Source organism: Phragmites australis, chromosome 17, assembly GCF_958298935.1.
Source record: "Phragmites australis chromosome 17, lpPhrAust1.1, whole genome shotgun sequence".
Lineage (NCBI taxonomy): Eukaryota > Viridiplantae > Streptophyta > Magnoliopsida > Poales > Poaceae > Phragmites > Phragmites australis.
Genome location: NC_084937.1, coordinates 18,559,598 through 18,631,413, shown reverse-complemented (window position 1 = coordinate 18,631,413; position 71,816 = coordinate 18,559,598). Strand labels below are relative to the sequence as shown.

Below are 71,816 nucleotides of genomic sequence, written 5' to 3'. Positions count from 1 at the left end.
GAATCTTTTATCTGATAAAAAATCATGATGACACTGGGAAACACACGCGCAAGATAGTGCAATGCGTCGAATTCCTCGGGGTTGCTACTTTAATCGCTCCCATATGCGTCGGGCATTAAATGTGACGTGACGACGAAGCAGGAAATCGTGGCCTTGAGTCGTGCCACGACGTCAGTTGAAGGGTCTTTTTGAGAGCCATCGCCCCTTATAAAGCGGGACGGAGAGCTCTCACAGCATTCACCCCTTCCATCATCGTTCTCTCTCATCATTCTCTTGCGCACCTCTTGCTCCCATTTGCCTCAAAAATCCTAAAACCCTCCATCTGCCACTTCTCCAGTGCCATGGGTCGAAAGAAGATAGAGAAGGTAGAGAGCTCCACCACTGGTGTGGGGGCGAACACGGCGGAGAGTGCGATCCCGGCTTGGCCAAAATCTGAGATTTCAGAGGAGGCTTTGGTCAAGGCGGAGCACGACAAGGTAATCCTCTCTCGAGCTTTGATTGCTTGCGTACCGGCGGCGGGTCAAACAATCCCTAGTATAGACACCTCTTGGACGGTCGTCTTCGCCGATTTCTTCCGCTTCCCCCTTCTAGCTTTCTCCTCGAGGTGCTCGCTTTCTATGGCCTTGAATTCATCCACTTCAACCCAAACTCCATTGTGATGCTTAGCGTCTTCGCATATTTGTGCGAGGCCTTCCTAGGAATGCACCCGCTTCTCGACTTCTTCAGGTACTTCTACCTCCTGAAGGGGTTCCATGGCAAGGTCGTCGGTGGCGCATGATTTTGTCTCCAGGTGGGGAAGTCGGTTGAGTACATCAACTTCGCCGCTAAGAGTTCCTGGTCAGGGTGGCACAAGAAGTGGTTCTACTGCCAGCCTGGCCCTCCCGGACTCTCTTATCAGGGCCTTGTGCTATAATCGAGGTCTTCATGGACGGAGGAGCCGATGGAGACCGCTACTCATTGGATCCTCATTAACGAGATCTGGTATCTGAAGGAGCCAGGGCTAATGCCATACGATGTCGCTAGAGACTTCATCAAGCACCGCCTAAGCTCCCTGAAGTCAAGGATCTTTGGCGATTGGCAATTTTCGACTGAGATGGCCCTGGGTTGAGAAGGTGATAAAGGTACTTGCCGATCCCAAGTAGTTGCTAAGGAGACTATAGCTTGTTTCTTATGAGTCGTGTGTTGTCTTTTACAGTGCTCCCATTGAAGGTGGTGGACCATAAGACCAGTCATCTGTTTGACGTAGCCCCTATCGTAGAAATGGAGATCGACATCCAAGAAAGGATCTTGTCAGTAGGTTTAACGAGCCTTCTCGGTTTTTCATTTCATTTTCTTTCCAAGTAATTGTAGATCATGGTGGCCACGGTTGTGAATTGTGAAGCTCCTCGGACTCGGATAGCCCAACCTGAAAGCTGAGAACGCAGGCATTCGAGACAAGGACCCGGATGAGGTTGAGATCATGGGGACCAGATGCCCGAGCGGGACCGAGGGTGGCACAATGTGGCCGGCGACGACCTCCTTCATCAGCAATGCCCAAGGTGTGGATGACCTTTTGGAGGACAATGTTTCGCCGATTAGGGACAACACGCTAACATGGCCTCTGGTGTTCGACTCCTCGGCCCCAGCCTCTCCTACAGCCCCCGAGATCCCGACCCTGAGAATGATGCTCGCGAATCCACCATTTCTAGCAACCGAGGACCCAATCCCGATTGCCTCCTCCACGGATCCAACCCCAACTACAGCACTCAGAGTGTAACATCCTGAGTTTAACATGTTAATTAATTGCAAATTTCGCTCCAAATTAAAACTTTTTGTGATTGATTAGGCTAACTAAAATCAAGAAGGTATGTATATGAATGTATATATACCAGTATGTATATATTCATATATTAAATGTATTAAGTTGACCAGGTATTCCAAAATGCTCTAAAATTGTTTCCAAAATAAACCCTGTATTAAATTGGTTCATGTAAATTGGTTTATGGTTTTTATGGTTCTTTGTGTGGAGAATTGAAATTGAATGTCTCTCAATTTCAAATCTATTCGTAGATTCTATTCAGCTCAATTCCAAATTTGAATTCAAATATTTTGATTCAAATCATCTTCAAGATCTCAAGATCCAAATCCAAATCACAATTCAAATGACCCCAATTAAATTTATGTCAAGACCAAATTCAAAAACTCTCTTTTGAATTTATTCCAAAACCCTACCTCTTTTTCCTTTTCCTTTTCCCTTTTCCTTTTCAACCATTTTTCCCCGGGTTCAATCTCCCCCTCCCTTCTCTCTTTCTCAGAACAGTCGGCCTGACCTTCCTCCCTCTTTTTTCTCCCTCGCGCGGCACAGCCAGCCCGACTCTTTTTCCCCTTTCCTTCCTCCGCGCTCGGCCCACTCACGCGCGCTGCCGACCCAGCCTCACCACGCGCCGTCCGACCTCTGTCTCCCTCTCCTCTACCTCACTACCACGACGTGTCATCCACCATTTTCCCCTCCGGGAAAATATCCCCGCGCATCCTCTGCTCCCTCGCTCTCCCTCGTCTCTCTCTGCCCATGCCCGCACGCCCATGACATGTGACTTTCGCGCCCCGCCCGCGCGTGGATGGCGTAGGGTGGCCACGCCGCCGAAAATGCGGTGTGCGCTGCCCTGCCACCTCACCGCTGCGCTGCACGTCGACGTCCTCCTGATGTCACGCGCGCACCACCTCTCTGTGCGCCTCCCTCCCCTCTATAAATAGCACCGCTCTGGCCCCTCTCCTTTCCCCTTTTCCCATTTCACCGCTACCGCCACCATTGCGCGCTACCGTAGCTCGCCGTCATCGATCAACCGTCCACGTGCTGCCCAGGAGCTCAAGGTGGAAGCAGCCGTCCGTGTGCCACCGTCCATTCGCCATAAGCCCAACGGGAGGCCGTCCGAGCTAAAGCCGAGCCATCCGCTGCTTCGACACCTTTGTTCTTCCGTCCCATTCTTGCCGTCTCCAAGCACGGTGAGCTTCCCCAAATCCCTTAGCGCCCCTCCTAGATAGGAGTCGTTGACCCCGTGCTCTCTCTTGGCCAGTTGCTGCATGCCACCGTGTGTTTGTCTTCCACCGCCATTCTTTTGCTCATCGTCGGCGTGCTGGTGCTCCGTGTGTGTGGCCGGCCATCGTGCCGTGATACCTAGGGGCCTCAGGCCCCTTTTATTTGCAGGTTGGCACCTCCCAGTGTACGGGAGGTGCTGCCCAATTTTTCCCATGTCGCTGTCCCCTCTCCGGCCTCCGTTTGGTATCGCTCCCGCCGTCGACCGCTGACGTTGAGCCCTCCACCAAGTCCGCTGTGTTGTGTAGATCCCCGACGTGGAATTCCCGTCACGAAACCCTGGCCAGAACGCATCACCAGCGAGCCTACCGATGACCCCCTCCCCCCACTGCAATCCCTCACCGCCGCTGTTCTCTCCCCCTTCTCCACCGCACGCTGCTCGGCCTGGCCTCCATGCCTGGCTTAGGCCCAGTAGCGATCGGCCTGCTAGGCTGGCCCAGCCACCCACAGGCCACGCCTCCATGGGCGGCCCAACTCCCGTAGCCCTCTAAGTCGCTTGGCCCAAACACGAGCGGGCCAGTACTGTGCGGCCCAATACTGTGCAGCCCAAGACCAGCACGGCCCATCCAGGCCCAGACCCGACCCATCCAAGCCCACTTCAGCCAACTAGTACTGTTCATGTGGGTCCAGGTTAATGTTCAGTGGGCCCCACCTTTAAATAGTGCAATTTCATAATTTCCCGATTTAATTTAGATTAAAACTTCCGGGAGTCATAACTTCTCCGTTCTGGCTTTGATTTCGGCGATTTTTTCACCAAAAATTATCTAAATTCAATATCTACCTATCAATCATAATGTGATATACATTAGGGCTCATTTGGTTTTCTATTTGATGTTATTTGATTCTTCTCTAGTATAGCCCGTTAATGATTGTAGTCACAATTGCAGAACCGACAGAATTCTATGAGTGATGTGCGGGAAGCATCAGGGGCGAGGAAGATCCTGATTTCAACCAAAAATTCATGAAAAACTCCGGAGAAAGCAAGTCCTATCTCCTCGATCATATTGAACCTATGTTTTCAACTAATCTACATGATCAACTAAAACTGGACTTATATCGTATGTGCTATGTACTGTACTTTTACAAACTGCTTGTAGTAGTTAATCCTATAAAACACTTCCATGCCATAAATGTTATCACCCAAAATATATATCACCCTAGGATTACTTGTTGTTATCTATATTAATGATAGACGACGTCTTGATATCTAGCATGCTTAGGATGAATATGTCTCATCGGAGACGTCTCTTTTAAAACACCTCTCTTCGGATATAAGATTTACTGTTATTAATGATAACTCATATACTATAGATCCTTGATGGTTATGAATTCCGTGATGGTTGTGAAATCCTTGATGCCATGTGGGATATTGTGGGAGATGTGTAAAAATGGGTGAAAACTGCTTTGGTAGGGGCAAGTAGAGTAGTACTCAGGACGAGGATGCTCTTTGGGGCTTGAGTTACCTTTGTGGTATTTATTGCTGGAAGATACATGTCTTGGTCGTTTAAGGACCAAATCATTTTGCAGCCATGTCTTAGCAACCCCCGTGCAACCGTGCGTCCTAAATGGGCAGGACTTGACTTTCCTTCACTGGACTGAGTTGAGCATCATACTAGGAGACTGAGAGCAGCGAGCAATCAAGTGGTCATCTGTCCCTCTGTTTGGAGGTTTCTAGTACCGGCCTAGGCTTAAAAAGGGGACTGGCCTTCAGTACATAGACTTTAGTGCTTGGGGGTAAATTTCATAGAAAAGCCTGGCAGGAAAGGTGATTTGAGTGTCTCAGTATGATTCGCTTTTCCGCTTGCAACGGTTGGAGGCTAAGCATATCACATGGGTAAAGCTGTACAACCTCTGCAGAGTGTAAAATTATTCGAATAGCTGTGTCCACGGTTGTGGATATGAGAAGGCAGAACCTTTTTTATTAGACTCCGGGTGCGTGTGTTTTGATGAATGAGTGTGTGGACTAGATGTCCGTGTGATGAGGGTCCTAGCTCAATCCACCAGAAGCTATGTGGTACTAGAGGTATACCAGATGTGATGATAGGGACTGCGGAGTGAGGCGTAGCCCCTTCCAGGACCGAAAATCCACCATATATAGCTTGTTATCTGGTTTCGCACTATTAAACTGTTTTAAAGTCAATCATAAATGATGCAATTGGATACCTGCATAAACTACTTTACGCATAAAACTAAATCGTAAAGCCTTATTCTTGAATTACCCCTTTATGCATCTATCAAACACCTTGAAGTAGTATAGGGCTTGTTGAGTACCTTCCGTACTTACTCTTGTTGTCATTCAAATAAGGAAGCTGATGCCGACTTCGCTAGAGGTGAAGGCGGGGATGAATAGTAGTCTTAGAAGTCACGTTCGCACCCTAAGTTGCTTGTGGCTTGGGCTTTTGCTTTCTGCTATGTTTTGTTGGCCTCTCGGTCAGGTTTGTAATATACAGTATGGGTTGTAACCTTTTGTACTCTGAACCATAATACTTATGTATGAAGTTTGACTGTGATACTACAACTATTATACTATGCATATTAGCTACTTGATCCAAGGACTGATATAGGAGCCACAGGAGATCCCGGGATAGGGGTCTTACACAGAGCACTTGTTGTGACTCCGGTAAGTTCGAGTGTCTAGCCGAAGCCTTTGTTACTGCAGGGATTGACTTCGAGTGCGTCTAGGTACCGGCGCAAGATCGCAGCAAGACAATCACCGACGAGGGTACATCGAGCTGGGCGCTCATACCCTTACCAGCGGCAAGGGCAGGAGATGACCCTGAGAAGTAGGCCAAGCGGCCAGCCTCCATCCTAGCCTCAGTCGAACCTCCCTGGGCCAAGAAGCGGCTCATGTAAGTGTTGTCACTATGGATGTCTTTCCCGCTCTCGTGGAAGCACAAGTTTCAGGTTCTTCTTTTGCAAGATGCTTGGAGCATTGCCGCCGATCCCCAAGCCACAACCTCTCCGGATATCAGATGTCGCTTCCTCCGACAGGGGTGGAAATGAGTCCAACGAGTCCCGCATCGATTACTGACAAATAGTACATGACGGACGTGGTGCCAGAGGTTGTGGTATAGGAGGTCGTTGCGCTAGGAGTCGTAGCTCCCCCGGTACCCATGGAAAGGTTGTTCAGGTTGCCTCTGGGCATGGCTTTGAGAGGAATCATCGAGGGTATGGTTGATCGTGACCCGGACTTGGCCTTCACCTCCTTCTTTGCGGTAAGCATTTCCCTACAAGATAGCCATTTTAGTTGATGAAATTACAGGTACTAACTTGAGGTTGCACAATTGTTTGCGTTGCGGTTGAGCAAGCTCCGTGGCGAGACCAACAAGGATACCCCTCGAGCAGCCGAACTTGAGAAGGAGGATGTCGAGGTGTGCCACCAGCTTTCCCAGAAGGTCACCGAGAAGGAGAAGATGCTGGCAGAGCTAGAGGGCCGGATGAAAGACAAGGTTCCAACAACCCATATATGCCACCTCTTCACCTTGTCGTTTTAAACGTGATGTTCTGCAGAATTCTCTGACACCCACGATGTCATGGCCTCGGAGGAGGCCTGTATGTTAGTTGCCTGGTAACAGCTGGCCGTCACCCTTGATAACTTCCAGGAGACACTTACTGGAGTTAGGATCTAAGTGGAGACAGCAGGCGATGGCGATACCGCTGGACTGGTCACCCGGGCGACTAAGCTTGCCGAGGCATACGGGGGACTCAGAGGCAAGGTGGCCGAGCACATCTCGAGCCACGCCCGATGAGACGCAGAGGAAACGGTTGCCCAAGTGTTGGCCATACTGAAGGCCCACTATCAAAACATCAACACCGATGTTCTCCAGGAGGCCTTCCTAGGGGGGACGGATAAGGAGTCGGCGCAGAAGGTGGAGGAGATGCATGGGACGACCAAAGCTTTTGTGGATGCGATGGACTTTGGGCTTCGGTCCTCGCCATAGAACTTCTCATCCTGTAATCTGTAATAAAGAACTTGGTAACTTGTTAGACTTTAGGAGTTTTTTTCTTGAACACATTTTGCATTCGATGAAGGTAACCGACACCGGAAGCGCTCGACAACATATTGCGATACCGTTACTTGCTTCTTCCTTCAATTATTTCAGTATGCATTAATCGCTTGTTGGGGCGCTTATTATGGTCAGCTTAGGTCGGCTTGAGTGGGAGGTGTCATAGCGCCGGGCACTCGTGGAACGCGATAAGGAACCTTTTCGCAACCCGATGTTGCAACGTGACGGTCCCTCCCTTCTCATTGAAGTTGGCTTTCAGAACGTATGCAATATGCCATTTTTGATTTCCGGTACTAAGTACTTATTAAGCCCTGACTGTCTACCCGAGAAGATTTTTCGGGTAGGCAATCTAAATGAAAAGTGTAATAAAGTGAAGAGAGTTCATATTACCCTTTGGTCATAGAAAAAGCCTTTAGCCACCCCATCTGTGTGCGTAGGTTGAGGTTCCCGAGAGACAACTTATCTCGTTGTTAGGCATCATAATGCACCAAAAGACAAGTAAGGAAGAAAAGGATTTCAAGCAACTTTGTAGGCAATATGATCTTTATTATTACGATGATATCCTTAGTACTTACACTTGGGAGTTACAGAGCTAATTGATGACCCTCGAGCTATTTTAGACCTAATATCTTAAATCTAGATGACACAGACAAAAGTAAGCCGATAAGCAGTGACCCTATTACTTCGGGGGTAGTATAGGTGCTGTTACATGGGTTCCGAACTGGTCATGGAACTAAGCCCTCGATTTTTTGGGTTTACATTTCAAGGTGCGATGGTCGCGATCACGACTGAGACTTCTCATTTACCTTGATACTTAAGCTGGTGGGTTCCTTGTTGGATTGGTGCTGAGACTCCATGTCAATACTCTGCTTGTCGCAACAGAAACCTGCCTTAGGGCAACCCCAGACTGTAATAACTCCCTCAGGTCCTGTGATCTTCATGCACTGATAGGCATAGTGCGCGGCAGCTATGAACTTGGCCAGAGGTTGTCGCCCCAAGATGGCGTTGTACGTCGTCTTGAAGTCGACTACATCAAACATATTTTTTCTATCCTGAAGTTGTCATGCTTTTCGAAGGTGACGGGGAGCGATATCTAGCCAATGGGAGTGGCTGAGGATCCGGGTACTATGTCGAGGAAGGCTTGCATAACCAGCTTGATAGCAGATCAGGATATCTGCATCGCTTTGAGCACGCAAATGAAGAGGATGTTGAGGGAACTTCCTTTGTCGATGAGCACTCAAGTGACCTTGCAGTTGTTGATTGTAGGCTCGATCACTATCAGGAATCGATCGGGCCGTACAAAGTTTTCAAGGCAATCATCCTGGGCAAAGGAGATCTCGATATTCTACCACTTGGTGGCTTGGTGACCCTTGGGGATGGCAGCCAAGACTTCTCGGGTCATCGTATTATATTGCCGCTTGGAATCGTAGGACGAGGAACCACCAAACATGTGGTTGATGGTCCTCTCGTCTGGCTGAAAAGACATCGGGTCTGAGTCATCCTCGCTGCTACTGGAGCTGGAGTCCCTGCTTTGGGTCCCGACCTAGGTCTTCTTTCCTTTGGTCTCTTTCTCAATCTCTGCTTTGACCATTTTCTTCTAGAGGCAACATTCGTGGAGCCTATCGTTGTCGGTCTGGTGGAGATTGCACTAGGGTTTGCCGTCTCGTTCACCGGTTCCTAATGTGAAGCTCCTGCTTCGGGATGAACCGGAACGCTTGTCAGGATAGATGTCGGGTAGATCTGCAAAAACCTCGTTAGCCTTAGTTTTCTTTCCCTTACTTGCCTTGAAGTTCTTCTTGTGCTTGCTCTTGGCCACCTCGTTGTCGAGCCTGAGTTGGGGCGTTTGATGCCTGGAGCCTTCTCCTTGATGAATAGGAGTGCCTCTTTGGCTTTTGCCACCATGTCGACAATCCTCATGAGCTCTTTGGCCATCTCGGGCTCCTTCCTGGCGACATCTTCCACACATCGTCAGCTCCTAACCTCTTGAATCAATGCTGGGATGACATCGTAGTGGCTGATCTTGGGGATGGTATTCCGAGTATTACTGAAGCGGTGCATGAACTCACACAAGGTTTCTTTTTGCGTCTGCTCTCAACGGCAAATATCATTTTTCATACCAAAACATACATATGTACCCTAGAAGTTAGCTCAGAACACATCACAGAGCTGCTCTCACGAGTAGATTATCCCCTGCGTTAAGTTAGTCAACCATGTTCTGGCTACACCTTCAAGGGCTATGGGGAGGTAATTTGCCATTACCTTCTCATCCCCACCAGCCGCTTGGATTGTTATAGTGTAGATTTGGAGGAACTCAACATGATTCGTGCTCCGGTTGTACTTCTCGATTGTCCCAGTGCAGAACCTTATCAGCCAATTGACATTCCGTAGTTCTGGAGAGAAGACCTGGCACTTGTTGATGGCGCCTTGCTTGGTCCGAGTGGCCCTGAGAGTCCTACCCACAGGGGTCGGACATCGGCCCCGACTATAGTGGTGCTGGGACATATCTCGATTAGACCGCCGGGGTGGAATTGATGCTTCCTTGGGGGTCTTCGACCGTCTACACCGGTTGATGACGTCGCGTAGATCATTGATTGGATGATCTTTGACCAACGAGGTCCTTCGGCGATTATGCGCTCAGTTATCTTCTCGAGTCGTCTTGTTCCGAGGATTACATCTCTCCAAATCTGATCCATGAGAGAGGGCGATGTGAGACATCCCCAAATTAGAGCTATTCCCAGTGATGTCTAGATGGGAGTTCTCAGTCAGAACGAGTGCCTCCTTTGTCAAGCCAGTCATTGAGTTCATCCAGCCTTTGCTGGCGGGGGTTAAAAGATCTGTAGTCGAGGGGCGTATGAGAGCCTCTTGTAGAAGGAGGTGCCTCTGAGCCGTTGCAGATTTCTACCTTCGAGGCCCTTGCTGATGGTTGGGAGATGTTGGATCCCCTGCTCCATTAGGGTTTTGGTTCTTGGGAGGGGGGGGGGTGTGACCAACAGCAACTGATTGTCACTTAGAACCAAGGCAGGAGGGATCTACGTGTTTGTAGGATCGTCATCATGATTGGCTGGACCACCACCTTTGTCTCCAATGGTGAATACTTCTCGGGGGTAATCTCCGCTAGAGAAGGAGTTCATATCCATCATGGATTTGTCATCGGATTGCTCCGGGTAGGTATCTCGACAGTCCATGTTGTCGGAAGCTGCGAGGAAGGATCCTGACTTATGGTGATTATCGCTTTTGTGGTTGCCTTGGCAGCCAAGCGGTTCGAACTTGATGTCGTAGTCTTTGGCGCACTGATCCATGAAGCTACTTACCTCATCGTCGGAATCATCAACAAATATCTCCTCGTTGTGATCCACCCGATCAATCACCGGCTCATCGGTTGGAGGGGTAAAGTCATTGTAGAACCTCTTGTTCAAGAAGCCAGTCCTTGTTGCAGGCTTGGGCGAAGTCGACAGCATGTCTTGTGTAGATGTTTCAACATCTAATGTCATGATCCCCATGGCTGGCGCTTGTTGTCGACGATTGGTGAACCGCTAATCTTACGAATTTATAGAAGAAGTAGGGGATGCTTCGAGTAGATGAATCATAAAATACACATTAGCCTCCCTTGGGCTAATAACCATGCATCCTGTCTGTCTTGTATTGATCTCTGAAACTATTACAAGGGGGTGCTTGGCTAGCCTAGATGGATCCAAATCTAGTTGAGGGGCTCCTTGCCTGTAGTCGAGGTGAGATGCTAATACAGATCTAAAGCTGGCAAATGTTTCAGTGACTTGCAAAATATTAATGAACTTGTTTTGCTCATGTGGACTTGTTCGGCTTCTTCTTCCGCAGGGTTTCATGGTTCGTATATATAGGGGGCCGTCGTACGGCCTCTGGAGACCTTCCTTCCTTGTTTTCGAGATAAACTTCTCTGTTTACGAGATATCCTGGGTACCTGCGAGTAGTTTAATTTTCATACATCCAAGGATTCCCTTCCCTGAGATAAAGATACGCCTTGAAAATAATGGAAAATCATAGGGTGTCTGGATATGGCAGTTCTATAGTACTTATCGTTAGGGGTATTTATAGTCATACCTCAACCACCCCAATTATCATTATATTACTACCCATGTTCTTAGAATATTTCAAGGGTATACAGCCAATATACTAATACATCATTACATCAAATAGGACATGCCACGTGTCTACTACCGCATGCAACGGACAACTCTTTGGGCCAATGGCGAACCACCTTCAGGCCTCGCTTCGGCTGATGTTTAATCACCTTCGGGTTCTCCTTCGGGTCCTTTACTTCAACATGGTTGGCCTTTTGCTCTGTCCTTCGATCGTGGCTTTCGAAGGGTGCTTTTGGCCTTTGGGCTTTCGTCCTCCGCATAGTATCTCTTTGGGACCCTTTGGAGCCTTCAGCGTGCCCTCCAAGATCTCTGACTTCGGTACTTGGCGTTGGCCTTCCCCTTCGATCCCATCCCTGCAAGAACTTCCAGAGCCAATTCTTTATTATGTTAGCATAATTCATCCTCAAGGCTAGCCGAAGCGAAGGGGTGTGGGGAGTTGGAGAACCAGCGTGGTACCATTCCCCCAATAATGCTCATATTTCATATTATGTATAATTTCATTGAACTTGTCGTATGAGGCGTGTAACTTGTGAGCTATATTTTAGTGTTTTTGTTCAGAATTATTGATTCCTTGTCAATATCGACATATTATCGGTCTGTTAATACCATTTTCGATTTTATGATACAATCGATATCATATTCATTTTCGGTAGTATCGCTTCTGATTCCATTTTCAAGAAAAAAATATATAGAAATGGAAACGGTTTTAACGTTTTCCCATCATTTTCGAACTGTTTTGATGCTCCTGGGAACCAGCATGCCGTCACTTTACAGTAGTTGTTCCAGCTACTACGAAAGCTGCAGCCACTGTTTCGACAAGCCAAGCCATTGCACATTTGTAGACTTGCTCGTAGACTAGTACGTGTAATCATTTGCTACTGTGTCTGCTGCACGTACCTACGACTAACAGTTCATATTTTTCAGACCAAAGAATGGGCCTGAAGTGTGTTCAGTAAAAACTCTCGGTTCAGTTAAGCTCAATGAGATTAGTAGAACGACTATTGTTTTAGGGGCAATTGTGTTTTTATCTTTATTTTAGAGTGTAATTGTAATTTTACCTTTAATTTTTAGACTTTGTGAATTTGCTCCTCTTTGAGAGTTTGTTTCTAGTTTCAACCCTGCTAGAGGCAATCCGATTAAAAGAATTAAAAAAAAGAAGAAAATCGTTGAAAAATGGCTAAATGACTGCAGTGCCCTCCCTCGCTCCCTTCTCCCTCTCTCACTCGTCCCTCTCCCATGGTAGTCGGGCGAGCTCGGCGCTCGGGCGGGCGGCGCAGCGCGCGGGCGGGCGATGGGCAAGCGGCGATCGGGCGGGCGACGGGCGGCGCGGCGCGTGGGCGGGCGAGCTCGGCCTGGCCTGGGCGGCGCGGCGGACGGGCGGGCGAGCTCGGCTTGGCCTGGGTAGTGCGGGCGTGAGTAGGCCGGCAATGGACGAGCAGGGAGGGGCGGAGGCACATCTAAGGTGAGAAGGGCGGCGCGGCCTGGGGCCGTCATCGCGCACTCCTCCATCCTCACGGCGTTTCTCCGGCAGGCCACCCTGGCGCGCATTCCTCTCCCTGAAGTCCATGGTCGCCGGCACAGACGGCGTCTCCCCCAACGCCCACGTGCTCTTCGCCGCTGCCAAGGCCTCCGCCGTGCTCCACGACCGCTGCGCAGGCACCTGCATCCATGGGAGCGTCGTCGTCCGCGGGTATGGCGACGACGGCGTTGTGCTGAGCGCGCTCGTAGACATGTACGGCCACGCGGCTGCACCCGGTGACGCGCGGAAGGCGTTCGAAGAACTGCGTGCCCCGGACGGGATGAGAGGCTGTAGAGAGGTTGTTGTCGAATCTTCACTCGTGGACCTGTACGCGAGCTATCGATTTGTTCAATGAGATGATCAGGGAAAGGGTCAGGCCAGACTACATCAGTTTCATTGATGTTCTTTTTGCGTGTAGTCATACTGGGATGGTTGAACAAGGAAGGAACTACTTCAACTCGATGAGCGAGGAGTATGGCATTACCCCTGGTTGAACACTGCAATTGCCCTATGTTTATGAACTGGCCATTGCAAATTGACACCAGCTGGCATCTTGTAATATTCATGTCATCGATTGATAGAAATCATGATCAGTCAAAATTCGGTCAGATTTAAAATATATGCAAATTTGATCACATTTCGGTGTCAAAATTCTTTCGAAATCTGTCAAAATGCTTATGTTAAAACATGGACAAAATCACATAGTACTAAGAAAAGTATGGGCAATGGTGCAAGGGCATATATGTCATTTTACACCTGGGACAAGTGCAAGTTCCAATTTGAAAAGACAGGAACAAAATCGCAAAGTTGAAAAAAAAAGAATAAAATCACAATTGCACTTCAAAACAGAGGAAGCGATGCAATTGCCCCCATTCTTTTAAGACTAAAGAATGACCTGTCATTTACGCTACAAAGGAATCGATTTGCCCACTTTGAAATTATCCCTTCTTTTTTATATAAAAAAACAAAACCACTTTAACTATCTCATGAACTCTTATTTTTCAGAAAACTACCCTCAGGAGCATAAGCAAGCACGATGGATAAACGTACATATGAGAACGTTCGGTGAAGCTTACAACAAAGACCAAAGAAAAAAAAACTGAAAATAAGTAGAAAGTGATAAGGGACTCGGGCCTTGTGAGTCTCGATTTTTATAAGGCGTGCCGGCCCAACTTAGAATCAGGTCATCCTGGAGCCGCCAAGTACAAAGAGGAAATATTTCTACAGTAGTAACTTAGTTATGTTTGATTCGAGCAGCACCAAAATTCTTTTGATGTCGTGCTTGTGACTCGGTTACTGAATAAATTTATGAATCACTGCTTTCTTCTGAATACATGTGTGGAGATAGAGAAGTGATCGAATGTAGAATTGTAGACCATAGAAAATATAATACCCAGGTTTTAGCTATCTCTTAGCGTTGAACAGGATGTTCAAGCGGTGCTGTGAGCATATTGGATATGTCGTGACGCTAGTAATAGCCTATATCTATCTATATATGGCTAGTTTCACGCTAAACGATAATCGTGAGCTCGTCGCAGGTCTTAGATTGCAACCTTAACTTATCTTACCCTTGTCTCGTGCTCATCACATACTCACGGCTATTGTAAAATACATCAATACAAGGAGAAGGGATATTCTTTTGGGAATGTCTGCTTATGCGTAGAGAGTATTTTACTGTAATAGGCTAAGCATGACAAACCTTAAAACCCATTTATTTTCCTAAATCCCTTATGCACGGTTAATTGTGACTATTAATTATCTCACAAATATTATGCATGGTATCACTACGTGAAAAATAGACAAACGAGATACGAAATTAATGATGGGTCGTAATATGATCCATCACTTATGATAATAGTGATGGGTCGTAGTTGTAACCCGTTACTTATTACCAGTCATATGTGACAAATCAAGTTATGATCTATCATTTATTACCAGTCATAAGTGACGAGTCATCCTTGGCTAGTCATAAGTGACGAGTTATCCTTAACCAGTTATAAGTGAAGGGTTAAGTTATGACTCGTTATTAATAACAAACTCATCAGTGACGGGTCAGTGTAGAGAGTCATCAGTGACGTGGTAAGTTGTGACCATCACTAATGACTAGTTTGATGAAACAAAGCAGTTAGAGGAATTTTAATTAATCAATCATTAGATGTATTAGTCAACCAGTTTCCTATCACAACTTAATTTTTTTCTTATATAGTAAATATGTACATAGCATGATGTTATATTTTTTTTCTCTTATTTTTTCTCACCTCAGTAACACTAGAATATGAAACATTGTATATTTTTGCTCAAGTTTGATATAAGAGGCGGCGATTATGGACACAAACGCTCATTCTAAAAGTGTTGAGAACTCAATCTTCGAGGCTATTTTTTAGCCTCGTAAAATTCACCAGACCTGAAGTAGGGGAGAAACAGATATAACTTTTACTTTTTCGGTAGATGTCTATAGAGTTAAAAAATATCAAAATCGGAGTTCGTATGCAAAAGTTATGCCTATTTTACCAAAAATCACTCCGAGTCACCTATCAAATTACAATTCAACAAAAATGTTATCATAAGTGACAGGTCATAACCGTGACTCATCACTTATGACCTTTGGCAAAAAATGTTAAAAGGATAAACATCCATCTTCCTTCAGAATGCACGCGATGGTGTGGTGGTAAGGGGCAACACACATGAGCAGAGGTCACGAGTTCGATTCCTATAGAATGTAGAGTTTAAAAATAGTGTGAAAAATAGCATGTGATACATGACGAGTGGTGATGACCCCTGCGTCGGGGTATATAATTTATTTTTTTTTACTTTTTTTGTGTCCGAAAAATATGAAAAGCTTTTATTAGTAATAAGTGACGGGTAACAGTTATGACATGTGACCCGTCACTTATGACTAATCATCAGTGACGCGTTCGGGGTGATAGGTGCGTGATCTATCACTTATGATATTTTCTCATGTAGTGCATTTTAGAAAAATATTTCAAAAATTCCATATAATAGATCCTTGACTTTTCCAAGCCATGAAACTTTGCATAAAGGCTCCTCAAGTTCCACAAAATAGCAAACCGTCCAAGAGAAGGGTCAAAATGAAATTATGCCACATTTCCAATACAAAGAAAATTCAACCATATTTCCACCATCATAAATAGCATCCAAATTCCACCAAATTGCAAGAATGCCATATAGTTTAAATGACCAAAATACCCTCAATTGCCACCCAATCGATTAGGTGTCAATACACCAAATCATCAATTGTCACCTAAATCGATAGCAATTGAACCTATGGGTTTGGATACCTACGGGTTCTACATCTGACAGGTTTCAGTTCAGATTTTATTTGCTGCCCACGAGTTTGTCAGGTCAAGTACCCAAGATGGATCGGGTCGGACTTGGATTTTTAGTTTCACCTTCGGGTGCCCACAAGTCACCGAAATCCATTCTCACGCATAGGCCTAACCCATTCCAGCACACAAAGGCCCAACCCATTCTCACACCACCAGCCCACCACCCACCCAGCAGTAGGAAACCTAAACCTAATTGGCTAACTCCACGCGTGACGCACCTCGCCGTCCGTAGATCCGGCTCCTCCGGCCTCGCCGACCGTGGCTCCGAACTGCACGCCCTCTCCCTCCGGCCTCTAGCCTCGTCCATGCCTCCACCCGCCCCCTCCGGCCTCCTTGTCCGCGCTACCCCTTCCGGCCTTGCCGTCCGCGCCACCTCCTATGGCATCCGGCAGTCCAGCCTCCCTGACTCCCCGTCTGTGCCTCCCCCTCATCCTCCGGTAGTCTAGCCGCCCCCTCCTCTCGCACTCCATCTTCTAGTATTCTTCCTCCTCCGGCTCCGGTCCTCCCTGTTAAGCACTCTCTTCCTCAAGAGTACAACCCTGAAACCTTGTGGTTTATGGGGGCTGCAAGTAGTGAAGCAGTGACAACTTTTGCTTGTGCAGTCTTGACTCTTGAGTTGAGTATCGACTGTAAAGGGTGGCTGGTGATAGATGGCCTAGATTAGGTGCTTGTGCAGCTAACAATTGCATTTGTGGATCTCGATAGTTGGCCTAGATTAGGTAGACATGGATGCAAGCGCAGTAGAATGTTGTTTGCTAACCTGGATTTCAGTTTGATAGTACCTATGTTTGCTTTGACTGTGTTCAAAGTGGAGTAATTTTGTGCATCTTGATTTGCTTTGATCGCGCTTAATCTGGAATGAACTGATTTAGAATTCTTCTATGCAAATTATTGACCATTTGTGTAGAATTTTTCCTAAGTCTGTTACTCTGTTGAGACTTCTGACCATATTCATTAGTCTGTTAGAATGCTACAGCCTACATCTGAAAAAACCCAACAGGCACCTGAGTGTGGGTTCGAGTGCCAATTTTCGTCTGTTTGACATTTCAGGTTTGGGTCAGACTGAGCCTGGCGGGTTTCGGGTCAAACATGGTTTTGTTCCACTTGGACATGATCCAACCCATTGCCATCCCTACTTATGCACCATGACACCTAGCTTGCTTAGGTGTCACATTGCTTAGAGATGTGAAGCCATGCAAAAATAGGAAATACATATTCATACAATAGGAAAACATAAGCATTTCCATCTATAAATAGGAGATGATAGCCACCGGCAAGGGTAATGCCATTAGGCAAGACTTAAGCCGAGGTGAGCTTTTTTTCTTCTTTCATTCTTCTTCATTGCTCAAGTTAATGGCTAACCCTAAGGTAGCGCCATGAAGGAGAGCAAGTTGGGGGAGTTTGAAGGAGTCATCAGAAGCATCAAATATCATCATCTAGCATCATCACCATAAGAACAAGGTGTGTTCTAGATCATAGTAGGTGTTCTTTACATAAGAGAGTGAATGAACAAGCAACTAGCATGAGCAGGTTTTAACCATAGATCAAGACGGTGCTGCTTGTTCATACTAGCATGGATAGGAGTTGGATGATCCAGAGGAAAGCAAGCTTATCTCAGCTCATCTCACACTAAAAGCAAATAAAATCGGAGAGCATCATCATATAGCAAGAAAGGGTCACATCATAAGGACAACAACTAGATGCATGTCAGTTTTAACAAGTGTATAGCATCTAGATATGTTTCTGCTCAGATTTTACTCAAGATCATCACAGTAAAGCATATATAGGCATCAAACTTGCTCTCAGCTAGGTTGTTCATCTAGTTAAATATGTACCAGCTAGATCCTTGCATTGTCATAGCATTTTAGAGCATCATCTATCCTAATAAAGTATCACAAAACACAAACTAGCATCACAGAGCATCATCTATGTAGCTAGCATACATTTCATAGCATTTCAGTGCTAAAATGAGGGCAACATCATGGGATAACACAGCTTAGAGCCCAACAAGAGAGAGCAGAACATGGCACAAACCGAGGTAGCCAAGCTCCATGGTCGACAGTGGCTATAGTGACAGTGTGTGACCCTATTGCTATATCACGTATGTACTGTTTATCAGCGTATGTAACCTTCGTACCAGGTTATATAATAATTTTGCTTCACAACTATTATTGTTCAAAAAATTAGATTTTGTATCATCCCAACATTACTTCACTACAAAAATTACTCACACAATTTTACATCAACTAAATAAAGAAATATCGACAAAATTACATCGAATCAAAATTAAGGAAAAAATGAACCACTCTTTGGTGTCGTTTGGATAATTATTTGCATAACAAACATTTTTTTGCCAAACCATGTATAAAAAAATTTAAACTAATTTTCATATTTTTGGTACTAAGAAAAAAATCACAAAATACATATTTTCGCCTCACCAATCAGCAAAAAATTAAATTTTTCTGTTTTTGTGCAAAAATATTTTCGCACAACCAATCTGTGAAAAATTCTGTTTTGCATATTGGAACTACGAAAACTTTATTTTTGCACTTTCAAAAATAAAAATATTTTATATATTTCAATAAACGAAAAATCTAGTTTTCGCTTATTGGAAGTGCGAAAACAAGATTTTGCACAACGAATGTGCAACAGTGTGTTATTTTTGTATTTTTTTGAATTTGTGCAATATTTTTGCCGTATAAAAAGGTAATATTAAAAAAATCTGAAAATTATGGGTGTTCGTGTTATTGTGTTAGGACTTAGGAACATGATCTGCACCTGGTTAATGATTATGAACTTTATTTTCTGTTAGGACGTAAACCTAGGAAAATCATGAAAACAATTTCCTGTAGTACATATTCGGAGCAAAACTGTTTCTCTGAAAGCTGAAACTGCAATAGGTGCCTATGCTACGGTACAAATGCTGTGTTTAATGAAGGTATTTTCAAACTATAAAAAACACTTTTATTGATTTTTTTACCCTTGTTATCTGATTTAGACACAACCTAACTATAAATAGACTAAGAGGTCAAGGTCAATGATGCTGGATTTTTCTTTCCCTGGCACGTGCGCAAACTGTGGGTTTTATTTATTCTGAACTACGCGTGTCCTATGGCAAATCAAGTCATCAACCACCCTAATCCAGGAAAGGCAAACAAATCATGGGTTTAGACTCCAAAGTTGACTGGTCCGCAGTGCCTTGCTATAAGGTTCGTTGTTAATTGCTTGGTTGAGAAACATTAAGCAACAGCAGAGCAAGCAAAAGCTACAACACCAAATGTCCTCCATGGCTGCACCTGCATTCTTTTGCCTCTCATTCATCCTAACCATCATCACCACCACCACCATTAAAGCCTATGCACAGAGACAATCCAACAGTGGGTGCATCGAAGCCGAGAGGGCTGCGCTGCTCTCCTTCAAAGCAGGCGTCACAAGCGACCCAGTGAACCGCCTTGGCTCGTGGAAAGGCCAAGACTGCTGCCAATGGAACGGAGTTCAGTGCAGCAACATCACGGGCCATGTCGTCAAGCTCGATCTCAACAACACCATCTTCTTAGATGGGTTTTCTGTTTGGTGCTTTCCTGGTGAAGATCCAAAGGGATTGCATGGGAAGATAAGTTCTTCTTTCATCGCTTTACAGCACTTGAAGCATCTAGATCTCAGTGGAAACTATCTTGGGGGAGTAGGTGTGCCGATACCAAGATTCATGGGCGCACTCAAGAGTTTGACGCGTCTCAACCTCGCTTGCATGAATTTCGATGGTAGAGTGCCTCCTCAACTTGGTAACCTCTCTCAAATAACATATCTTAACCTTGATACATCCATTTTCTACAACAATGTTATGCATTCTGATGATATATCATGGTTATCACATCTCGGATCGCTAAGAAATCTCGACATGAGTGGAGTGAACCTCAGTACTATCAGTGATTGGGTTCGGGTGGTGACCCTTCTTCCTTCTCTGAAGGTCCTTAGCCTCAGTGAATGTGGGCTTAGTTTACCACTTGAGCCTGTAGTTCATTCAAACCTAAGTTCAATTGAAACACTTGATCTATCGTTCAATAGAGTTGACACACTGAATCCAGCCTATTGGTTTTGGGATGTTCACACAATGAAGGAACTCCAAATTACAGAGAATCAAATTACTGGCCCATTTCCGGTTGCAATTGGGAACATGACCTCTCTTGAGGTGCTTTCTCTAGGAGGCAATTACCTCTCAGATGTAAAATCTGAACCATTGAAAAGCTTATGCAACCTGCATTTTCTAGAGTTATCATCAAATCATATCAACCAGGATATGTCAGAATTCATGGGCGGATTACCTCCGTGCACAAAGAGCAAATTGCGATTTTTAGATCTGTCTGCTACCAACCTCACTGGCCGGATTCCAAACTGGATCAGTCAATGGAGCGATTTAACTTTTCTTCAACTCTCTTCTAACAGGCTTGTAGGACCAATACCTCTAGAAATTGGTAAGCTGACTAATCTCAGCACATTGATTCTAGGCAACAACCAGTTCAACGGTTCTATATCAGAAGAACATCTTGCAAGTTTAGTGAACATGACTTATCTGGACCTATCTTACAACTCTCTAGACATTACAATCAGCTCAAATTGGTCCCCTCCGTTTAGTCTGAACTTCGCTTATTTTGCACGTTGCAAAATAGGACCTCATTTTCCACTGTGGCTTAAAGGGCATATTAATGCCATTTGTATCGACATTTCAGATGCAGGCATAGTTGATCATCTCCCTGATTGGTTTTGGGGTGTATTTTCACAAGTTGATTATTTGAACATCTCTAGTAATCAAATAAAAGGCAGATTGCCAGCAACGTTGGAACTTATGTCTTTAGTGCAGACGCTTGACCTCAGCTCAAATAGCTTAACAGGTTTGCTGCCACAGTTACCAGAAAGTTTGTTAACATTGGATATCTCCAAGAACTCTTTATCAGGACCACTTCCCCGAAGATTTGGAGCTCCAATGCTTACAGAACTGGTATTGTCTGCAAATTTCATCAACGGAACCATTCCAACATACATCTGTCAACTGCAATATTTGCAAGTGTTGGATATTTCAGAAAACCTTCTAGTAGGACAACTTCCCGTGTGTTCAAAAGGCACTGATGTTAAACAAAAGTTGAACACAACTGTTGAGCCTGCACTCACACTATTGTCAGCTCTGATATTGTACGACAACAACCTGTCAGGCAATTTTCCTGAACTCTTGCGACACAGCCCACAGTTGACTCTTCTTGATCTTGCCCACAACACATTTGCTGGAGAATTACCAACATGGATTGCAGAGAAATTGCCAGATTTGTCGTATCTCCTGTTGCGGTATAATATGTTCTCTGGTTCTATTCCACTTCAGCTCACAGAACTTGAAAACCTCCAATTCTTGGACCTTGCATATAATAGAATATCAGGTACTATACCTCGTGCTTTGGTCAACTTAAAAGCAATGGCTCAGTATAGCAGAGTAAACTCTGAAAACCCCTTGGAGATCTCTCTCTATAGGCCTACAATAGGGATAGCTGGTGATGGACATTCAACCAAATATGATGACAGCCTACCGATAGTAATGAAAGGTCAAGAACTTTATTACACCAGTGCAGTGATATATATGGTTGGCCTTGATTTGTCCTGCAACAATTTAGTTGGAGAGATTCCAGGTGAAATATCATCTCTTGTTGGACTGATAAATTTGAACATATCCCATAATCATATAACTGGAGATATTCCAAAGAAGATTGGCCTGCTACGTGCATTGGAATCTCTTGATATGTCATTCAACGAGCTTTCTGGTGAGATTCCGTGGAGTCTATCAGAGATAACAACATTGAGCAACTTAAACCTTTCATATAATAATCTTTCTGGAAGAATACCATCAGGAAATCAGCTACAAACACTTAGTGATCCAGCATCCACGTACATAGGCAACGACTATCTTTGTGGACCCCCTCTTCCTAGGAACTGCTCTAGGCCAGAGGCAACTGAAGATCACCCCGACGGAAAAAATCCAAAGGGGTATTTTTATCTCGGGCTAGCTGTAGGGTATGTTATGGGACTTTGGATGGTGTTTGTTATCTTCTTATTTTTTTAAGACCTGGAGAGTGGCCTACTTCAATTTTTTTGATAAGCTACAGGATAGTATACATAGATCTATGGACATAATATCTGCAAACTGGCTGGTCAACTATGAATAGAAACAAGGAGGGATAAGGACATAGCTATGCATCTGTCTGTGTTGCTATTTGAAGTTGGAACTCTGCTTATACCTTTCTGTACTCTTTAAACCTTCATGTTTACACTGAGGATCAATATCATTTTCTTTGTTGAGATGTCATGTCATTTTCTTAAACCCAATGAACACTAAAGTTGCATTCTTGCATGTTCTGTTCACAGAAAACAGTAGTTTGTATTGGCATTTGATTTGTGAATTCAGTTATCTAATGTCAAACAATTTTGAAACCACCATGCATAGTGAAAAGAAATTCAGTCTTTATATGACGTACAATTCATGTAGACATCAAAACCAAAAGATCTGGTATGAGACTTTGGGTGATCTTTGTAATCTACTTGTATGTGAAGACACGGAGAGCTGCCCACTTCCATATGTATGTTTCTTTAGTACCATATTCTTTTTTTTTCGAATATATAGGAGAGTTGCGTGTTATTTTATTAAGAAAGAGAATATATTAGTTCGAATAAAAATACAACACAAAACACAACGGCAACAGCAGAAACCGAAACCAAAAACACACTCACCACACATCCTTCCTGAAGTAGACATACGCACCACAAATAGATACGCACGACCAAGGAGAAAGCAACAGGTCAAGGCAACAAGGATCGCAGCCATCTGGCCCCGGCCAAGCTCCACTGTCTGGCTTCCTTCTTTTTTTAGTAAAGAAACAAAATTATTTTAGCCTCTGTATCTTGAGATGCTCATAACCATTCATTATTACAACGTAACACTCATAAGTTGTCACCCAACAATGAGAAACAATAATTCTTGAACACCAAAACATGTATGACGTAGATGACATTGAGCTTAAATACAAAACTTGCTACTGAATTACCACCGTGCTTGGCAAAAATTTCCAATATCATAGTCTCTAACAAGCAGCATGCCACCTTTATACGGTGATGCTCCTCCTTTTATAATAGAAACTAGAAGCGGATTTAGTACATATTCCTGAAAATAACCTACATAGAAAAGTGAACGGAAGTCTTATAAAAAAACTATATCATTTCTATTTAGCCATATAGCCTAACAAAGCGTACTTGCTCTAACCAAAATTTAGCATTTAAGTTTATTATCAATCCCATTAAACCAATTTTTAAATATATTAGAAATACTTAAAAGGGATGAAGGTCACATAAGTTACCTTAACCATACGCCATACGGATTTAGCAAGTTGACAATCAAAGAAAATGTGTTGAATAGGCTCGTCTAAATTACAGAAGCAACACTTCACACTACCTTCTCATCGCCTTTTAGCTAAGTTGTCTTTAGTTAGGGTCACACCATTAAACAGATACCACATGAACACGTTAACCTCGCGCAACACTGACTGCACAGCAGGAGCAGCGCAGTTGAACATGCTGTCTTTCGGTGCTTCCAAATCCACCAGACGCCAAGGATCACCAGTGAATGTGCAAGTTCTTGAGCGAACTGAACACCAAATGTGGTATCAGCGTCTCTCTTTGATGTGAGCGATGTGCCAAACGTGCAAGATCAATCTTTTTACTGTAGCTAGTCAGTTGAAAATTGCAATCTGCGGTGAAAGAAATTCAGCTTGCTGAGAACAAAAGAGGATTAATCATCCGTTTATCCTGACAACAACATATGCATTTGCAGGCAAGCCGTAGGGTGCACAGGCTCACAATCTAGAGCTAAGCAAGCAAGCAAATGGGCATGGATTCCATTCCGCGCCGCACCTCACCTCACCTGCCGGGCGTGGCTCCGCGCGGCGGCCTCCTCCCCTGACCTCCGCCGCCGCCGTTTCCTCCACCCTGCGCCCCACCTTGGCCTCTTGTTGACCCCCTCCGCCCCGTGACGCCCGCCTTCACCGGTTCGCCCCCATCCCGACGACTTGGCAAGGATCAGCTCGCCGCCGTCTGTGGCGGCCGCTTCCTTTCACCTCCGCCCAACCGGCTGGCGACGCGTGCGGCTGGACGACCGATCTTGAACGGACTGCCGCCGCAGCTGCCTCCTTCTCACGGACGCACGGACCCAACTACCAAGCCATCTTCAGCGGTTCAACCCCATGGCGCGGGCCTCACGCGGAGCCTGATCACCTTTCATGCCCTCACCCGATGATCTCACCGCGGCTCCAACGGACCCCATTTGCTCCACTCCGACGAGTACCCTTCTCGGTTCAGCGCCGTCGCCATTTTTTCATCATGATGCAGAACTTCCCAACTACGTACTCGTACGACAACAAGACAAACCGTTCACGTGCATTCCTCGTTTGTTATCGCCACAGGAATGCAAACATGGGGAGACCTAATGATAGTGATTCCTGCACACCACAGGCTTAGGGCCCACAGCCAGTACCTTAAAAAAAAAGAGAACATTTACAGAACACCATGATACTAGATGCGGGAGAGTATCATTGTTGTGATCCAACCGTCTATTTTAGTAAGCATTATTGTAATTATCTTGGTACCCTTAGGGGTAATTACGTCATTGACTGACCGGACTTCGGACCTTCGCCACCCATCATCGACCGGCCGACGGAGGGTGAAAACCCTAATAAATGAAATGAACAGAATAAGTGAAAGCTTATCCGAAGAATAAACTAACATTTTGACCTTCCCTAATTAAACATATAATTTACAAGTTTATTATGGTTTTTTTTCCAATCCTACTCTTATGATACCCATGATACTCTTTAATGATACCCATGATACTGGTGGGCAATAGAGTATTATTGGGCCAATCTAAACTACCGGATGAAGAAAATGAACGGTATGCACTCATTTAGGTGTACTGTAAAAGTCTTCTAAAAAAAAACCAGAAGAGAAATTTTGATTGAATTTCTCGTACTATGATTCAACTAATGCTGATAACTTTGGGATTTCACATTGCGATTTGCGCATGGTCCAAAAAATATTGCGATTTGTGATCTTGGCCAATGGTGGCAATATCACCATAGGTCACGTGCTTGATGGAGGGTGGTCGGTGGTAGACGATGGGTGCTATCAAATATCAACGACAATCATGAATACAGAGAGCCACATGTGTCACTATAGTTACGCGTTAGATCTAAACTATAATGACGCGAATGCATTTGATGTCAAACATCTCACCTCAACCCGAATCCACAATAAACTATCGCGCCCCCCTCCCACCCACCCTCACACGCGCAAACACCCGTCGCTGGCCCCGATCTCCATCTCCACCGCCCACCTACCTCCGCGCGCGCACTGCTGCATCCGCTACCTCTAGACATGGTGCACCAACACAAAAACAACTGTCGATGGCCCCACTCTCCATCTCCGCCGCCCGCCTGCCTCTGCGCGTGCCCTACCCCAACGCCCCCGGCATCCACTGCTTGCCTGCCTCAACACACACCCTGCCCCCTGCATCCACCGCCTCTAGCCCCGAGCGGCCACCTCTGGCCCTAGCATCCTCGGCTCGCGTTGTGCCCGCCTTCGCTTACATCCGCACGCTCATAGAATTTGGGGTTCTCCATCCTGACCACCACTGTCGTGACCCGTTAGGTTTCGCTGTCGGCTTTGCCTCCCCAGAAACCCCACGTCGCCATCAATGGCCGGTCCACGCCACCATCAACCGCCCCCAGCTTTGTCACCCCAGAATCTCTACATTTTTGTATGTAGAGATTCGGGCGGGATCCATTGTCCCGCGTCAAAGAGGGTGCAATTTTCGCTGGATCGCTCACCGAGTGAGTACAAAAGGAATGTGTATATATGGCAAATCTCTACTTACCAAAATCATCTTTTGTTACCAATACCAAATCCCTTTGTTTTGATTATAACTTATAAAAAATGGGTCTTCGTACATATGGCACAGGTTGCTGAGTAGGTCTACTAAACAATCCTTATATAAACCAGCGATGAGGAGGGAAGAGGTTGGTTCGGTCTTCGACAGAAGAGGAGGGAAGAGGGAGGATCTGGAGTTGGCAGTGGAGGTGTACTCAGATTTGTTTTGTTCAGCCAATTCCATAGACGAACATTTGGATTTCGGGGAAGGAAGCGCTGCAATTTGCAGCGCGGATATGTTAGTGTAATTTGCAGCATATCTAGGATATGTGGAGATTTCGTAGTGCTTACTGCCCACTATTTCGAATGTGGTTATCTTTCATGCAAATTGAGAAGTCTGGTACATTGGTAGAGTTAGTTTTTGTTACTAAATGGTTGTATTATACAGACACTTGAGGATAAAATCATTATGATTGATACATTGGGATAGTTCTTCTCTCCCTTTTGTAAAGCTTCATCTGTTTAGTCCCACAGTTTTTTTATTCTTTGCTCGAACCAATATAGTTAAAAGTTATTTTTAATGTACTATGTATTTTAGTTGATTATTACTGTGTGATGACTGATGACCGAAGATGCTTGACCTCTGTTTGCCATTTTCTGGGATGTCCCTCTGTCCAAATGCTTGAACATGTGCTAATCCAACATGCTTTGATTTTCTCATTATAAAATAATTGCCCTCTTATAAATTAATAGCTATTAACTATGATTTTCTCATATGAAAAGACTTGTTTTGTTTTAGGTTAATCCATTAGGCATAACAGGCTATTAACTATGGTCTGTTGTATGTCTTTTGCTTTCCAAAACATCATATTTGAACTCAGTGGTGTTGTAAGTTGTAGGGAGAAAAATATATTCATGTGTGTTTCTATGAGCATATTTTTTATTTTCTTCCCTTGTCATGAACTCACGGCTACCACTAACTATGATGAAGCTTCACCGAGGAGGAGGAAGAGGGACGAGCATTTGCCTAGTAAGTCCACTGCTGCTGTCTTTGTTGAGATCCACTAGCCAGGATTTGTTTATATTCCTAAACTAAACCTATTTAGCAATGTGTTACCTAAATGTGTTTAGACCTGTTTGAACCTGTTTAGCAATGTGTTACATGTCTAGACCTGTTCTGTGTAGTATCATCTTTACTCTTGTTTTTCTTACTTGGTGCCTCAGTCCTCTTACTTTCCACACCTAAATTAAGGTGATGGCTGGCTGCTATGGTTTTTCCTAGTTGTGCTTTGTGAATTATCATGAATCAGAAATGCTAAATAGACATATCAAAATGCTTTTTGATACTCAAAGGGATCATTTTCTTTTTCAGTCAAAATATTTTTATATCATTGCTAACTAGACATTGATAAACTATTTTTTTATATTCATTTAGGACTCCAAACCTGCTGTTGATTCAACTGTCATTGGTGGTGACGGTGATGCTGTGGAGACATTGAAGAAGGTTGCTGCAACCGCCAAGAAGAAAAGTATGTTTCATGAAGGCCTGCCTGTTTGACATTTTGAATGAACTCTATTGTTTTGGCAACAACCGTTCCGCATACTTCCAAACTTCCATGGACATATCCTAGCTATGCTTTTTTTTCCTGTTAGCTTTTTTCACCTGTTTTCATACTCCTGTTTTCCTCCTATCTAACTGATGGATATAATGATCTTCAAACATCTCATATCTATTGTTTGGGTGCTTGGTATGTCCTGCAAAAGTTGCTCTTTGTACATGTACACTATATAAGCTTTGTGCCATCAGGTACATTTGTAGTAGATATAGATATGAGGAATGATTTGTGCCATCTTTGTATAATAAAAAATAAACTGAAACTCATGATTATATGAGCAAAACTTGCGAACCTACTAATGATAATTCGGTATATAAAAGAGATTCAGTTTTTTCGATAGTTGGTGAGTAGTGAATCACAAAAATCACAAATCTAATATAAATAAATGAATATGCTGCGTTCAAGTTTTTGGCAGATTAGCCAATTCAGTTCATGCGTGATCAATCAATGAGAACCAGAAATAATCCAAACTACACCTGCATTAAGAACCAAGCAAAAGGTACATAAAAAATAATGGACAACTAGAATGCAATAGAAGAAGAGTCAACACAGCATCAATATCAAGTGATAAATCCCTTGAAGTTAACAGTTCAGTTTCAATTGAGTTTACTTAAGCGAGGGACTAAAGAAATCTGCAAAAGGGGCAAGACTTTCTTTGTCCATTAGTTAGCTAGATTGGTAGAAGCATTTGATTAGTTAGCTTATCTCTCCCTCTTGCAATATATTTGAAACCTAGGAAGAAAACATACGCAGAGCCACACTTCTTGCAAGCATTTGTACAGATCGACGACCTTGTGAACCTACACCGCCTAACGATACATTTTACTATAGAAATCTCTTCTGCACTTTAGGCAAACTTGCAACAGGTATCATGATAAAAGGTTCACTTTAGCATAAGGAAAAAGGAAGCGTTGTTATTTGAAGTATCTCTTTCTTGTATATGATAGTTCCTGCAAATTCTTGATTTTGCAGCATAGCTAGGATTTGTTTATATTCCGTAGTGCTTACTGCCAATTATTTGCAGCATAGCTAGGATATGTAATTATTTTTTGGTGGCTATAGTTTGTTTGATAGTTGTTGTAGTCTGACAGGGAACTGATGTTCAACTTTTGAGTGCCTTCATGCTAAAGCATATCGGCGTTTGGTCAGAATCATGTTTGTTTCCCACTGATGTTAGGCTTCTGTAGAAACTTTCATGCTTATCAATGGCACTATTTTTTGTGTTCTTTTTTCTTTTTCTCTCAAATATGTACTCGACATTCTTCTCTCAAATAAGTACTATGCAAACATGATTGTCTAAGATGTAATCTTTTACTGTTACCACTCTTGAAAATTAATAATGTGTTTCTTTGCTACTTCCTTTGGAACCTTGCAGCTTGGACAGGCATTGAGCACACGTCCTGATATATTGCCTAGTTCATACTGTCAAGAGCTTTTGACGCTACAGATAGACTTATTGTGTATTATAAAGTTTTGCTTTATTGATGAAAAGCCATATACCATTGTAAGTTCTAAGAACATGACAAGATGATTGGTTGATAAGCTATATGTAGCATTGCTGTATTGATCATTATTAGAGTATATGGTATAGGATACACAAACATCATTTTGTTATGGTAGGTTAGGATTATATTCTATCATATCTCTAGGGTTACTTGACATCTAAGCCATTTATACTCTATATATTCCGCCCTCGAGACTCAATACAATACACGACAACATTCTACCAATCCTCAATCTCTCACATGCACGAGTTTAGATTCTAATCCCATGTTACAAACCCTAACCGCCACCAACTGCCACACCACGTGCCCGGGGAGGTCGATCTCCATGATCTCCGCCGAGGGCAGCGCCGCTTGTACCTAGGGTTCGTGCCACCGATCGTATTGATCAGCCGCCTTAGAGAGTATTTTTCCGAACTATTGATCGGGTTTTTCTCTCTCACCAATCGTTGATCGGCGTTTCTCTTTAGTTTTTCCAATCCAAGATCGGTTTGTGTTGCCCGCCACTCGTCGTCTTCGCGCGCCTCTACTCCATCTTCGACACTGGCTCCTCCACCAGCGTGCGGCAAGGCTATTTGCTCATCGTTGACTCCACGTTGGTCTCCGCGCACAGATCTATCCACTGCCATCCGTCCACGTGCCACCGACCCCAGTCTCCACGCACTCGACCACATGGCTCAGGAGCCCAAGCGTGCTCGTGTACTAATCCTCAGCGACGTGCTTGTATCAGCCGTCGTGGTCCTCTGCGTGCCATGACTCCACGACTTCCTGCGTCGTCTGTCTTCGCGCGTCGCCCGTCCATGACTCCACGAGACACGTCGTCGTTCCACTTCGTCAACACGTCGCCCGCACCGACACTTCACATGCCTTCATGCACCTACGTCGCCCGCACCGACGCTCCACACACCTCCACAGCTCTCATGCGGCATGCGTCCACGTGTCTGGACGTCCTCACGCGTGCATCCGGCGTCCTTGACCACGACTCCAGATGTCGCTTATTCACGCATCTTTGTCCGCAAGGTCACCACGTGCGTCTCCGTCGCCACCTGCCCACCTCGACCACACGCCCGTGTGCACGTCTACGCGTCACCCACCTATGGTCTTTGTCCTCGATTCCGCACACTCGACCACTCTGTCTCTACATGCACAATCACGTTGCCTGACCATGTCGCCCCTGACCACACCGACCATGACCACGCGTTGGACAGTCGCCGAGGACCGCCGATCCCGACCACGTCGCTCGACCACGGCCATTCTTGACCATGGCTGGGCGCGCGACGCTCCAGAGGATGCCCTCATGCGTCGCTACCCCGCCACTCCGCCTGCACGGCACTCCACGCTGGTTCGTCCTCGTCTCCACCACTCGGGATGCCTCTGCCATGACCATCTTGTGCGCCCTCGATCTGATCAGCCTACCGCGTTTGCCTCTCGGCCGATCAAGCGTGGCTTATATCCTCCTCGAGTACACGTGGCTCCCTCTCTAGCATCAAGGCTGCCGCTGCGCCGCCACACCTATCATGGCGTTGTCCAACCGAACAGGGGATCTCGCCGTCTCCCTACATCATTGTCCCTGCGCGCCATGACACTTTGACTGATCGATGCCGCCTCTCTCAGCGTGTCTTCGCCTTAGTTATCAACGCACTTGGTCTTTGTCACGCTGTTCGGGTTCTTCACCGGCTTCTTTGAGCACTGCCGCCACGCTCTCTCGGACACCGGCATTGCCGCTCCAGGCCACTGGTTCCGCCTCCCTCTTCCGCCTTCGTCCAGCACAATCTCGTCGTCAACGTCGCAGTCTCCTCCCAAACTACTTTGTCTACTCCGAGAACCGCAGGCTACATCGGCACTCTCCTCCTCAACGCTCTGCGCACCGTAACCATTAAGGCCTTCTCTGTTGGTCCCTCAGATACTAACGCACGGTTGAGCTCCCTACCTTCGTGTGCCCGCTACTGGCAACACCGGTGCGTGCCTTCGTCCCCGACGCGTTCCTAGGCTTGCAAGCCCAGTGCACGCCTCGTCCTCGACAGCCTCGACTGCATTGACTTTGGCATCGACCTCTTCCTCGACTACTGCCTCGTCTGCGTCACTGTCTTCTTCCCCCAGGCCTCCCTGCACCCATCACCATGGCGCCCCTTGTGCCCATGGCTTCATGTGCGGCTCCCTCGACCACAACAACCCCGACTACGGCTATGTCAACCACGACTATCTCACACACGGCATCCTCGACCACAGCTACTTGCCTCGCTCTCGGCTACCTCGACATCAAGCATAAAGGGCTACCATATATATAAGCAACTCGTCGGTTTCTCCAGTCACATCATCTGCATCGAGTTCTTTCGACTACAGAGGGATGTCATTCGTCTTCCTCTCTAGTCTCATCGTCTACGATGCTTCCGTTGCGACTACGAGGGGTGTTATGGTATAGGATACACAATGATCGATTTGTTATAGTATGTTAAGATCAGATTCTATCCTATCTCTAGGGTTGTTTGACATCCAAACCATATGTACTCTAGATATTCCGCTATCGAGACTCAATACAGGACAACATTCCACCAATCCTCAATCTCTCACAATCACAACTTAGTGGTTAAGCCTTTATATGAAAATATAAGGGCATTAACGAAGATTCCCAGTTAAATTGAATTGCATTGTTTCAGCAGTCTCTCTCACTCCTCTTAGCAATTATTTCTGAACTCAGGAACTTGTTGTATCGTTCATATGGTCCGCCTCTCAGTCACAAATTCTGAATGTATATTTTTTTTTCTGCAGACACAAACAAATGGAATAAAAATTGAACTTTGGAAAGGTACAAGGGGATAGTGTTGCAACCAGAAAGAAAAAGGTAAGATTCTAAAAATTTATCGGCGTATTAGTTTTGCTGGTTGCATCTGTTATGCCACATTCTGTCTCTCCAAAAATAAAACAAAGCATATGAGTGTCAGACAATAGTAAACAAAGGAAACCTGTTTCCACAGGGTTCATATGGTTCATAGATATATGTTTCTCAGGCATTTTACACCCATGCATGCCTTATTGTATGCAATGATAGAGGCCTTTCTTTCTTTCTTGCTTGCTTTTTTTTTGGGCTTGTATGCTGAAGTGATTTCCTGGATTGTAGCATTTTAAGACCTTCAGGTAATTTATGTTTTATAGAGGCAGATGGAAGTAGAACCAGTGTGACCATGAAATTGTTGCAAACATAGACCTTTTGTATTCATACTCTTCTCCAAGATCGATTGATCAATCAAAGAAGAACCGATTAATATTGCCACAGTTATAAACAGAGCAGGTGAAAGAATACAGGCTTGCCTCAAAAATATTTGAATGTGCATTTGGCAGGTAGTGGTGCAAAAGGCATATATTTTTGCATAGAATCTCATAATTTCCGCATAGGAAGCTCTATGTTTCTTTTCACAAAATTGAGGGGCATATAATTACTAAACATCAAACTTTGACTAAAAACTGGTTGTTCCTATCTTAGACAAAGTTTCATGAATTTTTTCGAGAACACACAGTTGCATAAAGCCAAAACAAATTTTTTTTGCTGTGTTGCACCAGCCATACTATTTCTACAAGAGCTTTCCATTTTGATTAATCATTCGGCTCTTAGGATTAGCGTGTATAATATGTACAAAGGATTCTAAGAGAAGGTTTAGCCATAGGCCATAGAATGCCGAGATTTCATGCTCAAGAGTGATGTCAGTACATGCACACAAAAAAAAAAAAAAAAAAAAAAACTGAAACTGGGATATGGAGGTCAGTAATCACAAAAAAATTCCAAAGGATTCTACAGTGTCTGGTTACAAGACCAAAATAGTGTCATTTGAGGAAAGTGCATCCCAGGAACAAGAAAACATATGCTACCAGAGAGGTGAGAAGCTCAAGGGACCATGTAGGTGGGATGAGAAATGTTGGGATCAGTGGGACCAGTAGAGAACCAATAATCCAGCCACCAACAAGCACTCCAAACCTGGAAGAACGAAAGAGTGAGAAACATGCTGCCGATGACAAGTCAAGGCACGAATGGAGAAAACTTTTAGTACCCAGTTGTTGATGCCCTGAGGAGATTCTTCATCTTGTCGTTGAGGAAATAGATGCACGAGAAGAGCGATATTGCGAGCTGCACAAGCAAACCATTTGTCAGCTCAGTTATGCCAAAGATGGCAATTGGCAAGTATTTCAGATCTAGTTCTCTAGGATTTATCAGGGTTGTATTGTCATAGTATACTAGATAGTACATTTAATTTAGTTGAAGAATTTGAATCATCAAATGGAAGTGATAAAAATCTTCAGGTTACAAAGTTGTGTACATGTAGACAAGAGCATGGGCAAACATATGCACCAGACACAATTGTGATTTAACACTAAGGTGTTTAGTGACAAGTTATTGAAACCTAATTTGTACTGTGACATAAATAGGCTTCATAGGCCAGCATCACAAAGAGCCATGGAGTTAAAACATTTCATCAAACAAAAAAAGACAGGCTTTAGAAGGTCAGGATAAACAAAAGCATATACCTGAAATGCCGGTCCATTCTCTGCAGAAGTCGCCATACTCCATCCAGCAATGAAAGCAAAAAAGAACAATCTTCTAGAAATAATATCCATTGATGGCACCTCAAAGTAACCAAGTAGTGCCTTAAACCATGACGGGGAGTCCTCTACTCGCCTTTTTAACTTGGTTTTCAGATTAATTTTTGTTTTCCTCCGTTGCTGGTAGCTCTTCATGATTATCTTCTCGTAAGCACCCTCAATAGCTTCTTCACTTGGTTCATGCCCAGCATACTGTTGAATAAGGAAATTCCTCGCACCCCGGATCTCTTCTTCAGATGCATAATGATATATGCCAAGAAGTTTGTAGGGATCCCGCATACGGTATCTTGGGAACACCGGAACATGCTCTGTAGATAACCAAAAAAGGGGGTGAATATGATCTCAGATAAGCCAACTGTCTAGAAATAACCGAATGAAAACATAAGCATTGGAGTCTAAAACTCTTATACATTATAAGAAAACAAAATAGAAACTTAGAGTTGCGAGAAATAGAACTGAGCAAAAAACTAAATTCAAGCATATAATATGTTGACACAACTAAATGAATGGAAGTTGCCTTTCTATATATCTGCTTTTTATTTTTCAGGTTCGTGGACAGGAGCAGCTAGGCAAACGTTGGTACAAAAAAATTACTCAATAATCTATAAAAAGTTCCCATGATTTACAAATTACAGGTGCTAGCATAAAAACGTTAAAAGTTATGAAGACCATGATTAAGTGACAGTATATGTCTTTACTAGAGAGAAATGCAATCAAACTGAATTAATTAGGTTCTCTAATCCAAAACTACAAAATACCAATTTCCTTACTCCTGACTCATCTATTTTGGCTAAATATACACTCTCAAAAGCATGGTCTCCTTTTTTCTTTTCCTTTTTTTGAGAAAAACTGGAGGGACAGGGTCCCTACAGGTTATATATATTAATTATAAAAGAGAAAAAAAATTACAGCATAAGGGGATTTAGGGGATGGGGGGGGGGGGGGGGAGAAAACAAAATGAAGCCAAGAGTTTACAATTTGGATTCTATCCATTGTGATAGTTGTCCTAGAAACTGCCTTCTAGCCCTATGGTACCAACTACCAAGCCAGCAGCCACAATTTCCATCAGCGCCCATTCAAACTAGTGGTCCCTAGTTGTCATCATAAAACATTTTATCCCTTTCTAAAATTATACCACTACGAAGGTTCACGCAGAAAATTCGGTAAAATTATGCGGTTCTCCCCAATCCATTATGTATCTCCAATATGCACACACCTCATGGCAAACTCATTCTTCATCATGATCACATTGTGCATTATGCATTGCAGCATTGGTCACCCAATCAACACTGAACAATATGAGTCCGCCAACTCAAAGCCAGTACACTACCCACGGACAAATTATTCCTTGCTCCATGAATCAGCAACCCAAAGCCACATACCCTGATTTACACTCCGAAATCGAACCAGCAAGGGCGTAGAAGAAGTTTGTGCCAGGAGCTCAAGTTCTCTTACCGTAGCTGAACCCGCGGTCTCCTCCGGCGCCGGCGCCGGCGCCGGCCCCGATGGAGAGGCTCATGGAGCACCGCGGGCCCCACAGCCGCGGCGGGAGCGCGACGATGCCGCCACGCACCAACGCCCCATCCGTGACCCTGCAGCCGATGCTGAATTCAACAAAACTACAGGGCCTTTATCAGTACACCACAGAAAAAGGAAGAACTCAAGGAGCGGCAAGCGGAGGGTTTAGCGATGGCGCGCACCGGAGGGGCCGCGGGAGAGAGGGGCGGGCGAGGAAGGCTGCGGCCATCGCCTGCATCCAGGCGGTGGCGGGGTTGTCTTGCCACGAGCGCGCCCGCCGCGGGGAAGGGGAGAGAGAAGGAGACGGGGAGGATTGGATAGGAGAGACGCGGACGGAGACGGGAAGGCAGGTGGAATTTTTTTACTATTTATATTTTTAAATTCAAAAATTGTAACTATATGTGTCCGTTTTAAGGTTTTAAAATTCTATACTTATATCTGAAATTTGTCTTTTTTATTTATCATTTTATAAGTTATATTTTTATCTGAATTTTTTTTGAAGAATTACAGGATAGCATTTTCTATACCACAATTTTTTTAGAATTTTTTATGATTATTTTACAGTTTTGAATTTTAAGAGTATTAAAATATTATTTTCTTATTTTTTTTTAAAAAAGATTGTTTGTCAGAAGGGTGACAGGATCTGTCATTTTTTTTAAATGACAGTATATATTTGTAATTTTTATATTTAAAAAATACAAAAAGGTCAGTCGGTGGTGGGTCGACCAGGCAAGGCAAGGCAAGGCAAGCCTGTTCTTTTCTGCGCTTTAGGGTGTGTTTGATTTAAGGGCTAGGTTGGATGGGATATGGTTATTTATATTTTTCTGAATGGGATGATCTAATTTTCTGTTTAGTTAGGATGGATGAGATGAGCTAGTTTTCTGTTTAGTTAGTGGGATGAGAGTAGATAGGATGAGCCGGTTTTCTGTTTGATTGGTAGGATTAGAGTAGGTAAGATGATCCATTCATATTTATAGTACATTATATGAGAAAATATTAGTGAATTTTTTAAAAAAATTGAGAATTTATTGGATGCATTAAAAATTGCTAGTAGATTTTTTTAAGAATTTTAATTAAATATTGGCTCATACTTTTATAATCAAATCAATTAAAACAGTTTGCTAGTAAGCTATACTTTAGTCATAAAAATATTTAGAATTTTTAAATCATTTATACTTTCAAATAAAATCGTGAGTTAAATAAAAAAATCACAATACACACGAGGCACGAATGAGTACGAAGTTGGATCACTCCATCCAGCCGTTTTCACCCGGATGGCTTGGTCCAACATATGAGCGAATATTCACTTCGCCTAGCCGCCCCATCCGTCGCATTCTCCGATCCAAACACGAAGAAAAGTGGATGGCCATCTCCTGACCAAGGTTTCATTTACCGACCGGAGCTCGGTTAACGAGCTCCGGCAGTAACCGAAAATGCGTGCGCGATAACCGCGGTTATCGGTCAAAAATTCAAAAAAATTCGGAGAAAATTCATTCGGCAAATTTTAAATTTTTGCGAAAAAATCATGTTTTTGCCCTCTCGGTAACCGAGCGGTTTGGGTCGGTTACCGAGCGATTTTCTCGCATTTTTGATTCGGTCGGTTACCGAGCGGTTTGGGTCGGTAACCGCTCGGTTTTCTCGATTTATCGAGCGGTTTTATCGAATTTCAGCGCAGTTCAACAAAAAAACTAAAAAAGGGTTCAATCTTGTAAAATCAATAACTAATTCATCCGAGCTTCAAATCAAGTGAAACAAATTTTGTTGGCTTCCTTGTAACATGATCTACATGATAAAAGTATTTATACTCATAAAAAAGTTCAAAATTTTCTGTGAGAAATTTTATTTGTTAAACCAAGGTAAATGCATAGTTTACTCTTTGCTAATCCAAAAATCATGAAACTAATTTTGTTAGTCTTCTTACATGATCCTATATCTTTTAAAAATATATGAACTCATGAATTAGTTATTGTAACATGCATGATTGTGTAAATGTGTTGCGACTAGATTAATTCATAACTGACCCATTACACCTTAAAAATTAGTGAAACAACTTTCATTAGATTATTTATATTATGATTTACGTAGAAAAAATAATAGTAGACATGAAAAAAATTAATTACAGTGATGTTTCTTAACATATTCACTTTATGCTTGTGAACTTTGTAAAAATCATAGAGAATTTAATAAAACTCTAAATAAAGTGAAATCAATTTTAAAGATTCTCTTAAAATACGTTTTATACAAGAAAAATATGTGTTTGCATGTTACACTTTTCCTTAACGTGAGTTAATAATTGAGCCGCGTGCTTCAATTTTTTTCATTTTTTTCAAACTTTCTCCCTATAGAATATGATGCAAACGACATTATTTTTGAAAACAAATTTCACAGAAGTTCTTAGAATTATGTCTAGTTTTTTTTAAGATTTTTTTTGAATTTTTTTTAAATTTTTTTATTTTTTCGAATTTTTTGAATTCAAATTTCGGTTACCGAGCGGTTTTTGAAATCGGATCGGACCGGGAAGGTCGGTAACCGCGATTTTTGAGCGGTTACCGACGGTTTTTTGAACCCTGCTCCTGACTCGTTCTGTCCATCGAACCAAACGACGCTTAGTGGGCCGGACCAAACCGGTATGGGCTCATACTCTGAAGGTGGAGGAGGCCATGCTCGACTTTTCGTCATGTGAATTTCGTCTAACAGGTAGAAACTACACAAATCCGTACTTGTGATCTAATTCTCAAATTTGCGCCTATACCTATTACCCATCATAAATAAGAATTGTCACCCGCGCTTGTCACCCGCGGACATCACATACCTACAGACATGCTCGTATGCTTGCCAATATAGTAAACTTCACTGTCTATATCAAACTTCATTGCGTGTATCCTTACCTGATTCAACAAGGGGCAGCTGCAACATGAGGTTTAGATGCAACAAGAGGGGCAGAGGGGGACACCTACGACTACAAGACTTGCTCAGGGATGCTACTAGTAAGGGTTGTCATCACAACGGCAAGACCTGTGTCGGGGGGCGGATTGGGCATTGGGGGCGTCAGGGGAGGACAGGGGTGTGGTCGCGTGGATGACAGATTTAGGCAGCAAGAGGGGCAGACAGGGTGTCGGGGACTCGAGGTGTGGTGGTTGGATCTGGGCGGACAGGGCGTGGTCGGGCATCGTGCGAAGTTGAGGTGGACGAGGTGCAATCAGTTGCCACACACGTTAGGGTGTGACTGCTGGATTTGGGCAAACAAAGGGGGAGACGGACGTGGAGCCTGGGACTCGGGGTGTGGCAGTTGGATCTGGGAGGATGGGGAATAGTTGGGCACCATGCGGAGTGGAGGCGTACGAGGCATGCTTGAGTGTTGCACACGTTGGGGTGTGACAGCTGGGTCTGGGCGAACGGAAGCAAACATGGACGTAAAGCATGTGACTCATGTGTGGCTGTGTGGGTATCTGGGCGAGTGGCGGCTAGGTAGTGGGTATGTAACGGAACGAGAAACCCTAAAAAAAGTCTACTAGTTTATATATTAAAAATGAATTGAGGCCACATATCAGATGTGCGGAGCTAGTACATGGGTGAAGCGGGCACGAATAAAAATATTTTATATATGTCTCTTTATACTCGTTGAATTTAACTTCAAACCTACACCTAAATCCATATGCAAAGATTACATTCTAAATTCGTACCCATTAGAATTTTTACCCACGAACTAACAAATAAAATGTGCTAGTTGCCCTCGCTACTTTCGAGGCATGGGCTTTATTGTCCATGTCAAGTTGCCATTTGATCCCACAAGTGCAACCGGATGGAAAAAGCAGCGCTTTGCCACCTATAAAGTAATCTGATAAAATGCCACCCTCTTAGATGTGTCAATTAATTATTTTTCATCCTGACCTCTCTCAGTAATCAATGATCTAGATAGAGAATTGGTTACTATACATTGGATATTGGTACTCCCTCCATTTTCTAACTACAAGTAGATTTTGTGATACAAAAACTATACTATTGGATTACTGAAAGTACATCCATATGATTGTAATTTTGTTGTTATTAAAAATATATTATAAAAGAAATTGGTTAAAGTACAATATTGAAGGTCGTGGCAAATCAAACCGCACCTTATATTTTGAAATTTATATTTTGAAATTGAGGGAGTACTATCGTAATCTCAGAAGCAATCAATTTTGTGTTACTTAGGGTATGAACAATGCTAGATGTTTAAAGAAAGAGTGTTGTCACCTATTTAAAAATTGTAATTTCCAATGCAAAGACTATAGATATTTAAATATGATTAATTATCTTGTTAGCACTAATATAAATAGCGGTGTTTAAGTAAACATATTGTCATCCGTCTAAACACTTGTGTCAATATCGTTGAGAGGAAAAAAAAGCTGATTTTCTCTATAAGCATCTTCTTTAAGCATCTCATTACACATGCTCTTAAAATGCATCACGCTCCGCATGTGTTAAATTGCAATCTGGATATATAGCGAATCGGATAATATACGCCGAATATTTTAACACTTGCAATTTAACGAATTAAGTGTATACTTAACTTTTCTTCACGCTCATGAAGATGGCTGGCTCAGATCTCGACGCATTACGTTTCGAGTAGGAAGATATGTAGCTAGGTTCTGTATCACTAGTTGCGATGCTGCATATGTTGCACGGAGTGTGTTATCTCAAGTGTCCCTCTGGGAAGGGAAGGTACGCGAGTGATTACTACCAAACCTTCTGATTACTACTAAACCGTCTTGCTTGACATAACAAACTCAATCTGAAGTTCAAAGGAATCAATATCTAAACTTCCTTCCTAAAAAAAAGATCGATCTTTCTCTTTACAAATACCCAAATCCACTCATATTTATCGATCTCTACCCAAATACCCAAAAAGGAACCCGACCTGGATTTGCATGCACCATGCACGCATTCGGATCGAGACGCTTGACACGGTCGGATCCCGATTATACAGACATTATTCACGACAAGATCGATCGATCAACGCAAGGGAATCGAACGAACGATCCATCGGAAGGGGAAGGCCGGGAACGATCGAGACACGGCTTCCACTTTCTGATCAGAAGGCGAAGAACCGCTTCTCCCTTTTCTTCTTCTTGTCCTCGGCGCCGCCTCGGTGGTTGCGCCCGATGGAGTCGGCGACGGCGAGGTTCTTGGCGATGAGCTTCTGCGCGCGGCGGCTCCTGATCTCCACCCTCATGCTCCCCGTCTTGTCCAGCTTGCCGTAGGCGCTGCTGCACGCGGGCTTCTTCCTCTTCCCGCCGCCGCTCCCGGCCAGCTTCTCCTTGATGCCGTCCACCAGCTTCGCCAGCTTCCCCATGTCGCCGCCGCTGCCACCTCAGGCTCCTGTACCAACAAAGATCGGGCTCCGGCGCCCGTCGGTCAAATGGCTCGGTTTAAATGCACTTCAGTTGGGGAAGGAGCCAAAGCCTGGTCACGCCGCACAGGCAGCTTCTGCGGGTGCAGTTACAACTTACACAAGCCTGCCTCTGCCTCTGCCTTTGCCTCTGGGTCGGCTACGTACCAGGTCACGTTTTCCAGCACCGGTCAGCAGCGAGTACACGTCAGTGACACGTCGTCCCAGAGCTTTGATAGAGTTTTCTTTCTTTAGCAGCTAGATGTGAATGAAACGAAATGGTTGGGCCATTGGCATCCTATCTACCGGAAGAAAAGTAAGGCGCACCTAAATCATGCGATGATCCTACAACGACCAACACCCTATTCGGTTACGATCAACTTCTGATTCTTAGATCATCTCAAGGGATTTTTGTTAGGGACTAAATTTTTTTCACAAAAGAATTTTTGTTTTTTTCAGCGTTCCAACAGTTTTACTTCACGGTTCTCATCACGAAGGGATTCCTAAGGTCATTCCTTTCAGAACGGGATTCTCTCTCATTTCTCTTCATAAATCCCTTCGAACGTAAGCTGTTAGACATAAGAGAAAATAAAGAGAATGAAAACGGAGAGGAAAATCGGGAAATGAAATAAAAGGAATATAGTGGGAGATGGTTTTATAAGATCAACACATCGAAAACATACAAGGCCACCTTCACCTGTTCACTTGTGCCTTGGTGGCATAAGGGGCTATTTGGTTCGCTGTTATACTAAGCTATACTTTTTGTAGTAGCTGTTTGGTTAGTTATCATAATTTTTAGTTTTTGACCCTATCTATTATAGACTTGGTTGTTTACCAAACCTTAGACTTCGTTTGGAAAGAAGTAAAAATCATCCATAGGAAATTCCATCCACCCTTGGATTGCGTTTATCCCTCTCTCCCCACCCAACCCCCACAGTGATTAAATCCTGAACAAAGACATCATCATGCTTTGTTTGGTTGCAGGGGATTGGGACGTGACTCATCTGTGAAAGAAAATTCCAATCCCTTGCAAGATTGGGTGCTCTTGACGTCAACTAGCCCAACAAGCGATGTTAGGTCTAAATTTTAATCTGATCATAAAAAATACTAGCTCTAGTAATTGAACACCTCTAAACATTTAGTGCGGAAACGTGAGATCAAATCTGAGTTCGACCAATGCCATTGGATCTCGATGTTAGGGCTCAGGATAGATGGTGATGTAACATATGCTAGCGTGAGGAAGAGGTTGCCGGCCTGGTGTTGCTATGTGTTGATGACTGCCAACAGGTTGTCGTGGACGAAACAGCCAGCCATGAAGGAACTGCTGGTGGTGGCGACAATGATGGCGGTGCTCTTCACCACGTTCTTGTGCCCCTTAGGATCATCTTAGGGTTTCAGTGGATGGGTAGGCAACCTCTCGAGTACACACCCATCCTGGGATGCCAGCCCTCCTCATCTTTATAGGCACAACACGATGGTGGGACCGTAACCAATCTTGTTGGTTGTGCTTTTGATCAAAACACACGGGTGGGATATAGTCCCCCTTAGGACTCGGTCTAGTTCGGTTGACTTATGATAGAGCCAAGATCAAAACACCAATATTCTCTCCCTTGATCATAAGTCTAACATTATGAGCCCACTCTCGATGAAACAGCACACCAAGGCAAAGCGTTACAATAGCTAATGAAATGCCACTAAAACCTAATAACCTATTGCATACCACCTTATCTCGAAATGGATATTCGTTATGTTTAATAGGAGTTGGTTTACTTTAAGGTCCTCTTATCCAGAATCACAGGATTTACAATAACCCCATGCCGGCAACATAATCACAAAAAATATGGGGTGGTAAGCCTTTAGTAAACGATGTCGCAAGCATTAACTTGGTATTTATATGCTTGACACTGATGGTTTGATTCTAGATTCTATCTTTCAGAATATAATACTTAATGTCGATGCGGTTAGCAGTACCACTCGAGTAAGAAAAACTGTGTAAGTGGTTTAAAATACTATCTTACATTCTTAATTCCAGGATAACATAAGTTCTTTAGTCATATAGCATGCCCGATAACCTCATAACATGCTATAAACTCAGTTTGTATCGATGACGATGCCGTAAGTGTCTATTTAGAGCTTTTCCATGATTTAGCTCCTATGGCAAGGATGAGGATATAACATGTCACGACCCAAAATCTGTAATCATATATTTTAGCATAATAATGCATCGTTAGCATCATGTTTAATTTTGAGTTTTTTTTGGGGGCATTAGAGTATCTCGTTTCGGTTAATAAAGATGAGAGAAAAAATTTCGGGAGAGAAAAAATAGAAATCGCATTGAAAATACCTAGTTTCTCTAACACGTAGGTCTCACCGGAGTGGGCCAACCACTTCTCTTCCTCTCTCTCTCACATGCAGCCACCTCACTCCCCTCCCTCTCTCACTCCCTCACCTGCTCCCTCTCTCTCCCACCCATGCAGCCCCAAAGGGAGTAGCAGCTCCCCTCTTCCTCTCTCTCAAGCACTCTCTCCTTCCTCCCCAAAATCTCACCTTAAGGGAAGGAATCGAGGTATGCATGTGGTACTTACGTATTCCATAGCTCATGAATTTCCTATCCATCCAATTCATTTTCATTTTCCCAAAGGATTCGAGTCGATTTTAATGTCTTTTGGTGTTCTTTGTTGAAGAACAAGGAGCACTTGCGTTCTTCCTTTTCCCCGAGCGATTTCCTCCGTTTACTTCGTCATCCGGCGAACACCAACCTCAGCAAGGATCCTTGGATAAGTTCTCTAGGCATCCATGACAAGAATCCGTAGTTTGGATGGTTGGATTTCGAATTTTGAGCTAGGGTTGTGGTTTTTGAATTCTTGAACTTCGAAGCAATTTAGAGGATTTATGTGAGATTTGAGTTAGGAATCGAATTGCTAGGTTATTGAATGAGTTCTAGAGTCTATAAACTCTCTCAAACATGTTCCTCTTTGGTTGAGAGAGGCTCACAAATCAAATCAACAATTTTTCCCTGTGAAGAACTGTTTTCTACAGAAATCTAGAGAGTCTGGATAAATCTGGAGTGTCCAGAGAATTTTTCGGAGACTCCGTAGTCCAGAGAAAAATTCAGAGACTCCGGGGTTACTGTTCATCAAGTCTTTTCTTTTATGCTGATAGCTTGTAAATTTCATAATTTATTCATACAAACTCCAAAAATTATGAAACTAGTTGTGTGAGCTTCGTATGAGTATGAATTAAATGTTAAAAATGTTATAACTCAAGAAAATATTTTTGATAATTAATTAATTAATTAAATGCGTTTCAGATTGATTAGATAACAGATAATTAATACCGTATCCTAAAATTATGAAACCACTCGGACAATTCATGTTATGATTAGTGCCATCGAGGAAAGATTTTTTCTTGCATTATAAAGCATAGTTTGTGGTATTTCATCATATGTATATTGTGGCATACTTTATTGCACTTCATTCATACTCATCATTGCACGCGTTCTTGTTTAGTGAACGAAGAACTGGTGCGTGGTTCGGCTGTGGTTGAAGGCGATGTCAATCTACCAAAATTGTACGAATGTTACGCGGGTAGCATTAGGTGGTCACCTGAGCAGCAAAATAAGTATATAAGCATACTTCTCGCATTAATTTAGCATATGCGTCATATGTGATGAATTACACTTTATGTATGTTATTTATGAGTTCGAGTCGATGTGGGGTTTATGATGGGTAGAACCTATGTTAATGCACTAATTCTCCTATCTTAAATAATTATTGATTAGTATCTTTGTAGTTAGGTTTAATATGGTGTTATCTAGCTTAAAATGTTATTCGTGATTCTTTGCAAGTGCTTAGGTCCTCAGTAGAAGTCGAGCGGTGAAATGTTTCATCATTCGCAAGCATAAGCTTTAATTACTTGCACAATGAGAGTAATGATGGGTTGATGGTGTTGGTTGGATGAATGGTGAGGATGAGACGAGATGTGGGCGGTGTTAGGGGTATTTGTCCTGCTCGGATGCGGAGTTCCCCTGGGTAGGTTGAGAGAGGAACCTGGAGATCGCTTGCATCATTTAAGCACCGATCGTTATTGCAGTTGACTTTAGTATTTTCTGTGCTTACTACATGTCGCATATGGGAATGATAAGCCTATTACCTTTGTAGCTGTGGATTTTTGGCATGTGGGTCAATGGTGTCGGGCATGAGGCTGATTGGGATATCTCTTTTGCTCCAGAAGTAGTTATGAATGACCTCCGCACCTATCGACGCACGATCAAACGATAGGGGCTTATCGAAAAAGGTGGATATGAGTACCGCTTGTATGGACCTGCGTGGTCATGTAAGCCGTATGGTCCTCAAGTCCTGTAGGTAAAGGAGTACTCTCTGCACGGTGTAAAAGCATTTTGAAATACCGCGCTCTCAATCATGAGCATATTTTTGTCCATTTGCAGTAGTCATAGAGTTACAAGTGTGGATTGATGTGGTTGATGGTTTGAGGTGTGCTTTACAAACATTAGTCCTATGGTCCCTTTTACATTATATTCAGTTGATGTTTATGGGTTAGTATGTTACTTTGGTCAAGTTTAGATGCTCACATATGTGTATGCCAAATTTGCTTTATCATATGAAATTTACTTAACCATGGGACCGCATCCTTGCTAACATCCAAATACATAATCCTCGGAGTCAGGTTATTTATAAGTGTCCATTATGGATTAAATCTTGCAAGTACCTTCATACTCACGCTATTATTTTAGATGCTATCGACGAGGAGGAGTTAGTCTTTGGCTACTTCACCGAGGGTGGTGGCAGGCATGAGTAGGCAACTACTCGGAGGTCACGCTTTTGGGGTGAAGCCTAAGGGCATATGGCTTCACCCATCTTTTGCTGTCTTTAGCTTTTATTTCTACTGCGTAGTTTCTTTTGTTGGTTAGGAGTTGAGTCAATTTTTATCTCCTTCTAGCTCTCTTTTACTGTAAATTGTAATAACTTGATAAATGCTTAAGAACTTGTAATATAATGTTAATTATTCGCTCTTTATTAAATTGTATTGTGATGTTAAATGTTAGAAATGTATGTGTTCCGATCTTGGACACAAAACACGTGCCGAGACTATTGGGATGGTATTATGAGTAGTCATGAGAGTCATAATTAAGGAAATAATTGACTTAATGACTAATTAGGATACAGTTTGGACAATTCCTTACATAACATGTCAGTGGTTTTTCTTAGTATCCACACACCTCGCAAATGAATCCTTAAACATGAGCACATAGTGCTTAGTGCTTTACGAATAGCGAAAGACTTTCTTAACGGCTTTCTAATGATCCAATTCTGGATTTGATTGATATCTTCCAAGTATCCTGATTACGAAAACTAAATTAGGGCGTGTACATAGTGCTTCTTATAGCTGAAACATAAGGAACCGACTTTATTTGATCAGTTTTATAATGGTTCCTCGGACATTGCATATTAAAATATCCCAAAATTTTGCCCTTAATAGTAGGAGCAGACGAGACAGAACACTTATGCATATTGCATTTCTTTAGTACTTCATCAATATATACCTTTAGACCTATATCGGTGAATATCATTATAAAGCACATAAGAAACTTCATCGAGATCCTTCTTATGGCTAAGACGGTGAATTTTTCCCTTCTAAACTTTACTTAAATACAGTTGTCAATTTCCTTATGATTTAAACCAAAATGAAAGGAATCATCAGTTGAGCTTTATTATTATCAATCCATTCTCTTTGAGCATTGCTTTGAACCTTTCGATGTTTTCCTTTAGAGTCACGCTTTGTTTTGTAGACTCATTTACAACCTACTATTTTGTCTCTGTCAGGAGTTTCTAGTGAGCCTCATTTATCATTATCGCTCATGGACTTCAATTCATCCTTCGTGGCATTAAGTTACTCAGGCGGATATTCTTTATATGAGTTGTGATCTTCTGAGGCTGCTGAGACTCATCGTTAGATGCTTCATTATTAATTTCAGACACCTCAACAACTCCCCCGCAGAGTCAAAGAATTCTAAAGGGAGGAGAATCACTTCCTTAATGAGACACTCTATTCTCCCCTCAAAACGTGGTCTAAAAGATGATGCCAAAGTTTCAAATAAGTCTCATTATTCACATTCGAGGAAGCATGGCTAATAATTTTTTAATTTAAACTTAATGATACACTTATAGTATCCGAAATTACAATAATAACCGTAATCATCCAACGAAGAAACTAAAATAAGATTCCTCCTGATGGAAGGAACATATAAACATTATTAATAGAGTCTCTTCTTAAATTTATAATCCCTTTGGAATTTTCTCTTGCTGGAGCCGCTAACATGATGCACATAATCTTTATATTTGGTCCTTAGTCTCTCCTCCTCTTGGACACACATCGCGATCAAGTCACTTACGGTCCATTTCTACTTCTGAGTGTTATAATGGATCTTAAATGTAGTAAACTCAGGAGGTAGAGATGTCATATTGAATGAATAAGAAAATCCTCAGAGATTTCCGTATCCATGCCCATGAGCTTGCCAAAACTTAGTGCTTCTGAATTGCTCCTCTATCGACGTTAGGTACGTCTTAGCTGTATTAGAGACAGGGATTGCCCCCATTGTCCCAACTGATATAGAGTTCTTCATAATCATTAGTGGCAAATGGTTCAACCACTCCACTTCTTAGCAATAGCATCATAAGTTGTATTAATCATAATTCTCCATGCTAATAGCGGGAGTAGTGGGAGCGTCAACCCTGAGTGTATAATCAAGGTCTAGAACATCAAGGACAACTATTACTTTTGCATTCCCAGCGAGAAAATTGCTTCCAGTGAGCTGAGTTCGATGCTGTCAATTGTAGCGGCAACGGTGGAAGCGTTAAGAGCAAAAGGGAAAATTAGACCTGATTAGAATATTGCCATGAAGAAATATTTGCACGAAGATAATCCTACATTAGTCTGATTAAAATCATGCAAAAATTCAATTCCAGTTTGTATCACTATTGGGCAGAAAATAAAAAACAATAAATACATAAGTGGTACATAATTACAATCAACATTGGTCAGAAAGTAATTATGAACCTTCATAAAATTAATCTTAAAATTCAGCGCATGATCGCTAATAACGTTGATCAGTATGCAACCATGGCTAAAAGGATATAAAAATTCTATAAATAAATTTTCCCGTTGATTCCAAATTATCTAGAGAAATATTCTTAAATTTTGGTGCATAAAATATCATTATTTGGGTCTCATTAGTTAATTAATCCAGTGCATAAAAGAAAAACATTAAGTTCACTGAAAAAAACCACTTTAGAGAAATATTCATGAATTTTTGTATATTAAACTTTATTTGTTTGGGCTATAACCCAGTACAGAAAGGTTAAACATTATTGAATCATTGAATAAATTAATTAAATGGAAGAAGCCCAAAATCCTTCACAAAACGGCACATCAGATTGCACGATGCATAAATTGGCTGTCCCGATTGCGTGGCTTTGGCCCAAACTTGGGCACCCGCGCATAGTACATCGGCGTGGGTCATGGCCCAGTGTGCTCGCACGTCCCATTACTTCAGTCTGAGCCCAAAGAGGCGACATCGGCTTGCCGATCAATCTCGTCCACTCATACTCATCTGACGGTTTGTCAGCGATTTCGCCCGATCAAAATGGCGATGCCCTCCCTCCCCCCCCCCCCGAAACCCTAGCCCCCATTTCTTCGACTCCCCTTCGGAAAAAACGTAGCGGCCAACCGAGAGATACAAGAGCAGCAGCGTGAGAAGATTCCAACGGCGGCAAGCCGCCAATGAGAGAGAGAGAGAGAGAGAGAGAGAGAGAGAGAGAGAGAGAGAACATAATCGGAGCACCATGGGTCAACTCTCCTGCACACGCGTGTGATTATGGTCGCGCACCGCTCCGTCGAGCCAATCTGTGGTGGTGTCGTGAAGGCGACGTGCGCTCGCGGCGAAGAAGAGGCGTACTCCAGTGGGAATCTGCGATGCACGTTTGGAGACGATGACGATGCAGCTGAGAGTCGGATGATCCGCGCTCGCGGCCAAGGCAGATCCGCCGAAGAAGACACGATAAACGGCTCCGGCGGCTTCAACATCAACATCAATGCGTAAGTTTTGCCTCCCCTTTAGATTAGAGTTATAGATTTGGGGATGTAGTTTGGAATTGGGCTCGAAATTTGTGAAATATCCCTTTACTCTTTTGGTTTAGAACAAGAAATTGGGGATTTTAGGATTTTGGATTGAGGAATTGGGAATTTTCTTTAGGATTTGCATTAATGTTTATTGGATTTCCCCAATTCCCCTCCTTCTTAATGCTACCTGAGGCTAATTCTTGCCCTAAAGCCCTTAATTCAAGCCCATTAGCACATAAGAACACATAAACATGCATGAATAGAGTCTAATACTTGATCTAAGAACTCTGATCTTAGCTGAAAACTGACAAAAACACATACATAAACATAAGATGGAAACCTAATTCATAAATACATAAGCATAAAGGCTACCAAATTGTATTGTCCCAAGGTCAATTAGGGCTAATTGGGGTTAATTGATCCCAATTTAACATTAATCAACACTAATTTGATATTCCCGAGACCAACTAACCCTAATTGATGAACAATTACGCATAATTGTGATCTAATTTCACTCATCCGAGCCTGAACATGAGTTAATCATCATAAATTGTCTAATACAGAGTCATAAAACCCATCAACTAAGTTAAATTAAGACTAATCATCAATAATTCACATTAAACATGAACCAACTGATCACAAGATGGCATCAACTGAGTATAATTGAACTTGATTAACACTAATTTATACTCAATTGGATTCAATCTAGAGCTAGACCGGCTCTGATACCAAATGTTAGGTTTAGACTTTAATCTAATCATCAAGAACACTAACTCTAGTAATTGAACCCTCTAAACATTAGTGCGGAAGCGTGAGATCAAACCTGAGTTCAGCCAATGCCATTGGGTCTTGATGTTAGGGCTCAGGATAAATGGTGATGTAGCAGATGCCAGCGTGAGGAAGAGGTTGCCGGCCTGGTGTTGCTGCATGTTGATGATTGCCAATAGGTTGTCGTGGACGAAGCAGCCAGCCATGAAGAAACAACCGGTGGTGGTGGCGGTCTTCACCACGTTCTTGTGCCCCTTAGAATTATCTTAGGGTTTCAGTGGATAGGTAGGTAACCTCTCAAGCACACACCCACCCTGAGATGTTGGCTCCTCCCCATCTTTATAGGCATAACACGATAGTGAGACTATAACTAATCTTGTTGATTGTGCTTCCAATCAAAGTACATAGATGGGACCTAATCCCTCTTAGGACTCGGTCTACTTGGATTGACTCGTGATGGAACCAAGATCAAAACACCGACAAGCGACTCATCCAAGAAGCTGACACAGCCGCCATTAACGCAACTCGACCACGACGTGCACCGGGGGCCTCCTCGTGGATCGCCCGTATAGGAACATGGACACTAGCTTCCAGGTGCCCAGCAGCAGCATCACCCCGTAGGGCCGTAGGACGCTGCTGCACCTGTGCAGCGACCGAGCGGTGACCCTGGTCGTCATGTTCCTTGGCGCCCTAACGATCGCGAGGCCGTGACGTTCATGTCTCAGCTCGTCAAGCACCCTGACTAATTGCGAAAACCGGCAAGTCGAGGCACACCGCTGCAGTCCCGCTGTTGCCCAAGCTTACACCAAGACGCTCTAGGCTGTGCGAGTTGCGTCGTCGCTTCTCCGAGCTGTGTGGCGCATTTCGTCGAACAGGTGGCGTGCACTGCTTGTCGCTATGTCCAGGCATCCAAACTCGATGTGCCTACAAGGAGACATGGCGAACTGCATCACTGCTCGCACAAAAACACGAAGACGAGCGGGAAAGGCGCTCGGTGTATTGGACGAGATTGCTCGACGCGTGGCCGCGTGAACTGGTGTGTGGAGCCGTCGTGCGAGGCAAGCAATCGAATGAGGCGCTCCAGGATGGATGGTTCAGGTAGCTCGCTCGAAAGAGCTCGACCGCAGAGAACGCGCGCGCCGCCGGCCCAGACGAAGACAGGGAAGTCTGTCACCAAAGAGGCGGTGGAACCACGGGATCGTGGGGGACCGCTCCCCTCGTGGCGTGGAGTTGCCAGTTTCCCACCCACGCCTCATCCAAATGCTCAATTGGGCTAGTCTGGGAAACAATCCACGGCGGCTGGGCTTTTACACATGGTTTGGGTCCCGATCCCCGTCGTTCCCGGCCTATCCAAACGAGGCCTTAGGCAAGATATAGCAAGAGGTGTAGCAATCTGATGTAGTCAACCAAACAAGCTCAAAAACTTGGATAAACTCCAACCGCCGGCAATCTAATGCTTCCGTCGGGTCAGACTAAAAAGAACTCACTGTGCTGGTACGAAGACGAGGATCTTTCCATACCGGCATCTCCCCTCCATGTTTTGGATTGAATTCTTCACCTGCTGGTCACAGGACACAGGATCTCCCGGAAGTAAATTACTCCTAGTGCTTCTTAATGGCTGCCTCTCACTTGTTTCCTCGACTGACTAATTACTTCAACAGGTGTCCAAATGGTACGATGAATTGAACGAAAACTAGCAGAAATTAAGGAGCTCTTCACAATTAAACAACCGCAAATGATAGCATTCATGCTTTATTACTGTATAATGATCTGTCATCCTAGATCAGATGGACAAAGCCTTGCTGTACATTGGCAGGAAATACAGCTCATTTATCTAAAAACCTGGACTTCGAAGGGAGTATGTATGACTATATGCACAGTTTGGTGTATAACTACGTGAAATTTGGTACAGCTGCAGAAGAATCTTTCTAACCATCTAGATTTTTGAATGCTTTGCCTGGGTCACCTGGGTGAACTCCTTGCGCAGGACTCTCCTCATGACCTTATTGGAGGCTGTTCTTGGGAGTGACGGGACCACGACAACAGACGAAACCTGCATACAGAGGGGAAGAACGAAGCTCTTAGTGATGTCATGTCACTGTGGTTTGCCATGTGAAGCCTGGATTTTGTCTGGTGAGAAATTCACAGGAATGACGGGAGCACCTTGAACAGAGGGTTCAGCTTCTTCAGAGCCGTGTTGAATGCCACTTTCAGTTGGTTCAAGTCTTCTGCTTGTGAGCTCTGATCTTTGAAGACAACAGCTATGGTTAGTTGTTCAGGGCCACCCCCAATTGGTGGAACCCCGATAGCTGCTGTTTCAAGGATGGCATCATTTACTCTGTTGCAGATCCTCTCAATCTCGATGGAACTGACCTGAAAGTGATCATAAAACTCGATGGATAGACTGCGAAAACCCACATTTCTACATGTAGTTGCATATTACCAGTGTGTACTGTATACCTTAATGCCACCAAGGTTCATTGTGTCATCTGCACGCCCATGAGCCCTATAATATCCGTCTGAAGTACGCTCGAATTCATCTCCATGCCTACGGAGAACCTGCATTTTCACAGGGGTTAGGGTCTCAACCATTAAGAATTAGCAAGGGACAAGAACAGACATACGTACTTTTCCGTTCCTTTCTGGCATTCCTTTGAAGTAAACTTCGTGATGATCAGCATTTAGCAGCGTTGTTGATGATCCAAATAGAGTTGGATCAAGTGCTAGCTCACCAATACCTGCAGCATCTTGTGGCTGCACAGTTTGAAAATTAGCAGCAACATCAGTTGTGACAGTCAACAGACTACTAGAGCAAAACGAGCATCTAGAAGTTATTTGTGACGGAATTTTCAAGCTGTAGATGGACACAGTAATCCTAATGTTAGGTTAATGCTGACATGGAGTGTATGTTATTTGAAATTGCTGTATCAGTTGAATACCCAGGAGTGCACGCTACTTTACATACATTGGTAGGAAAAGGCCATGTATAAAAAATGAAACAAAAAGTGCATGTAGGACAAATGCTAGTACGTGATATACTTACCAAGGGATTCCCAGTGTTGTCAAGAATGAACAGGTTACAACCCATGGTGGGCGTGCTAAATGCAGACAGCGCTTGAGGTTGCAGCAAGGATCCAGTAACAAATCCACCACCAATCTCTGTGCCTCCGCAGTACTCAATTACTGGCTTGTAGCCAGCTCTTCCCATCAGCCACAAATAATCATCCACACTGGATGCCTCCCCAGTTGAGCTAAAGCATCTGTACATAATGGAAGCACAGCCAGTGAGAAACTACATGACATACAAGATTTATAAATATTCCTTAATGCAAGTTAAAGTAGCAAAAGGTCTAGAGGGTTGAGCAAACCAAAAATTACCGAATGGTTGACCAATCAAATCCTGCTGTACAATCTGTGTTTTTCCATGTGCGAACAATGCTGGGTACCACTCCAAGCATTGTCACCTTAGCATCCTGGAATTAATGTACAATAAGTAGGAATGGGATTATAATGAAACGAAGATACAATACCACTAGGCTAAAATTTTAATTATAAAAAAACATTGCGGAACATTATAAACAACAAATCAAAAAATGGGACAGTTTCATGCCCACACTATTCCTTTTCCCTAAGGATTCGCAAGCATGTGAAACATGTCAACCCATTTGCATTGGGGTTCACAATAAGCACCCAAAAGGGCTTTACTGGAATAGCAAACCATTCATAGGAAATTTTTGCACATTCGGGTTACGTTTTTACTGTTTGGCATCGATATTTGGGATATTTCTGATTCTCCTCACATAACGTATTTGAATACAATCATTAGCCAGTCCATAGTTTTTTATATTAATTCTGTGAATTGAGTGTCCACTATCTGTACCTGTACAAACTTTGCAAAGCCTGAACTATTTGGGGAGCCATTATACAGAGCCATGGAAGCTCCATTCAGTAAGGAGGCATAAACAAGCCAGGGACCCATCATCCAACCAAGATTAGTTGGCCATGCAACAACATCTCCTTTACGAATATCCATGTGGCACCATCCATCAGCAGCTGCCTTTAGGGGGGTTATATGTGTCCATGGAATCGCCTTGGGCTCCCCTGAATATGAAGAAGTGTCAGAAATTTTGTACATTATTTTTGTCTAAAACAATGCCCTATTTGATCAACTCATTATCATGAGGATCTGATGTGGCCAGTTTGCTCTATACAGCTGTATATCACACAGTTGCACATGGATGAAATTGAATCATGCCAAAACTGATACAATTATCAAAACAAAACCTTACCTGTAGTCCCTGATGAAAATAGGATATTGGTGAATGCATAGGCAGGTTGCTCAACAGCAGTATAATTATCTGCCCTGCATTTTTTTAGGTTGGATTAGTGCATGTCAGAAGATCAACTTATTCCAAGGAACTAGGTGGATTTTCAAGAGGTTGACTAGATTATCTACATGCTCATTATCCAAAAAACATGTGACCATGTTAAACATCGCACATTATGAACATGCTACAGTGATAGTTTTTTATTTATTTTGGGGATAAACACAGAGAAATTCTTTAACATCTGTTCTGTATTTTGAAGAGTGTGTTAGAACTCGTTCAATACGATTCACTCCAAAATTGTTGACTTGCCAGTGAATACAGGAAATTTGTGATAAGAAAATAACGTACCTGGTATGATTAACCCGTCCAAGGAAATCTTGCCAGGATAGGTCATCAACACGCAGTCCTTTTATTGGCAAAGATCCCCTTACAGGAATCACAATTGCCATAGGGGCTTTAGCCTCCACAACTCTACTGTAGAACCGAAGCTATGGTGTGAGAAATATATTCTAATAATCCAAACTCTTGATGCATAACCTTTGTACTGCAAAAACACACCTGTATAGTGGCAGTTCCTTGTCATCACGAAGGATGTAATCCTAGCAAGAAAAAGACTATCAGTATCGCCAAAGCATTCCCTTAATTGAAGCACAAACTCTTTTTAGAACACAAAGTATCAGACAATTGATTGAAGAAGGATTTGTCTCAGCAGCAGTAGGGTGAACTAGTTACCTGAGTGAAAATTGCTTTTGCTTCTGATATCTTTAACCTCGTCGAAATTGCAGGTGCAGCAAAACTATCTGCAATTGACACAACCACATAGCCTGCCAACACAATCGCAAGGTAGATTACGACAGCATTCACATTCATAGGCATGTCAATGGCAATAGCAGATCCCTTTGGCAGGTCCAGGGCATCAAGTGCATTTGCCACGAGGCTGTTCTAGACAAAGCAAGAAGAATTGGTTAAGGAATCAGGTTACAATGAAGCAAAAGCATAGCTATGCCTATGATCAAAACTAGCAGTATTCTTTAGAGCAGAATATTATTACCAAACTTTCTTCCTCAATTCCTCAAGAGTCACAATGTTGAGAGGCTCAGAATCCTTCCCTTCATCCCTCCACACAATGGCAGCATCGTCCGAATTCCTCCCGGGTTTAGCACTCAAACAATTCACTGCGGCATTCAGCACAGAGCCCGGTAGCCACTCGCCGCCGGGATATGCATCACTCGCTCTCAAGATGCAAGATGGTTCCACACTGAACTCAACACCCATCTCCTCAAAGACCATCTTCCAGTAAGTCTGTCCTTGTAGCCGACAGATTGAACTAAATCAGTAAGCTCACTTCACAAAAGTAACAAGCAATGATGCAGAGAAAAGATGCGTCTTTTCTCACCTCTGGGTTCTCGTTGGAGAATTTGTGGAGGTCAGAGAAGCTGGTAATGGGATCCTTGTACGCCTCGCCGATGACCTCTCTCCCCCGCGCCTCCAGGACGCGGCCGACATTGGTCAAGGCCGCCTCCTCGCTGATTTTTTTTTTTTTGGGCAAAAATCAGAAAATTAGAAGACATGGAAGAAGCAATCTTTGAGGCGAGTTTGGTCAGAAAGATTGGAGCTTTACGGGTCGGGGGTCCAGGCGGGCGGTGTAGGGGACGGGAATCCGGCGAAGCAGCCGTAGTACAGCATCCGGTGGACGGCGAAGGGGATGGCCGGACGGAGCACGGACCGGCAGAGCTCCCTCCACACGGCGGCAGCGCCTGCGGCGCCGCCGCGGGAGTCGAGAACGCGCCGGAGCGCCGAGTGGAGCGCGGCGGCGTCCGATCCCAGCGCCGCGGCGGCGAGGTCGTCGGCAGTGATCGCGCCCAGGGGCTTGTGCGCCGCGGCGGCTGCCATGCTGTGGCAGTGCTCCAGCTTGCTGCTGCTGCTCTAGATAGAGATGAGAGAAGCAAGAGAGAATTTCTTTCGCCAAAAAAAGAAGACGAAGGAGAAAAAATTCTCGGACCGGTGCACCAAACGGGCGAGCAACCTAACGATGGGAACAGAGGGGACGATCAGATGGAGATGTTCTTGTCGGATCGACGCGCAGCTCAGATAAGATAGAAAAATCTTCGTGTCCGAAAAAGATATAAATATCCAGCACGAGCAGAGGAACAGAGAGTTTGATCTGTTAACGGCTTCAATTTGCAGTCGTTGTTGAAGTGGACTCTGTTCTTCAATTTTCAGTCGTGGACTCGTGGTAACCATTGTTCTCTTTTTTTTTCGAGATCAGAGATGACCCTTTTTTTCTTGTATTCTTACAGTCATAGTTCAATGTGTGTTTGCCTGAGTTCAAACTCGAGTTAAAATTGAGTTCTGAGAGCGTGGAAGCCGTACTCGACAAATTATCTCTATTGAGTTCTGAGAGATCGTGGAAGCCGTACTCGACAAATTATCTCTCTAATGCATACTCGTAGTTCGTCTGTTTTCTCGTACCAAATCCTGAAGAAACAAGGCCTAGTAGGCCAAAGAGGGGAGCACGACATCTGCCGGATCAACGACAGTCCATCTCTTTAACAGATGCTAATTCCCCATCAGCCATTTGATAATCATTGCTTTTATCTGGGACTTGTAGTAATCTAAAGGAATCTATCAATGGAGAAACAGGCCATCACTAGAAAAGCCTGAATGTGACATATTTGTAGTAATCCTGAATCTGACATATTTGTTTGAGTTCACCAAGCTTCGGCTCAGAAAAGCCTCAGCCTAAGTTCTGCACTATTAGCACAAAGAAGAATCGGATTGTCAGCACGTAGCTGAACAATGAAGTGAAAATTACAAAGATAGATTCCAACTTAAGGTTGAGGAAGCTATGTAAGACCTATATTTCAATTTACTATACATGATGTAAAACTGCCATCAAGCATGGACTCTGTAGTCTGTACGTACGAAGATTTTTTTCCTAATAGTTAACATAATTGCTCTTATAACTTCCAGGTTATTCTTATTAGCAAAATCAAGAGTATGCGTAGGATGAGAGGCTACAGCGGTGGTGATGTGGTGTTATGTAAATAATTTTTCTAAAGCAGACCCCTAAAAAGATACTGGAAAGAAATGATTTGATAAATAATGGCATTACCTTAGTATCTTGATTAATAAATATCAGCTGCAAGTCTGTTGTTGATTAATAGAATGGAAAAAAAATCTATCATGGCATTACCAATGAAGTGTACGTCACTTAGATGACAAACTAAATTAAAACCACACAATATATGTGCACTTGTTTTGGTTTTAGAGTACGACATATGATGGCCTTACCTGCTTAAGCTCCAGAGTCAGTTAACGGACTCCATCTTCAATCTTCACTGTGATCAATACTGAGACCCCAAAAGCCTATTGCTTACACAAATGTTTTACATTATGTTGGTACAGTACCGAGACCCAGGAACTGATGCATAACCTCCAATTCCAAATTCCTGCACGTGCCTGTAGGACAAATAGAAACTCTGCTATTTCATTTCTTGACTAAAAATATGCACTTGTTCCAGACTTCTTTGATATAAAACATGTGGGGTATGGAAACCATAGTTTACAGTTGGTCTTGTTTGATAAGAATATTAAAAAGGAGTAGATACTTCTTAATGTGTATGGTCCTGCTCACGAGTAGCTTAAGACTAAATTCTTGAATGAACTCTCAAACTTATGTTCTAATGCTCACCTTCCCAAATTATTAGGGATAATTTTAATATTCTTAGATATACAAGTAACAAAAATAGATCTACATGCCTTACCAAAATATCTCTCTTGGTCAATGATATCATTCACTTTCATGAGCGGAAAGAACTTCACATGTGTGAGGGACAGTACACCTAGTTCAATAATAGGGCTAATCCCACTTTGAAAAAACTTGATAGAGTTCTGGTTGATTGTGAGTGGGAGGCTCTTTTTCCTCTTATGACTGTGCTGAAAATCGCAAGGGAGAGATCATACAACAATTTGCTTATGATCTCTTCTAATGTGAATAAGAGGTTTAAGAACTCTCTGTTTCATTTTGAGCTTTCTTGGGTGGATCGTGAACAATTCAAAACTGAGGTTAAAAAAATTAGGATAGAAGTGTTCCTTGCAAAAAATACTCTAGATTTGGTGATCACCAAATTAAGATGTCTGAGAACTCACTTAAAAAGCTGGAGTGGTCATTTAAAAGGCCAAAATAAAAAGAAAAAAGGTATCATCAGGAAGGAATTAACCCAATTGGAATTGTTAGAGGAGGCAAGTCCTCTCAATGAGTCTATGGCTGTTAAAAAAAATGCAAATTCTTGCCGATCTTCAAAAAATGCTTGATTGCGAAGAGATTTATTGGTTTAAGAGGTCTCATATAACTTGGTTGTTAAAAGGTGATAACAATACAAAGTTTTTCCACAGTATTGTCAATGATAGTAAAAGGAAGAATACCATATTCTCCTTCATTCATGAGGGTGAAAAAAATCATTGGAGATGAAAAGTTGCTTCAGTATGCTACAAACTATTACAAAGATTTGTTTGGTAAAACTACTGGCAATAATTTGATCTTTTATCAGGATATTTGGGATGTTCATGAAAAACTAAGTGGTAGTGACAATCTGATCTTAGATAAACCCTTTGGGGAAGAGAAAATTAAACATGCCCTCTTTCATATGGAAAAGAATAAAGTTGCTGGTCCTGATGGGTTTCCCATTGAATTCTTCCAAATTTGCTGGAATATCATCAAAAATGATTTCCTGATTTTGTTTCAAAGTTTTTATGAGGGTCAAGTTGACATTAGTAGTCTAAACTATGGGATAACTACTAGAGATGGCAGTGGGAAAAATTCTCGCAGGGAATAGGCAACCATCCCCATCCCCGTTTGGAGATAATTCCTCATCCCCGCTACAATAGCATTAGGGTTTGGTGCTAGTTAGACCATGAGGTGGACCAGACAGTGGATGGATGTGTCTTAGTTATATTTGATGCATGCATATTATCCCATATATGATATGAACGGGGCCCGTGGGGAGACGAGGGTGGGGAACGGGTTACCATCCCTAGCCCCGCTAGCCCTGACAAGGGGTGATTACTCCCTATTTACATTCCCGCGGGGAAAAATAGCCTCCATTCTCGTCTCCTAATAGGTGAATTCACCACTGGAGATCGGGGATCAGGTCCCCATTGACATACCTCATAATTACTCTCTTACCCAAAGTCCAGGATGCTAAAAAAATCCAATAGTACAGGTTCATTTGCTTGCTTAATTGCTCTTATAAATAGATAACCAAAGTGTTAACTTTGAGGTTTGAGCCTTTTTTGAATAAGCTCATTGATAAATGTCAAAATGCCTTTATTAAGAGCAGGAATATCATGGATGGAGTCATGTCTCTTCATGAGACAATTGTCTTGAAATTAGATTTTGAAAAGGCATATGATAAGGTGAATTGGGACTTCTTATTCCAGTGTTTGTATATGAGAGGCTTCATTGAGAAATGAATTCATTGGATAAAAAATGTGGTTAAAAAGGGGACTTTAAGTGTGAAGCTTAATAATCAAATGGACAATTACTTTACCAGTTACAAGGGGTGAGACAGGGTGATCCCTTATCACCTTTCTTATTCAATTTAGTAGCCGATTGTCTGACTAAAATGATTCATATAGCTCAGGCAAAATGGGAGGTTATAGACATGGCTTATCACCTATTTGAATGTGGGATAGCAATATTACAGTATTCTAATGATACAATTTTTTGCATTCAGCATGATATTGTGAAGGCTAAAAATCTTAAGTTGCTTTTTACCTCTATAAGTTGATGTCTGGGTTAAAGATCAACTTTAAAAAATGTGAAGTCATCTGTTGGGGGGGGGGGGGGGTTGACTTATTAGCGGCTGAGTATGCTGATCTTTTTCACTATCAAGTTGATCATTTCCCCATTCAGTATCTAGGGGTCCCTGTGAGTCCTAGCAGACTTCATGTTGCTGACTAGATTCCTGTTGAGGAAAAACTCTTTAAAAAACTTGATGTCTAGAAAGGAGGACTTATGTCCATTGGAGGCAGAGTTACTTTGATTACTGCCAGTTTATCTAATATGCCCATTTACCATATGTCCATCTATTTGTTACCAAACATAATACATGATCATATGGACCTCGCTAGAAGAAGACTCTTTTGACAAGGTGGGGGACTAAGAAAAAATATCATCTGATCTCTTGGGATGAGATTTGCAGACCCAAGATGAGGGGGGTCTTAGGATTAAAGTTCTGACCAAAATGAATTTTGCTCTGTTATGTAAGTGGTGGTGGAAGCTTGAAACCAATGAGGGCATGTGACAATCCATTGTCAAGAGAAAAATATCTTGTCAATACTTTTGTTTCCTTGTGAAACATAAACTTGATGATTCCCCATGTTGGGCTGATTTGTCAAAAGTAAAATACCTTTATCTCCTAGGTAGAAAATTCTTAGTTGGGAATGGAAAGAAAACAAGATTTTGGGAGGATTCTTGGATTCAGAAAAGGCCATTACCTACCCTTTTCTCCACTCTATATAGTATATGTATTGATAAGAATATCTCTGTTTTGAGGCTTGTGAAAATCAGTGGAATTTCTCTTTTAGAAGGTGGTTATCTAGGGATCTACAGGACCAATGGGAGAATGTCCAGTTATGGTTGTATCAAATCCTCTTGAATGATACAGAGGATGAGGTTTTCTGGAGTTTGACACCTAAAGGCAGTTACACTATCAAGTCTATATATAATTGGTTGTTGAGAGATTCTCCCAACCTTTCTTTCAAATATATTTGAAAATAAAAAATTCCTGAAAAAATTGAGATTTTTATGTGGCTCCTTTAGCAGAATTCTATTCTTACTAAAGATAATATGATCAAGAGGAATTGGAGGGGTGATGGGACTTGTTTTTTCTGTACTCAACCTGAGAGTTGCATCCATCTCTTCTTTCTTTATCATGTTGCTAAAGCTATTTGGGGTTTTGTAGTTATATGGATTGGTTCTAACACCATCCTATGTTCTATCGTTCAATATTATGATTGGATTGAAAAGTATGTCAAAGCTGATAAAACTTTTTATTCCATGGGGCTGGCTGTCATTTGTTGGGCCATTTTGAAAGCACACAATAAGTCTTGCTTTGATAACAAGTTGATTAGGCATCCTAGTGAAGTCATTGTTCACTCTTGTTCTTTGTTGATTGTGTGGGGCAGATTATCTCAAAGATTTGAGTAAGGAGGAGTTAATTTGTGGTGCTCAAAGCTTATTGCATACAATGTCCCGTGTTATGATGCAACATCAATCCCATCAAGCTGCTCCCGGTGGCCTTCTTTGACTTCCCCTTGCTGATGAGGACAATGAAGAGGATCAGGACTTTGAAGATGAAGATGGCCAATGTTGATGGGTCTCGTTGTGTGCTTATTGCTGGAAACTATTTGATCTTTTTTGAACTTGTTCATTAGGCTTTTGCTCTTGGTTATTGTATTTGTTAGTGGGTCTCCTCTGGTCTTTGGTTCTAGTCAGGATCACTTCTCGTCTTTGAACTTGTGATTCTTCTTATGCCTTAACTGTTGGTGATGTAACACATGCTTTGGTTCCATTATTCTCATAATGGAAATGGGCTATCCCCGCGCTCAAAAAAAAAATTGCACTTGTATTGAGATTTGAATCCGATCAACAAAATTAATGGAATACACATGACTGAAGAAATAAGCAACAAAAGAGTATTAGATATCATAAATGAATAATCAGATATGACAAAAAAGGAAAGCATACTAAAATTGATGGGAATGCCAATTCTTTGCAACGACAGTGGAGGAAGCGATGCAGGTGGAGCACAATGGGGGAGTCCGAGATGGATGGAGACAAGCAGCGCATAGAGGAGGTAGAGATCACCTCCACACTACCCATTCCCCACCATCATGTCGCCTCTTCCTCACAGTCCCACCTTGCCGTTGGATGTCACCTGTTGCCTGATGGCAACCTCGGAAGAGATGGCGTGTCAACGAGAGTGTGTGTGTGAGGGAGGGGGGAGGGGGTGAGTTGGTGTGTACGAGAGTTGTGAGTGAACAGGGGCTCCCGTGCTTTAGACCTGAGGGTTGGTGGCGTTGGCTTCTGATGTGGGGTAGGGGAGGAAGAGGTGCACGGAGCGAAGGTGGCAATGGCGCACGGAGCAAAAAGGTGGTAGTGACGGTGACAGCAAGGGCTCGTGGAGGCCAGAGTCCAACAAAGTAGTGGTGGCGGTTCGGAAGTGTAGTGCAAAGGTGGCGATAGCGGCGACGTGCTTGGAGCAGCGGTGAGGGTGCATGGAACGAGGGTACTAGCCACCGAATTCAAGGAGGGAGATGCCAGATCTAGCAAGCATCCTGTCAGAGAGTGTGCAGAGTGGAGGTGGTGATGACGGGCGTAGAGGAAAGGTAGTGCTGGCGGTGAGGGCACGTGGAGCGGCAATGGCTAAGGTGGCACAGAGCCGAAGTCGCTTGAAGGTGGGGTGGTAGCGAAGCTGAGGTGGGTGGCAGAGCTACGAGCGATGAGTGATTTTTTTGGAATGCGTGAGCGACCGAGCGGACGACAATTCCACATCGGACGGACTTTAATCACTGCTGCTTAGGATAGAATGGTTCAAATTTTTTTGATGATGTGGCTATCCTCACAGGCCTCAAACCCACCCATATTTAGAGTATATAGATATATGTGTTTCAGTTTTTCTTCAAAACACCATTAAGATAGAAAGACCATTGGTCAAAGATACCATTGCATTCAGTGCTCGACTCGACCGCAAGGTCATGATGTCAAGACGAGAGTCAACACAAGAAATATATATAAACTAATCGTGGCATGTCTGCACTGATTGGTTCTCTCTCTCTCTCTCTCTCTCTATATATATATATATATATATACACACACACACACACACACACACACACACACACACACATATATATATACACATATATATATATACACATATATATACACACACACATATATATACACACACACATATATATATACACATATATACATATATATACACATATACATATATATATATATGTCAGCCGCCTCCACCACATTAGAATACAACATGTTAGGGTTTTGCCTCTCTCTATGCTGCGCCTCCACATGTAGTCTGCTCCATCCTGCTACGCTGCAACACATAGTCTGCTCCATCCCGCTACGCCCGCGTGTAGCGACGAATGGGAGAATAGGTCTCCAAACCCATCACTCTTGGGTTCCTGCACTGGGAGAGGGCGAATAAGTTTTTTTGGAAGCACTCTATGTGACTGCTCATGATCTGTTTCCTCGTCACCATCAACTGTTTGCTCGATCTGCTTCCTGTTCATCGTCGCCTTTTGCATCGTCATCAAGTCTTCTTCTGCATTGTCATCACGGGGCTTCGAGAGTATTGCACTACTAATCGGTATGTTTGCTATGATTAATCTCCTTTTAATCATGTTGAACAGTATTATGTCATTCTTGTTATGGAGTATATTTGATATGTGTAGTTCTGTTATATGCATGTCTATGTTTTTCTGAATCGGAAATAGTATGGGAGGTCCCTACTGAAAATTGTATCAGTAAAGAGACAAAGCACTATACACAGGGGCAAAATCACGAAGGATTACCAGAGATCCCAAAGAAACAAGAAGAGACAAACTAAAAAAGAAGATCTAGCCAGAGAAGGAAGACTAAATTAAGAGAATCCTTGAGTTTAAAAGATTATAAATGAGATTTCTCTAAGAAGTCAATCTTCCAAGAAGAAAGGCTAGGAAGTTGATCCTTGAAGATATAGTTATTTCGCTGCTTCCAAATAATCCAGAGAGAAACGGTGAAGACTTCTATGAAGAAAGGCTTATTGAAATCCTATTTAGCCTTACATAGCATGTCAAAGAAAGGAAGGTTATAATCCCAATTAATAAAGATAGCTTCCCAGCATCGATTACTGAAGGAGCAACCAAAAGACAGATGAAAGGTAGTTTCTTCAGTCTGAAGATCACATAGAATACAATTGTAGTTGTTATTGTTGACCTTGTAATTTTACCTTTTAAAAATATTTCTTGTGTTGAGTCTGTCTGAAGTCATAAGAAGACCTTGAGTTTATTAGAGCATTTAGACTTCCAAATCCAAAGAAATGGCTAAGGAGGCTACAGATTCTTGAAAGGTTGAATGTAAAGTTTCTAAGATGAATATATGTTAGATCCCCAAATGTAACTCCAAATATCCTTTCAAGTATCCGTAATCTGAATACTACTTATCTATTCTTATAAACTTTGATATTCCACATAAGCATGTTCAGAAAGAGGGATGTAGAACTAATCATGGATGGAGTTATTGTTGAGAAACCTTTAACCGATATCTTTTTTATTCTTTGCATAAGGAAAAAGTCTTGGATAGATATTTTGGAGAAGCTGACCATTCCAAACATCACACCAAAAAAGAACAGCTGTACCATTACCAATAGTGCAGTGCAGGAAGCAATACCTCTGAACAAATCACAAAGCTTAAGAATATCCTTTCACCAAAAAGAGCCAACACTAACAGAGTTCATGTCTATGTTATACTCTTCCTGCATAATAATGATGGCATGTCAGTTGTTGTTCATGTTTTATCTAGAAATTAAATTAAACCTAAAAGTACGCTTTTATCCAACAACATGATCGGGGTCCGATGCACGCTGAGCTGATTGCATGCATGAAGGGAGTTAACGCTGCTGCGGAGAGATGCTATGTTGGTCTTGTCAAGCGAGCGCTGGAATCTGTGGTTTAATTTGGGAGCTCAAGAATACGTTGGATTTAGACTTTATTAGTTTTTCTCATAATTATGTTCTTAGAGATTATAATAAGGTAGCACATGCTATGACAATGCAAGGATAAATATGCCTAATGAGGATATATAAATATTATTATATATTCTATAAATATCTATAAGGGTTTGGTATGATTTGTGATCACTGTGGGTAATTGTATCGAATAGGGAAACCATCTCCTGTTCAAGAGGAAATTCCTAGAGTCCAAGGTAGGGTACGTCCATGTTACCCTGGGGCTACGACAAAGACAAACCAATCTCCTCATATGGAGCCTGGTTCCCAAGGTCGAAGAACTTGTTTGGCCAATCAAACTCTACATTGACAAACTTCTTGCCTTCCACCACTTCCGCCTCTTCCTCATCAGAGGAGACAACAATGATCTTGGGGGATGTCTCCGAAAAGGCAGGAGAGGGTGGTGGGGCATTAGGAGGAGAGGCCGGCGATGAAGGCAATGGCCCCATCGGCGAGGATGATGGAGGTCCTAGCAGCAGGGTCCCTAGTACCCTCGACAAAGAGGAGGATGATGACGCCATTGCTGGGAAGTCGGAGCAAGACGGTTTTGGCTCGAGTACTAGAGCAATGTGAATGTGAGTTCGCACTATCCCGAGGATGTTCACCTCGTGGGTGGGACTGGTGCCATCTAGCATTAATGATAGGCGTGGCTCTTCAACTCTTGGCGCGGTACAACGAGAGTTTAATCATGTTTAATTAACTACCCCCGATCTCGAGACAGTCTGGCAGGGGTCTAATCATGTCAACTCCCATCAGAAGTCGTGTACACTTAATGAGATACTAAGGAAAAGGATGGAGGAGCTGAATAATTTCTCAGGTTTTCTCTACTACTTAAAAAGCACGTAGTGCTTCCTTCCCACAGTCTGCCGTCCTGTGGTTTCCATGGCCTCCTGTACCATGCGCTCATGCATGGGCCCACGCACTGCCACCGCGCGCTCGTGCGACGTGCAAAACACGTGCATTACGTAATTGCTTTGAGACTCGATTCGGCGGAAATTCCCTTTGAAGGGACTCACCTCATGAGATCGGATGTATTCTTGATTAGGAAAGGTGCGTATTAGAGATTTTTTTTACTAGGATAAACTTTGAAAAAAATTAAGATCTTTATGTACCAGCGCTCTTCTGAGCCGAGGGCTAGAAATTACCAAATTTAGTTAATCATAAGAGAAGGAGAATAATCTACACCATTGATTATGGTGGACCCATTTTATAACACTTTCGTATTCATTAAACCATTATAGGTATTTGAAACGGAAAAGAGATGGGAAAGAAAAACTAGATCAGAGACATATGGGGAGGATACAACAACTCGTTATGGAAATATAGGATTGCAATTCAATCTAAGTTACCAAATTTGACAATAGAAAACCGTTGGTCATCACGTAAAGGAGAAGGGAAAGATACGGAGCACGTCCTCACCGTGACGAACGAAAAAGAAGCCGCTAGCATCGAAACACCGTGGAACGTGAAGACGAGCGACAAAGCACGAGATCAAATTTGGCAGCTCGGTTGTCCGTCACACGCCGCTGAACGTAATGAAAGACGAGCGACGATGCAGCATAACCTTGTGCCTATGGCGACGCTGGAGCGTAAGTTGGCGACGGGAGGCTCTCGGCGGAGAGCGAAATGTTCTCAGTGACAAGGACCCCCTTTTGGGCCGGCGGCAGGGGAGGGGCGACCAGCGCGGCACTCGAGCTGCTGGACGTCGCCGATAATGTGCTTCTCAACACCGACTAGGCGTACGGCGAAGTTGACAGCCGGCTTGCGGACGGAAGAGTAGACGCCGGTAGATGGCCCAATGTTGCAGATTGGTGAGTTTCTGACACTGATGGCTTCATCGGCACTAGCAAATTAAAGTCGAATGCCACATGTGGACGGTGATGGCTTGGACCTGATCGCTAGATTTCTCGGGAGATTCTAGGTGGATTGAAGATCATTAGAGTGGACAAAATACCAAAATGTATGAGATGTACACAAAGTTCAGGCGTGATTTTTGGGTTATGTTTGCACGCTATAAAATATGCAAATTGGAAGGATTCATAGAGTGCATAAGTGAAGTTATCGGAGAAAAATCCAAGTGCAGTAACTAAACCCCATACCTTATTTCTTATATCTAAAGTAATTTATAGTAGCATCCTTATAATCTATGTGTGTAATTTAAACCCATAAGAGATCTGTATAGAGAATATATTTTGGCCACATTCTTTTTATACTTTCTTACAACATTACCTCCACAAAAATGACTGAAGTTTAGCTGAAAGAATCTAATGGCCCTAGAGAGGGGTAGGGGTGAGGATGAATAGGGCACTAATAAAAAACTAAACCAACTACCGAATTTTAGAACAAAGAGCAACTAGACGACCTAGCAGCTAGAATGATAAGCACAAACATGCAAGCATATAGAATATAAGTAAAATACGGAATTGAAACTTGCATGAAAGAAATGCTAGAAGCAAGATGCGGAATATAAAGAGTAGGGAAAGAGGACACCGAGTTTTTTCCCGAGGTATCGAAGAGTTAGCACTCTCCACTAATCCTCGTTGGAGCATCCACACAAGAATGTCGCTCCCCTTGAGTCACCAAGACTCAAGTACTCACTAGTGATTGCCACTTTTTTATCTCCGAATTGGCAGGTATCAAACCAAGTACACGAGCTTCTCGGGACTCCCACAAGACCTCCAAAAGCTCACCAAGAATATCTCTAATCTCCACGACCGGCTAGGTGTTGTCAACCACCAAGAGTAACAAGCTAACTGGTTCACTTAATCCCTATCAAACTTAAACAACAACTAGATGCACACTCACTACTCTTAAAGCACTAATGGAGTCCTTAATCTTCAATTAAGAACTTGCAAATCACCTCAAGTGCGCTCTGTTGCCTCTAGATGATGCACACTGTGTATGAATGTTTCTGGTTTGTAAGAGAGACGAATGAAATTAAGTGATGGGGTATATATAGGCTAGAGGTCCAAATCTAGCAGTTGCCCAACCACTCACTTTTTATGTGAACACCGAATGGTCCGGTGCACACGCCTCTGTTAACACCGGACAATCCGGTGAGTTAACTTTTTTCACACGCTGATTTGATAGTTGTCAGTAGCCGTTGCAAAATACTATGATGTTCTTCCACATAGTATCACCAGATAGTCCGGTGAGTTATAATCTATTTCCTCTGAAAATACCAAGCTTCTGTTAAATAGTCCGGTGATAACTCCTTTAAGTCACCGGACAATCCGGTCAGTTCAACTCTGATTTTCTCCAAAAAAAACGGTCCTTCTGTTAAATAGTCTGGTATATGAGTCCTTCATATCACCGGACAATCTGATACATGTAACTTCAAATTTCTCTAAAAAAATGACTCTTCTGTTAAATGCTCCGGTGCAAAATTCCTTCAATCACCGAATAATCCAGTGAGTTCATTTGAAATCTTCACAAAGAAGAAAAATAGTCCGATGAGAACAAACTTTCTGGAACTCGTCCAATTCAATCGACTTTGAGTTCTAACTTCTCAACTTCTCACCAATGGGCTTTTTTGAGCTACATAATGCTAGATTTTCGCAAGTGTGTATCCAACTATGTCTAGATTCAACTAGATCAAGCTACAACACTTAGTCTCCCTTTATAGTATGGTCAAAAGACAAAAAAGAGACCTATGTCTACTCTAAGTGTCCTTTGATCGACCAATAGAATTTCATGAGGGACTAAGAAAACTCATTTAATCATTGTGAACTAAATAATTTTGATTCCCTTAAAACATACGCATTAGTCATAATAATACAGTTGCCATTAATCACCAAAACACTTACTACTTACCTAAAGGCCTAGATGCTACACTAGCCATGCAAAATTGCACAGTAAAACAAAGTTCAAATAAGCCGCCTCCGCTATTGAAGTATAGAAATTACCACATCCCTATAGATGACTTCACAAGCCTCCTCTGCTATTTGTCGACGAAGGGGTTGACTACAAAGAATAATAACTAGCTCTGTGCCACAGCCACACTCGAATGGCTCATGTAGGCATGATAAAGATGATTGGAGCAGAACCATGGTATCATGGATCAAGGAATGGCAATAGCGTGACCGCGAAGAAGAGGACAAGGACGACTAGTGGGATGACAAGCCCTACCACTCCACGTCTTGCCCATACAGCGGTGCGGGAGAGAAATCAGAGATGGTGGCTCTTTGGTGAAGAATGATGAGAGCACGAATCCCGTTTCATGGTGAACAACTACGTGTAGAGCAGAGAGCAGTCCAAGGGCTGCAATGTGGGGATGAGCTCGATGATAGATTTTACCAGCAGTAGTAGGAATATAGGGTTTGTTTGGATCGATGCCAATGCTCGCCCCTCACCAAATATTGGCTCACCCAACCCAAATTGGCCGCTGCTTGGATGGGCATCAACTTTTGGCTCACCGCAACCTATTGTTGGTGTCATCCAACCCCCATAAGTCAATTCCTCACCAACGCATGGGCGAACCGTGCGTTGGCGTGAAAATCGGGCACCGATCCTTTGGTGAGCCAACTCTCGGCAAGGTTGCGCATGGAACAATCCAAACATGCCCATAGTGGTGGAGCATAAGGTAGAGGAAATGACATGGATGATGAGCTGGGATGGGACTAAAAAAGGATATCGTGTAGCATGTGGCTTTCCAGCCATGGTATGACCTCATAGACATCACCCAACGGGTGTTTAAACAAGCAAGGAAGATAAAAGAGAGGGACTAGAGCTCGGGTTTAGCCTTTACAAGTCAGCATAGGTGTGACACTACCGCTCGATAGCGTTGTATTCGGCAATGGCTATGGATGACTTAGGCACGACCATCATCTAGGATGGGGTTGCGTGGCTTGGAGACAATCAGGGAAGATGACATGAAGGTCAAGTAAGCTAGATGGTGGTTGAAAGTGGTGGTGGCACTACAGTGTCATATGGGACGGGGTTGTTATAAATATATTATGACAGTCTAGTAGTGTAATTTGTGTGTATCATCTTGCTAGTTTTGTATGAAAGAAATTAAATCTTTTATTTTATGCTTCACTACTTCCCACTTGGTAATAACTAACAATGCTATTATGCTAAGATTACTTAGAGTTAATTTATACTTTAGGATATTATGACACTAATAGAGATGTTATAGGTAAATATATACATTACGATTCAAGAGAGGATGAAGAATAAATTACCAAGTCCACCAACTCAACCATCTGCTGTGAGTGGTAATGACTATTGAGGATGCTAGGAAATGAGAAGTGACCTTGTTGATTATTCTAAAAAGGACTATAAACTGTGTATGGCAATCCTTTTACTGCAACAACAAATTTTGTGGCAACTGTTGAGTTTGACAAAGGCACATCACCCAATTTAAATGAAGAGAGTTTTGAAGAGAAAGCCGGGAATGTGATACTAATTCCTGAACGAACTGATAATTATGGTGCTAGAGTTCTCATCTTTTAGGTATCTATCAACCTCTTGCAATAGTATAGGACTTACTAAGTACCTTTCATATTCATTCTTGCTATATTTAGATGAGGAAGCAGATGCCGACTTCACTGGAGATGAAGACGCGGATGAGGAGTAGATTAGTGGCCGCGTTCGCACCTTAGCTGTTTGTGGCTTTGGATTGTTGTTCTGCTGTGTTTTTATTGGCTTGTTAGTCAAGCTTGTAATATACTATATGGTTTAAGACCTTTGGAATTATTGAAACCTTAATATTTTTATATACGATGTATGATTGTGATGCCACAATTGTTATATTATAAATATCAGCTACTTGAGCCAAGGACCGGTACAAAAGGCATAACAGATCCTGGGATTTGGGTCTTACATGCAATGTGGGAAGGAGCTCGATGATAGATTTCACCAGCAATAGTAGAAATATAGGGCATGTTTGGATCGATGCCAATGCTCGCTCTGCTGAATATTGGCTCACCCAGCCTAAATTGGTCGTTGCTTGGATGGGCGCCAACTTTTGGCTCGCCGCAACCCATCGCTGGCATCACCCAACCCCCACGAGTCAATTCCTCACCAACGCATGGGTTAACCGTGCGTTGGTGTGGAAATTGACCACCGATCCTTTGGCGAGCCAATTCTAGGAAGGATTGGGTATGGAACAATCCAAACATGCCCATAGTGGCTGGGCATCAAGGATAAGGAAATGACATGGATGACGAGCTGGGATGTGACTTGGAAAAAGCAGATCATGTAGCATGTGGCTTTCCAGCCATGGTGCAACCGCATTATGACAACATCTAGCAGATGTTTAAACAAGCAAGGAAGATAAAAGAGAGGGACTAGAGCTTGGGTTTAGCCTTTAAAGTTAGCTTGACAACGCTATATTTGGCAATGGCTATAGATGGCTTAGGCACAACTATCATCTAGGATCTGGTTGCGTGGCTTGGAGACGGTAGGGAAGATGACATAAAGGTCAGTTAAGCTGGATGGTGGTTGAAAGTGGTGGTGACACTATAGTGTCACGTGGGACGAGGTTGTTATAAATCTGTTATAACGAGTCTAGCCATGAAATTTGTGTGGACCATTATGCTAGTTTTGTATGAAAGAAATTAAATCTTTTGTTTTATGCTTCACTAATTTCCACTTGGTAATAACTGACAATGCTATTATGCTAAGTTTACTTAGAGTTAATTTTATACTTTAGAATATTATGACGCTGATAGGGATGCTATAGGTAAAGATACACATTATGATTCAAGAGAGGATGAAGAACAAATTACCAAGTCCAACTCAACCATCTGCTGTGAGTGGTAATGACTACTGAGGATGCTAGGAAATGAGAAGTGACCTCGTTGATTATTCTGCAAAGGACTATAAACTGTGCATGGCAAGTCTTTTACTGCAACACCAATTTTTTGACAACTGTTGAGTTTGACAAAGCCATATCACACAATTTAAATGAAGAGAATTTTGAAGAGAAAGCCGGGAGTGGGATACTAATTCCTGAACGAACTGATAATTGCGGTGCTCGAGTTCTCATGTGAGAGAATGAAATAGATCTATGTTCAGGGGAAAGCGAGGAAGGCAAGGTGCAATCAAGTCAGAGGACAAGAAAACTATATTTACGAAACAATTGCTATGCATTTTCCCTAACACAACAGAAGGACTATTTGCATATGATGTTAATTGGGAATTTTATGATAAAGTGAATTTAAA

The 71,816-nt window shown here is 43.0% G+C and overlaps 4 protein-coding genes and 1 pseudogene across 6 annotated transcripts; 2 read left to right on the top strand and 3 right to left on the bottom strand.

Moving 5' to 3' along the window:
- Positions 1 to 12,379: 12,379 nt before the first annotated feature.
- LOC133896938 (uncharacterized) lies at positions 12,380 to 13,316 on the top strand. Its single transcript, XM_062337564.1, has 2 exons — positions 12,380 to 12,660; positions 12,730 to 13,316. Exons 1-2 carry the CDS (start codon positions 12,380 to 12,382, stop codon positions 13,070 to 13,072), a joined length of 624 nt encoding a protein of 207 aa, XP_062193548.1. The 3' UTR covers positions 13,073 to 13,316.
- A 5,902-nt stretch (positions 13,317 to 19,218) lies between these two features.
- LOC133896757 (receptor-like protein EIX1) lies at positions 19,219 to 23,013 on the top strand (annotated as a pseudogene).
- Positions 23,014 to 32,870: 9,857 nt separating this feature from the next.
- On the bottom strand, positions 32,871 to 35,578 carry LOC133896760 (protein CHAPERONE-LIKE PROTEIN OF POR1, chloroplastic-like). 3 transcript variants are annotated; one of them, XM_062337372.1, is made up of 5 exons: positions 35,427 to 35,578; positions 35,182 to 35,345; positions 33,652 to 34,034; positions 33,177 to 33,253; positions 32,871 to 33,103 (listed from the first exon to the last, which is right to left on the bottom strand). In XM_062337372.1, the coding sequence occupies exons 1-5, from the start codon at positions 35,480 to 35,482 to the stop codon at positions 32,953 to 32,955; spliced, it is 831 nt and encodes a 276-aa protein (XP_062193356.1). In that variant the 5' UTR covers positions 35,483 to 35,578; the 3' UTR covers positions 32,871 to 32,952. The 3 variants fall into 3 exon arrangements, with proteins under 3 accessions (XP_062193356.1, XP_062193357.1, XP_062193358.1); XM_062337373.1 differs by having other exon boundaries at positions 35,182 to 35,330; XM_062337374.1 differs by having other exon boundaries at positions 35,182 to 35,318.
- Positions 35,579 to 40,024: 4,446 nt separating this feature from the next.
- Positions 40,025 to 41,006, bottom strand: LOC133896761 (uncharacterized). The gene has a single exon (XM_062337375.1). It carries the CDS (start codon positions 40,577 to 40,579, stop codon positions 40,319 to 40,321), a length of 261 nt encoding a protein of 86 aa, XP_062193359.1. The 5' UTR covers positions 40,580 to 41,006; the 3' UTR covers positions 40,025 to 40,318.
- A 10,252-nt stretch (positions 41,007 to 51,258) lies between these two features.
- Positions 51,259 to 56,023, bottom strand: LOC133896758 (probable acyl-activating enzyme 17, peroxisomal). The gene is made up of 14 exons (XM_062337371.1): positions 55,472 to 56,023; positions 55,247 to 55,376; positions 54,902 to 55,152; positions 54,583 to 54,787; positions 54,409 to 54,449; positions 54,199 to 54,324; positions 53,812 to 53,885; positions 53,403 to 53,623; positions 52,901 to 52,995; positions 52,566 to 52,782; positions 52,151 to 52,276; positions 51,983 to 52,081; positions 51,686 to 51,895; positions 51,259 to 51,575 (listed from the first exon to the last, which is right to left on the bottom strand). Exons 1-14 carry the CDS (start codon positions 55,741 to 55,743, stop codon positions 51,459 to 51,461), a joined length of 2,184 nt encoding a protein of 727 aa, XP_062193355.1. The 5' UTR covers positions 55,744 to 56,023; the 3' UTR covers positions 51,259 to 51,458.
- Positions 56,024 to 71,816: the final 15,793 nt, after the last annotated feature.

Excerpts from the sequence above, each read along its gene's own strand:
- LOC133896761 (XM_062337375.1), bottom strand. The coding sequence starts at position 40,579 with ATGGGGAAGCTGGCGAAGCTGGTGGACGGCATCAAGGAGAAGCTGGCC.
- LOC133896760 (XM_062337372.1), bottom strand. The coding sequence starts at position 35,482 with ATGCAGGCGATGGCCGCAGCCTTCCTCGCCCGCCCCTCTCTCCCGCGG. Across the intron at positions 35,346-35,426 it reads TCTCTCCCGCGGCCCCTCCG|TTTTGTTGAATTCAGCATCG; the intron begins GTGCGCGCCATC and ends AAGGCCCTGTAG. Across the intron at positions 34,035-35,181 it reads AGACCGCGGGTTCAGCTACG|AGCATGTTCCGGTGTTCCCA; the intron begins GTAAGAGAACTT and ends GGTTATCTACAG.
- LOC133896758 (XM_062337371.1), bottom strand. The coding sequence starts at position 55,743 with ATGGCAGCCGCCGCGGCGCACAAGCCCCTGGGCGCGATCACTGCCGAC. Across the intron at positions 55,377-55,471 it reads CCCGCCTGGACCCCCGACCC|CGAGGAGGCGGCCTTGACCA; the intron begins GTAAAGCTCCAA and ends AAAAAAAATCAG. Across the intron at positions 54,450-54,582 it reads CAAAAGCAATTTTCACTCAG|GATTACATCCTTCGTGATGA; the intron begins GTAACTAGTTCA and ends TTTTCTTGCTAG.
- LOC133896938 (XM_062337564.1), top strand. The coding sequence starts at position 12,380 with ATGACTGCAGTGCCCTCCCTCGCTCCCTTCTCCCTCTCTCACTCGTCC. Across the intron at positions 12,661-12,729 it reads GGGGCGGAGGCACATCTAAG|GCCACCCTGGCGCGCATTCC; the intron begins GTGAGAAGGGCG and ends TTTCTCCGGCAG.